This window comes from Peromyscus eremicus, chromosome 2 (assembly GCF_949786415.1).
Source record: "Peromyscus eremicus chromosome 2, PerEre_H2_v1, whole genome shotgun sequence".
Classification (NCBI taxonomy): Eukaryota; Metazoa; Chordata; class Mammalia; order Rodentia; family Cricetidae; genus Peromyscus; species Peromyscus eremicus.
Window position 1 is genome coordinate 152,528,078 of NC_081417.1, and position 70,245 is coordinate 152,598,322.

Here is a 70,245-nt window from a genome sequence, read left to right on the forward strand (position 1 = left end):
CCTGTGGTCTCCCTGTGCTTGGTGGCTGGAGTCAGCCTTATGCTGAATTGTGTCCTGGGGTAGGGTAGAGGCAGCTGCAGCAGACTGGACAGGGGCTGAGGAAAGGCACAGCCTCTGGGATGGGGAGTGCGTACTCAGCTCTAAGTCTGGAAGAAGCTTTTCCCGGGGGCTCGTGAGCCGTAGCCTGGGCTGCCCCAGCAGCTCGCCCAAGTTCTTGGCAGAACAGTTGCCGGCATGGACAGTGGTTTACCAGCATATCAAGCTGTTTACCAAAGCGCCTCCTTTAGCAGCGGCCCCAGGATTCCGTTCTATTTGCATCCATCGTCCAAATCTGACCAAGCAGGAAACCAAATCTCAGAAAGGAGCTGTGACTAGCTTTAGCTCACACAGCAAGCGACTCCTACCTGACCAAAGGTCTCCCTGTGAAACTTTGGTGTGAGGGTATAATACGATGTGTGTATGGGGTTTAGGGCCTGTGTGTGAGTGTATGATATGATGTGTGTTTAGGGCGTGTGTGTGTGTGTGTGTGTGTGTGTGTGTGTGTGTGTGTATGTGTGTTGGTTGTACAGAGTTGAGTGTGTGTGGGCCACAGATGTCCTGAGCTATCATTCTCCACCTTATTCCCTTGATACAGGGTCTCACTGAACCTGGAGCCCCATTTCAGCTAGACTGCCTTGCCAGAAACCCCTGAGATTCTCCTGTCTCTGCCCCTCATGGGTCCAGGGTTGCAGCTATACGCTCAGCCACACCCGCCTCTTTTCCTGAGTCCCTGGCACCCAAGCTCAGGTCTTCGTGCTTGTACAGCAAGCATTCTTACCCAGTGAGCCATCTCCCAGGCCAAAGCCCTCTCCTAGAATGAGCTCACCCCCACCTCCTCATGTCCCAGCTCTCAAAGTATATGCATGCGGTTCTCACAACAGCTTTGTAAGACTGGCAGCTGGGGGGGGGGGAGACCTGCCAGTGCTGAGCTGAGGCCCCCTCAGATGGGCTCTCAAGAGTAGCTCCCCTCAACATCCCTTGCCGGGCAGCTACATGATGCTGTGGACTGGCCACGGTGGGAATACGATACCAGGGAAATCAGCTTCCCCATGCTGTCCCAGCCCCGCCCCAGAAGTTTCCACATTTACCACCACTGCCCCATGAACAGCCGCCCTCTGAGGCTGAGAGCCACAAGTGAGCAGTACAGGGAAGACCAGCCCCCCCCTCCTGGCTTCAGTCCCTCTGCTGGCCCTCATGAATGCCTTTGCCTCCCTCTGCCCATGTCCCAAATGGGTGTGAGGACCAATGTAATCTGCAGCAGGCCGTAGCTCCTGATCCCATTATCCCCTCCAGAGTGTAACAAATGACTGTGACTAGCCCTGACAGGTGCCTGAGTACTGGGATGCTCCTGCTCTCCATCCCTCTTCTTGGGCCCCGCTGGGCAGTAGGATGCCTCGGGGCCCAATCCTGTGGAGGCCTTTGAGCCCCTAGAGTTGGCCCCACTGCAGAGTAGATCTGAGGTCTGTAAGGAGTCGGCACGGAAGACTGTCATAGATTCCTTCCACACTGCCCCTCAGGGTGGGGCCAGATGAGTCTCTGCCGAAGGCAAGTGGGGGCATGCCCCAGACTGGGCTGTGCTCTGTGGCTAAGGTGGGCATTCAGTCACCACCCGCCCTCGTAGGTCCGCGGTGGTTCTGGACCTAGGTATGCAGAGGAGGCACCAAGGCACTCGGAGTGTGTGGGAAAGTAAGGGGAATTGAACTCAGGGCTATGTGTATGCCAGGCAAGCACTCTATCAACTTAGCAGGACAGAAGAGGTGTCCACTCCTCCTCCCATAACAGGTGCCTCCCTCCCCAGTTCTGCCTCCCCTTCCCCCTGGCTGCTGTTTTCCAGGAAAAAGCCAATGCAATCACTGAGTCAGCGCATACAGTTGGTATTGCCCAGGTGGCCCCACAGGACAAGCCTGCTGCTTCCACGGCCTGCCCAGGGGCCCTGGCCTGGCCAGATTCCCGTTACCCGCCCTATACTGTGGCTCCCGAAGGCGCCCGGCCCTGCCTCCCTCACTCTTCTTGTCTCCAGTCCCTCCCTGTGGCCCCAACATCACCTCATGCCCAGCCCAGCTTCTCCCCAATTCCAGATGCCAATCTTGCTGTCTCTGGGTAGGCTCGGGTGTCAAACTTGGATTTGAATGCAGGATCATGCTTCCTTGCTGTACGATCTTGGGTTAGTCCCTTGACTTCTCTGAGCCACAGTTTCCATGGGAATGAGAAGATAACCACCACACGATGCCATGGAAAGTATATTAAGTGTCCCGTATGGTGCTGGGCATGAGGAGGGGACTCAGGAAATGGCTCTTACCAGAATCCATTTCTGTAAGTGGCGGGTTCTTCCCCAACCCAACCTGTTCTCCAAGGGCCTGTGAGCAAGGAGGAAGCAGAGCGTGGGACTTTCTGCTCAGTGCTACCAGCTGCCAGTCAGCTCCCCTCGAAGCTCAACTCTGCACTGGGCTCTCCGTCAGCAGCTGCTGGGCCTCTGGCTGCAGCAGAGCAGGCTTGAGCACCAGGTCTGGGGCTTCGGCGTTCCAGAGCCTGAGGTGCAGTAAACAGGGTTGGAACTTCAGAGAGTCCTGAAGAGGAGAGAAGGGTGGGGATACTGTAGCTCAGTTGGCAGAGTGCTTAGCTGGCACACACAGTCTTGAGTTCAATTCCCGGCACCTTGTGAAATGGTGCTGACTGTGGCCCCGGGCATAAGCCAGTGTCTGGGGAATTTCTACTCAAGAGATCATGGATGGGGGCCAGGAGGGGGCCTCTCCCGCCAAATCCCAGAGCATCTTGGCTGGAGTGAGGGAAGGGAAAGGTCCAGAGCAGAGAGTGTCAAGAGAGCTAGGAAGAGGCCCAACAACAAGAGGGTGCCCAGCATGCGGGAGGTGAAGTCAGGAGGATCAGTTTGGTGTCAGGTGGGCAGTGGTGGCCCACGCCTTAATCTCAGCACTCCGGAGACAGAGCCAGGAGGATCTCTGTGAGTTCCAGGCCAGCCTGGTCTACAGAGAGAGCTCCAGGATAGGCACCAAAAACTACAAGGAGAAACCCTGTCTCAAAAAACCAACAACAAAAATAGTTCAGTGTCATCTCGGCTACATACAGAGTTCAACGCCAGCCTGGGCTACATGAGACCCCGCTGAAGAATAATGAAGATGGTGGTGGTGGTAGGGGCGGTGGTGGTGGTAGAACTGGACCTGATGGCACAGTTTTAGCTACTGGGAATCTGAGGCAGGATGATCAAAAATTCAGGGCTAGCCTGGGCAATTTAGGAGGCCCTGTCCCAAACGAAAAGTTAAAAGGGAGATGAGATGTGTAGCTCAGCAGTAGAGTGCCTATCCAGCATGTGGGAGGCCCTGGGTTCAGCCATCTCTCACGGCTCCTGTGCTGGCCCTGGCCAAGGAGCCGTCTAAGGGGCTTAGAGCCCACACCCTGGTTCTGGCCTCAGCATGTCGCCCTGATGCAGGCAGCTCCTTTATCGTTTGAGGTTTGGAGGAATTAAAGACCTGGAAGAGTCATTAGCAGCTTGGTGGCACAGTTGGGAATGGGAGAGTGGCCTGCCAGGCGGGAACGGGCTGGGTACTTGGGGATTACCCAAAGTATGACTGGTAAGGACGGAGGACTGTGGGAGCGGCGGGCTGAATGAGGAAGTGAATCAGTGAATGAGTGAGTGAATGAATGAATGTGTGAGCTAGCACTTAAATGATGACGTCAGCGGAGGCGTTTATGGTTCTTAGTAAGCACCTGGGATTGTCCCAAGCTCTTGTGTGAATTTACTGAGCTGGAGAAAGAACTATTACTGTTTTCATTCCAGGGATGGGAGCACAGAGAGGTTAAGTAATTTGCCCAGAGCCACACAGTTTGCATGTGTCTGAGTGAGGACTGGACCCAGGCAGGCTGGCTCTAAAGTCTCCAAGTGGGACCATGAGGAGCAGACATACACACACACACAGGGGACAGGATGATGGGTGTAGACTTCAGCCTTCAATCACTCACTCCTTCATCCACTCTACATGTCTCCAGGCACCTGCTAAGTCATTCACTCGCTCTTACGGCTGTGGGATTATGGAGGGTGATGTTAATAGCCATCCTGCTTGGCTAGAGTTAGCCCTTCAGGGCTCATCTCAGATGCTGCCTCTTCTGGGAAGCTTTGTCCAGATTCTGAAGAGAGCCCCATGCCTGGCTCCCTGACACTCTCTTCCCTCAGGCTTTCTTCCCTCCTCTCCCTAGCCACTAGTTCTTGGGACACAGTAGTCAATCAATAAATGCTTAATGGGCATCCCCTCGGTACTGGGCCTTTGGCTCTCTTGGTCCTCTCTGCTCCCCTGACCCTTTGTCTTCCCTCACTCCAGCCAGCATGTTCTGGGATTTGATGGAAGAGAGGGTGACATCCCCTACTGTCCCCTCCACGCCCCGTGCCATGATCTGTGGAGTGGAAACTCCCCAGACACAATCTCCTGCCCTGGGCCACAGTCAGCAGGGCTGACATTCACTGCTGTCCCGGAGAAGGGCTGGCCAGCTCTGGCTCAGCAGCCGGGGGCAGCCTCTTCCTTCCCTGGCCCAGTGTTTGTTTTCAAATTCCTGAAGCCTGTGTCAGCTCTACCAGGAGTGGAGTCCGCTGGCCCGGGGCCTGCCTTCACTTCCTTCCTTCACTTGCTTGACCAGGCTGGTCTGTAGGGTGGGGCACCGGGCCAAGCCTCTCCCTCTCTGTCCACCAGTTAGAGCCAGAGATCCTTGAGCTGGCGAGTTGGGGAGATGGGAGGCTGGGGGGACAGGGAGCAGGGTTTACCTTTACAGCATGATAATGCCAACTCATTTGCTCTGTGGGAAGGATGCAGGCTGGCAGGGAGTCATGGGCTGGTGGCCAGAATTAGTTATCTTTAAGTCTGTGTGTACTGGGCTGGGGAAGTCCTTGGGTGGGGGCCACTGTCCCCAGCCTCTAAACATGACCTGGTCAGGACCAGGAGCCCCAATGTAAGAAAAAAGGACCATGCACAATTTGTCCCCAACAGGCAATCTGGGAGCAGCTGCGTGGTGGGTCTCAGACCATACCTCTCATGTCAGAGTCACTGGGGGAGCTAGACAAAAAAAGAATCTGGAACCCTGTGTCCCAGATGCTGAATCTATGGGTCTAAGCCAGGCCTGGGAATCTGCATTGACCAGGAGACTTGGATGTAGGATGTCCAAGAAGATGAAGGGTAATAACTGGAAGCTTGAAAAGGCAAATGCACAGGCCTTTTGATCTCGGGAGGCAGAGGCAGGCGGATCTCTGTGAATTCAAGGCCAGCCTGGTCTACAGAGGGAGTTCTAGGACACCCAGAGCTACACAGAGAAACCCTGTCTCAAAAAACAAAAAACAAAAAACACAAAAAAGAAAGAAAGGAAGGAAGGAAGGAAGGAAGGAAGGAAGGAAGAAAGAAAGAAAGAAAGAAAGAAAGGGCAAATGCTATGTAGTTGAGGATGACCTTGAACTCCTGATACCCCTGCCTCAAGCTCCTGAATGCTGGGATGGCGGATGTGTGCCATCACACCCGTTTATGCATCGCTGGGGCTGGAATCCATGGATCGCCTCTCCTCGGCAGTTATTCTACCGAGGTACAGCTCGGTGCCTCGACATTTATTTATTAATTTCTTTAATGACAAGGTCTTGCTGTGTAGTTCCGGCCAGCCCCTTGTGCTTCTGCCTCCTGAGTGCTGGGACTCCAGGCGTGTACCGACACATCCCTCTTCTGCTTAAGTCCATCAGAGTGGACAAAACTGAAAGTGGTTTTTCTGTTTTCGGTAGCTGCCTTCGGAGCGTTAACGGCTGTTGGAAGTGAGTGGACAGTGGGTTGTGCAAAGCAGTTACAGAACACACCCACCCACGTGGCCTTCCACCCAGAGAGCTCTCAGCACAGCACTGTTCCAGAATGTCAACAAAGCCAGGAATGTCTGCCTGGTTTGATCATTGCTGTGTTGCGGCATCCCGGTGAAGCACTCAGAATAAAATTAGAAATCAGCTAACACCTTTTTTTCTTTCTTTCTCTCTCTCTCTCTCTCTCTCTCTCTCTCTCTCTCTCTCTCTCTCTTTTGGGGGTGGGGTGGGGTGGGCAGGGCACAGGGTTTTACTATAACCCTGGCTGGCCTGGAACTAGTCCTATAAACCAGAATTTGTTATGTAAACCAGGCTGATCTTGAACTCACAGAGATCTTCCTGCCTCGGCCTCCCACCTGTACATTCTTCATTTCATTTTTTTTTCCTTTTTTCCTCTTTGGTGTTTTGAGACAGGATTTCTCTGTATAACAGCTCTTGCTTTGTAGACCAGGCTGGCCTTGAACTCATAGAGATCTGCCTGCCTCTACCTCCTGAGTGCTGGGATCAAAGGCGTGTGCTACCACTACCTGGCTACCTTTCTTAATTAAAAAAAAATTCTTTTATTACATGTATGTGTATATATCTGTGTCTGTGTGTCTGTGTGTGTGCAAGCCACGGCATGTGTGGAGGTCAGAGGACAACTTGAAGGATTCAGTTCTCTCCTTCTACGGTGTGGGGACTGGAGATCACACGTGTCGGGCTTGGCAGCAAGCTCCATTACTCACTGAGCCATCTGCCAGTCCAGTTTGGGTCTTTACTGGTAAAATAAACACAGTATGAAACTGACCGTTTTCATCCTTTGTTTTAGTTTTTCTTTTTTGGAGACAGGGTCTTGCTACGTAGCCCAGGATGGTCTTGAACTTGCCATCCTCCTGCCTCAGCCTCCTGAGGGCTAAGGTTACAGCATGAACCACCATGCCCCGTCATTTTAGCCATGTTTAAATGTGCAGTTCAGTGGTTTTCCACGTGACAGAAGAGGACCACTGCTGGTGGGAATCACATGCTTGGTTCCAGGGGTGTGAGCTGCTGACCTACTGAGTTCTGGCTGGACTGACTTGTCCGGTGTCCTCTGCTGTGGCCTTGTTACACCCAGTAGATGGGGAGAGAGACTGGAAAGCTCCCTTGCATGATGCCATTATACAGGCAGAAAGTCTGAGGCCTAGGGGACACAGGAAGGCAGGGCCAGGACTGAACCAGGACTCAAAGCATCAATCCAGATGACCTATCTTCCTAGACACTTAGGAGCTACCCAGGGAATGAATCAGTGGGTGAGTGAATGGGTGAGCGCCAAACAGTCAAAGGAGCCCCATCTAGCCGATGAAGAAACAGACCCTAGAGGTTAAGTGAGGTACTTGGCCAATATTTACTTAATTGATGACACAGTGTCACAGGGCAGGGCCTGCTGTCCTATCCAGGGGCTCTGAACCTGTAAGCCCTTTAATCTCTGCCCCAAAGGGACAGTCAGAACCATTCCTTGTCCTGCACAGGAAATTGTCATGATGGAGTCAAAAGAGAAGTTAATTCTGAGTGACAAGGACGAGGAAGGCATCCCCTTGGTTTTTCAGGCCACAGGCTCAGATCTGTCACCTGGCCTGAGACCAGGGATCAGTGTGTCTGAGCTTAGACTTTCTAAGGCAGGGATCCCTCTGGGACACTGTGAATGTGGTGGCCTCCAGCCAGGGGTTGGTAAATGTTTAACACCAGGCTCTCCGGAAGAGAGAGGCAGGGAGAGTGTGGGGAGGAAGGGAAAAAGGGGTCAGGAGAGGGAGGGAAGGAAGGAGGGAGGGAGGGAGGGAGGGAGGGAGGGAGGAAGGAACGGAGGGAGGGAGGGAGGAAATGAGGGAGGGGAGAGGGAGGGAGGGAAGCTCCATCAGAGGTGTCCATGTGGCCCCTCACCTTCTCTCTCTGCTGTTTAAGGAGTCAAGTAGTGAGCAGGCACAGGCTGTGTTGCTGGCTGGAAAGATGAACTTCCCTGAATCAATCTCCCTTTACCTTGGCTCAGGAGGGGAGAAGTCCCCTCTACCACCAGGCACCCCTCCCACCCCACCCTGAGCCCTGGCATGACTCCAGGGCTCCCAGGGAGTTCAGCCTTGATAGTAGAATGTCCACTTATGGGGTTCCCCCACACACTGTGCCCCTCTCCTCTTGATGATGGCATCCAAGGTCCTTGCAAACCCAGGGGGCCCAAGCACCTCAAGTCTAGGGGGTTGAGGTCAGGCTGAGGGGGATGCCTCTTCACTGTGGAAGGCAGGCTGCATTCCTGACTAGAGGCTTCAGAATTTCCTTCCACAGAAGGAGATGGGAACATGAAGTGTTATGACAAGAAGATGGTGTTCCTTGCAGAGGCAAGCCTTCTTACACAGCTGAAGCCAGGAAGGGCAAAGGTCACGTCCGAAGTCACAGGAGGACCTGTGACTCAGTACCTGAATTGTCCAGCTCTCTTCCCACTGCCTGGCACAAGAAACAAGGAGGGGGAGGGGGAGGCTGCCATGTGCTTGTCCTGGGGGGGGGGGGAGGACCAGCCAAGGCCTGGTGTTAACTTGGGGCCCCTTGTGCTAGGTGACCAACTCAGAAGAGGGTGTCAACTTCTTAGAAAGCCCAACTCCCTGTTGGAAGACCCAGGGACCCAAGAAGCACACAGACAAACGTGACCCTGAGTCCAGGTTGGAAAGGCCCCCTTGTGATGAGAGGGCTATCTCTGCCTCATTTTACCTCTCACTCCCATGCAGCCATGGGCATCTGTGGGCTCCTGGTATCCCTCTTTGATTGCAGAATGAGAAATGATATCACTCGAGATACTGTATTTGTTTGGTGCCGGGGATGATCCGCAGGGTCCTCCTTCCTCCCTGATAAGCAAGCACTCCATTTTGCTTTAAAACTTATTTCCAGCTTCAGAACTACATTCTAGATGCTCAGTGCAGACAAGAGACATGGAGGAACAGATTTGACTAGAAGCAGGGGGTACAGGCAGAAGCCAGGGCCCTCAGCTTCTCAGACACCCCTCCAGTGAGGGGCAGGACACCCTCATGGGACTGAGGTCTGGGCCACACCAGAGCTGCCTGAGCCGGGGAGGTTGTCGCATTTACCTCCTGGAGGCGAGGAAGAAAGATAGGGAGAGAGACAGAAAAATCAAGAGACAGAATGAGATAGGGGGAGAGAAGAGATAGACAAAGAAAGGGAGGCCCAGAAGGCCAGAAGAGGAGACTGTGATAGAGAGAGGGGGAGGGGGGAGGAGAAAGCACATGCTTCCACTCAGGGCTCTTTTGTTAAATACCGTTGACCCTCGAGTCTCTGCTATTGATAGCTGGCGGTAGCCCAGGAGTGTGTCCTTGGGGCTCCTGTCCCCATGCCTGGAAATTAAGTCATGTCTGTCTGCCTTAGCCTCCTCTACTTGGGGACCTTGCCCCCTGACGTTGGCTCCGGCCTGAGGGCTCCTGGAGAGAGACACCCCCCCCCCTCGCAACAGAGAAAACCCTGATGTTCTCAGATGCCCCCCAGGGGCAACAGCTGAACCTGTTGATCATTCTTGGCTGGGAGAAGCCAGCCCCCAGAAGCCTGGGGCTGAAGCCAGGCAAAGGCTGCAGCCGGAAGCCTTTGAGAGGCACAGGCTGGGGCTCTCCCCTTTAACTTGGGGTCTGATCAGCAGAGCTTGGACAGAGCCAGCAGGCAAGGTCTCCACTTCTCCTTAGCAACACAGCCCCTAGCACTGTGACTAGGGGCCCTCAGCTGGAAGTGAGGTGCATGCTCCCAGGTCGGGGAGGTGTTAGGGGAGGCAGGAAGGTAGTAGCAGGTTGGCTCTAAGCACCGGATCTGCTTGATCTGAGCCATCATCAACTTGCACACGAGGGCACACATGTATGTTCTGCGTTCAGACCCAACCTTTGCTATGGTCTGAGTTCCACACACTGAACCTCAGAGAATCCTCAACCTGCCCTTGGTGGCATCCATTACCATGTCTCCTTTCATTGCAGTGTGTGTGTGTGTGTGTGTGTGTGTGTGTGTGTGTGTGTGTGTGTGTAGTCCTCATGCGTGCACACAGGCACTCACACACTACTTTGTGAATGGAGTCAGTTCTCTCCTCCCATCGAGCCTGTGAGGCCCAGAGATCAAACTCAAGTCATCCGAGTTTAGCAGCGGAAGCTTCACCCCGTGAGCCATCTCACCCAGCCCGCCATGTCCCATTTCAGTAGCAAGTGAGACAGGGACTCAGTGGCATTGGCAGAAAGGACAATATTCCGAAGAGACGCTTGTGTCTTTCAAGGTGACTATCAGACTATTGAAACGGCAGATCCCAAATAAATAGGAATTTCCCCAGGAATCTCATAATGGGAGAAGGAAAAGTCCCACCCAGGCTGGGAGGGGATTTGTCTCCTGGAGAGATTCCACACAGTTCTAACAACTCGTTGGACCACCGTACAGGATGAGGCTCAAACCCAGATAACGATAGGGGTGGTGGTGGTGGGCGGGACCACACCACGACCCAGACTGTTTAGATGTACATACCCTTGGCCTTCTGTTTAACTTTGTCTCACTTCAGGACCCCAGGACGGATGTGGGGAGTCTGTGAGCTCTCTTTGTCCCTAATGTGACCACACTGAATAAATCTCCTTTTTCCGCTTTCCACTTTTTTGTTTGTTTTTCCAGACAGGGTCTCTCTGTGTAGCCCTGACTGTCCTACTCACTCTGTAGACCAGGCTGTCCTCGAACTCAGAGATCCACCTGCCTCTGCCTCCCGGGTGCGCCACCACCTGGCCTGCTTTCCACTTTTAATTGGCTTTTTGAGCACGGGTGGCAGGACCTGACTTGGGGTATAGGTTGTAATTCTCAAGTTTGATAGCAGGGTCAAGGCCATGCCCCAGTCTCCTGATGACGAAAGTGGAGTCAGAATTCTAGTTCCTCGACCACCACAGTCTCACACCCAGGGAAGGGGGCAGTGCCCAGGGTACGGTTCCCTATTGCAGGGCCCAGAGGGGCACAGCACACCCCTCAGGCTTCCGGGAGGGGGCTTCTCAGATAACAGTTGATCCTAGGGTTAAAGGCCCATAGATCCTGGCTTAGCAGTGAATGGTGCATGGAGGCCGTGGTCCCCTCCCTTGGCTGGGCTGGCAGCTCATCCAAGGCCTGGAGAGCCTTGCTTGCTTTACAGAATCTGCCTCAGAACCTGAAGGGGAAGCAAAGGTGGGCAGACCTGGGGCGTTAATGGAGGCAGTGAGGGGCTGGGGTGCACACCTGGATGGACTCTGATTTTCTAAGGACAATGAGCTGGGTACATCCTGTCTTCTGTTGCAATATTGGTAACACATCTCAAGTACCTTTAATTCAGACATCAGAATCTCAGTACCTGTGGCTGCCACAAGGATGCCCGATCAAGTTCAAATTTGAGATTTTCAGAAGAAGGATGCTCAGCCTTGAAAAGGTCTAGACAAATATTCTAAAATCTGAAACAGTTCTGGGTCCAGAGAGGGTGGGAGATCTACCTAATATCACACAGCAAGACAGAGACTGAATCAACACGCAGGTCTGGGAGGCCCGGCTCAGAGTCAAGGCTTCTATTCCTGAAAGAGCTGTCCCCTCTCTCCTGCGGAGAGACAGGGAAAGGGACAGAAAAGGACAAAGGCAGCCAGAGGAAGAGGAGACAGGAGAGGGTCTGACCCAGAGGGAAGAAAAAGGGAAGGAGAAGGTCCCCACTGGGACAGAGTTCCTGGAAGGAAGACCAGGGTTTCTCTACTTAAATTCCGCAACAGTCCCTGTGAGGAGGGGTGGGGGGTTTGCTTCAGGCCTAAGACAGAAAGCAACTGGGTGGTGTGCTGGGGCTCTGGTGGGTGTGGAGGATGCAGGAAGGCTGTCACAGGCAGCCTAGTCCTGGAATTTGGCTGTGCTGTGCTGCCTCAGTAGGGAATAAATCCCTCTCTGGGTCAAAGTCCCTCCCTCTAGGCTCTCAAAACCTCAAGTCTCCCTTCATCCTCTCGTGGGGGTGTAGAATCTGAAACCGAGGTCCCCCCATGAGCAGATTCTCGGGAGAAGCAGGCTTTCATGCTAGTAGGTCTGCTTTTCAGCTAAAATCTCAGGTTCAGGTGGGCATTGCCCAAGGTCACATGGACTGTAAAGATTTCAGAGTCTCTAGACTTCCACTTCGGGCCCCCTCCCCTGGGGCCTCCTACTGGCCTATTGCTGCCAACTGGACCCAGAGCCAAGGCTGCCGCAGAGCTCTGGGCTCTAGTGTGAGGCTCCCCACTGCTCAGTGCCAGGGTGGCAGAGGAAGGAAGGTGAAGCAGTTTACCTGCCCCCCAGGTCCCAACCCTGCTGCTGTGGCAGCCCCCAGGAATGCTACTGCATTCCTGTGGTGGGGTGTGGCTGTCCACAGCTCTGTTTGCCCAGGGCCTGGCTGGGTTGCTAAGTAAGCCACAGCTCCAGGTGCTGAGTCAGCAAGCTGGGTGCCCATCATTCTCTGGAAACCCAGTCACCAGTTAGGTAGTGGCAGGAGGCGGCTCGGACTCTCGGCTTCCTCTGGAGGAGGGAGGGGGGGTGCCTCGAGGCTCAAATGTGGGGACCTCAGCAGCAGGGAGGGGTGGGCCCAGCGATCCGGATGGGGGTGGTAAGAACTTAGGGGTCACCGTGTGTGTTTCAGGGACCAAGCTGAGGATTCGGGACCCAGAGAAAGAGGACTGCTTTGCTGTGCACCTGTGGATGACCATGACCGGCGCCACACTGGCTGCTGGGTCCCACTCTCTTATCTCACGTAATAAAACTGACTCAGCCATTCCTTACCCTTGATTTAGCACATGGGGTAACTGAGATGTACCCCGGGACTGGCAATGAGAGCCTGGACTAACCGCTCTCCCTCTGGTCCTCAGTTTCTCAAGCTGGCTGGGGTTCACAGAAGGTCTCTAAGTCCCGGAAGCAAGGAAAGAGACCGCCGGAGGGATCTGGAGTACAGCTGATATCCCTCACTGGCCTCTCCCCGGGCCGCCTTTGATCATCCAGCAGCACCGGCAGCCTGATTCTCCTTATCTTTATGGGCAGCACCTTGGCCTGCTGCCTCCCCACCCCAGCCTGGCATCCTGAGGGTAAGACCGGACTCCCTCCTGGAGAAACAAGAGTGGAACACAGTGGAGCCGAGGGCCAGAGCCACAGGGACAAGGGGCATCGGAAGTCTGGGGTGCTCGCTTTCAGGGCCAGATCTTGGCCCTCGATCTTGTCCCTCTGGGCCTTCTAACAGCAGTATGCACAGGGTGTGGGCACTGGGTGCCAGGGTGGGGCCCACAGAATGAGGTGCGGGGTCACGAGGCCAGGAGTTTCGATGGCTGGTTTTGGTGACTTTTGATAAGAATGGAATGGCAGAGCCGTTGGGAGATAGGGTGGGTAGGGTGGGGATAATTCCAAGGTGGCCACCCTTTCCTCCATTGTCCAGTCCAGTTCTGAAGCCCCACTGCCACCCTGCCTGACTGCCCCCTCCGAACAGATGACATCGACTGGAGTCAAGGCTCCAGGTGGCAGTGTCTGCCATGCTGATGCCCCCTTCTCTGAGAGGCTGACAGTGGGGCAGTGTCTGACAGGGTGGGCCTCAGCCCTGGGAGCATCCCCGGCCCCCGGGTGGACCAGATGCTCCATCACTGGAAAGGCTTGTGTTCTGCAGAAGGGAGCATTGGCCTCCCCTTGGGGAGTTCGCAGGCAGAGGGTGGAGGCAGGAAGGACTGTGGAAGGCCAGTCTGGAGGTGAGGAAGGCAGGGTGGGGCCTCAGGACCCTGGGGTCAGGCCTGGATGAGGATGTGTTCACAGGAGTCTCCCCCAGGTGGGCCTGAGGCGTATGTTCAGGTCATAACACACAAGGCAGATACTCTGTGCAAAACAGTTATTAGCATTGCTCCCTGGGGAGCCGGGGCCAAGACAGAAGGTCTATTACAGGGCAGCAGCAGCAGCAGGCAGCCTGCCTCCCTCCCCAGCTCCCCACCACACACCTCCTACACAGACACACTGCCCTGCATGTGCACCCACAGGAAGACACTTGCATTGTTCTGTCTGTGCGTGGAGGGGGCAGGGTATGTGTGTATGTTCATGTATGCGCAGATGCCTATGTGTGGAGGCCAGAGGACAACCCGGGATGTCCTTACTCGGGTTCGCACCCTTTTGTTTGAGTAGGCTCTCTCACTGGCCTGGAACATGGCAAGTAGCCTAGGCTAGCCCTTGTCCCCTCCTCTGCAGTGCTGGATTATAACTGTACTCCACTACAACAGCTCTTGATGTGGGTTCTGGGAACTGAACTCAGGTCCTCATGCTTACACGGTGGTGTTTTGTCAACTGAGCTATTTCTTCACCTCCCCCCCTTTTCATTATCATTATTATTGTTTTAGAGACAGGATCTCAGGGTTGAAGAGGTGGCTCGGGGGTTAAGAGCACTGGCTGTCCTTCCAGAGGTCCCAGGTTCTGTCCCCAGCACCCACATAGGCTCACTACCATCTGTAACTCCAGTTCTCCAATGCCCTCTTTTGGCTTCTGAGGGCACCAGGCACACACATGGTACACATACATACGTGAAGGCTAAACGCCTGTACACATAAAAATAAAATACTAGCTAAGGATCCTCCTTTCTCTACCTCTCAAGTAAGTAGGATTACAGGAGTATGTCTGTCACACCTGGCTTTTTTTCTTTTGGTTTATTGAGACAGGGTCTCACGGGGCTGGAGATATGGCTCAGAGGTTAAGAGCACTGGCTGCTGTCCCAGAGGTCCTGAGATAGGGTCTCACACTACAGCCCAGGCTGGCCTGGACTTCACTATGTAGTTCAAGCTAACCCGAAACTCACAGCTAAACGTTTGCCCTCACCTTCTGAATGCTGGGATCACAGACTCCCATCACCACACACGCCCAGTTTGGGCCAAGCGAACCCAGGACTTTTGCACGTTAGGCAAGCACTGGACTGCCTGAGCTACATCCCAGCCTTAGTTGTATGACTGAGCAAGCCTCTCACCTCTCCCTCCTGTTCTGTGCAGGGTGCTGACAGCAGCCTGTCTGATACAGTTTCTCTGTGTCCCAGTGCCTCGGCTCACACACTCAGATGTAGATGCACGTGGGGCCCCACACTTTCACCTGACCCCGCAGCCCGGCTCAACCCTGCCCTCAGGGCTCACATGTCATGTGCCTTCACTCAAGGGTCCACCCATATGTCTACAACACGGAAGGCCTGACCAGCACTACAAGAGAAGCCTTCATGTCCCCTCCACCAGCAGCTTGCTGTCTCCAGTCACCATGTCGGTCAGACCTTAGAGGGTTCAAAGTTCCTGTGAGCTCCACAGAGCTGGCTTCCAAAGCTGAGTCAGCCCTTCATTCAGCCTCCCCACCTGTAAAACGGGGAGGTGAACAGTCCTTGGGATGGACTCTGTGGGAGGGTCCATCACAGTGCGATGTGTGTGAAGTTCTGGGGTCAAAGCCAGATGCTCAACACACGCTGGCTATGTGGCCTCTGGAAGACAGGATCTCTGTGGAGCTGCCAGAAGACATAATTGCCGGGTGCCTTCAACAAACCTGTTATGTTCTAGGCCCTAAGCTGGGTTTTGAAGCCTCAGACTGACAATGAAGTAAATCAGTCTCCATTCCCTCCCTTTCCTGAAGGTGCTCACCATGAACCAGGAATGCCTCAGTAGTCAGCTTTGAGTCAGCGCAATGGAGAGGCAGGGTGCCTGGGAAGGAACAGAGTTGTCACTTGCCAGGGGGTAATGTTTGTCAAGTGACTTTCCCTCCTTGACTCAGTTTTCCCATCCATAAAATGGGCATAAAATGGCCACCTGGCTGGGCTGTTGTCCACATTCAAGAGGTATGGGCACACAGCCAAAGGGGATGACGGCTGTGGGTGTTTGTCACCCTGGACTGGTGTTGTCTCTGGGCCCCTTCCTCTCCTTCTAAGCCTGTGTTGAGAAGAGTCTCAGAGTATGGCCAAGGCTATCTGCTCCCATGGCAGAGTCTAGCTCTGGAGTCAGTCACTAAGTCTCAAGGCCAGGAAAGAGGCTGAGAAAGACACCTGAATGTGCCTGTTCCGTGGCAAGACAAGGCAACTCTCATCAGCCTGGCTTTGGGCATTTCTAATTACTGGTCCTTAGCATTGTGTCTGCAGGAAAAGGCTGTGAGTGGGGGCACTCAGCTGGGCTGGGGAGGCAGGGCCACAAATCATGCCTAATGACCTAACACTCTTCAGGATGTGGGAGTTGGAGGTCCCTTAGAGATGTCTAGACTCACCAACAGCTTGGAGAGGCCCACTCAAGGCCACAAGGGTGGCACTCACTGGCACTGTGTGGTGGGGCCAGCACTGGGGCAAAGGCCAGCTGGAGCCTGTATCCCTTATCTGTAGGTGTTCAAAGCCAGGGTTTGGTGTGGAATGTAGCTCAGTGAAGGGTTTCATCCAAGGTGTCCTATTCAGTCTTCATTTGGTCTCCTTCCCACGTTGGTATTGAGTTGCAAGACTCTAGTACTGGACACTTCCCTTTAAAATAGTTCTCTCTCTCTCTCTCTCTCTCTCTCTCTCTCTCTCTCTCTCTCTCTCTCTCTCTCTCTCTGTCTCTCTCTCCCTGTCTCTCTTTCTTTTTGGAGACAGGGTTTCTCTGTGTAGCTTTGCGCCTTTCCTGGAACTCACTCTGTAGACCAGGCTGGCCTCGAGTTCACAGAGATCCGCCTGGCTCTGCCTCCTGAGTGCTGGGATTAAAGACTTGTGCCACCGCCACCCGGCTGAAAAATAATTCTTAAAAATTACTTTTATTTTATTTTGGAAACAGAGTCTCACTCTGTAGCTTTGACTAGCCTGGAACTCGCTCTATAGACCAGGCTGGCCTAGAACTCACAGAGATCCCTTTGCATCTGCCTCCCTTACGTATTTTGTGTTTGCACACACCTGCAGCACACGTGCCTTAGAGAAAGGCGTGTGGAGGTCGGAGAGTAACCGGCGAGATCTGTTCTCTGCTTTCACCATGTGGGCTCCAGGCACTGGACTTTGGAAATCACAGATGGGGAAACTGAGGCCAGATGACTTTTTTTTTCTTAGCTGGTCCTTGGTTCATTGGAGGAGTTGGTATGAGGACAAAAGATGACCTTAGCAAAGGACATCCTGATGTTAGGCTTGAGGTCAAGGTTCACAGCGAGAGATATGACCACTGACCTTTGGTGGGCATTGCTAGAAAGCTCCGGCCCCCCCACCCCGGCCCCCTGCAGGTGACTGTGTCTGAAGGCTTCCTGGAGGAGGTGACTCTCAAAGGCGCTTGGGGAGAGGGGCGGAGAAAGGCAGCAGGAGAGCAGGGACCACCCGGTGGAGCTGGTGGAGATATGCGGAACGCACAGCGGGAGCGTCGGTGACCCCAGGCCGGTCCCACCCGCCTCTCCCTCCGCGGGGGATGCGCCCCGTTTCCAAGGCGACGGAGGCAGAGGCTCCGCAGGCCGCGACCCCCTTTACGAGGCGCGGAGCCGGTTCCTCTCCGCGGGGTGCAGACGCGGCGGTGCCATAAACCTCACTTAGCGACCCTCAAAGGCAGCACCTGCGGGGTCGGAAGTGGGGGGCGGGGCTCGGCCGGTGCGAGAAGGGGCGGGGCGGCTGCCCAAGGTCTGTGGCCTCCCCTCCCCCAGCGCTTGGGATCCGTCCGGCCCAGCGCTTGTTGCTGCCTGGCTCATTTCTCAGCAGCAGGAAGAGCAGAGAGGCCGGGGGATGGCAGTGAGTGGCCTGGGCAGGGCTGGGGGCTAGCCTTGGTCTTCCAGGGCAGGGCTACCTGAGCCCCGCTCCCGCAAGTACATTGCTGGGGCCCCGCTGAATATCTCAAATTATGGTTGCGGTTTTGTTTTATTTTGGTTAGACAGGTCCAGGCTCGACGCCAGCTCTGCTAAATAGCCAAGGCTGCCCTTGAAATCATGATCCTCTAGCCTCCATCTCGCTAGTGCTGGGCGTTATAGGCCTACATCACCACACCAAAGTGTGTGTGTTGAAACCAATCTCACTATCCAGCCCAAATTGGCCTCAAACTCACAGCAATCCTCCTGTTTCAACATCTGGGATTCCAGGTGTGAGCCACCACACTGGGTTTATGTGTCATTTTGAAGAGGTCTTTATTGGATCTGGTGAGAACCCCGAACAACACACAGGAAGTACACACAGTAAACTAGTCATTTGCACATACCCCAGGAGGTTCCTAGTTTCCAAACACACCCGGACCTCAAGTGGTGCCCAGATTCCTACCCAAGCCTTGAGAGAAGAGGAGGGCCCCCAGGTCCTATACTCATCACCAGGCCTGCATGCTCACAAGTTCACACCCATGCTGGGAAGTGCCCAGTACCCAGCCACAGCTGTGCACCTTCATCAGGACACACACACACACACACACACACACACTCACACTCACACGCCCATGCACTCACTTGTGCGGGCCCAAGAGAGATTATCCTGAAATGTATACTTTCCTAATGGCTGGATCCCTCGGGCTTCCTACATACCAAATTAGGTCAGGGTCCTGGACTCCTCCCCTGTCCCTGTTCCCTCCATCTGTCTGTCTTTCTCCATCAGCCAGTCTCAGGGGAACCAACCCCCTTGGCCCATTCATCCGGTGTGAGATGTTAATCCATCCATCTGCAACCTGTCCCAGCAGGGAACAGGAAAGAGTCATTCCTCCCTGGGTCCTGTCCTTCTTTCAGCCACACCCACCCCAGCAAGACCCCTCTCCCTTCCTCAGCAGGGCCTCTCATCACTCATCCAGACCCCCACTCACCCATCCCTCATCCTCTTATCTGTTTCCCTTGTCTGTCAATCTGTCTGTCTGTACATCTATCCATCCACCCTTCCTTCCTTCCCTGCTGGGCCCCATCTCTCTCAACTCTCCCTATGTCCCATCCATCAACTTACTGACAGTCCTACGCTGCCAGGTAGGCTTTTCATCTGTTTGTCTGTCCACCAGCCCATCCATCCGTCTGTCTCCGAGCCCATCCATCCATCTATCCACTAGCCCATCCATCATGCAAGTCACTTGTGGATTCTTGTCACCATTCACATGCTCCCTGGTGGAGGCTCCCCTCAGTAAGCACTGGGTAGGGGTGTGTGTGTGCCCTTAGGTGCCTTTGTGACCCCCAATACTTCCTGTGCTGAGCCTGGAGCAGGTTACCTATGACTGGGGAGGCAAGGAGTTAGGGGGCAGGTTTAGGGGTTCTCAGAGGCATCAAACCCACAGCGTGGCTTTTCTTACCCTTCCACTCTTCCTCCCTCTGAGCTTCCGCCCAGACCATTGGCCCAGCTATAGGAAATGAAGGGGGTGACACTTGACAGGTCTCATGACAGCCTGGGGCCCCTAAATAGGGTGTTAGTGATAAAAATAAGCAAAGCTGATGTTCTGAGGACCTGCCATGTGCCAGGCTTCATGCCAACTTCTCACACTTTTGTGTCTACCCCCACAAGGTAGGTATTGCATTATTTTTATCCCCATTTGACGTAGGAGAAAACAAGCCTGGAGCCCAGAAGTACCTCTTTGACCTCTTCACAGTGCATGAGGGCCAGCCATGGTTCCTTCCATCTTCCCACCTGTCCGGGGAACACTGGGTTGTTTGTTTGTTTGTTTTTTTCTTTTGCGGGGGGGGGGGGAGGGGGAACCAGAGGGCACAGGAGGCCACTTGGGTAGCAGAGTTGAACCAGGACCATAGGATCAGATGGACTTGAACTTTGCCACTGCAGTGTGGTGCAGCTTTGAGCAGGTTCCATCATCTGCATGCACCTCAGTTTCCTTGCCTGTGAAATAGAGCCATAATGATGATGAAATAAGACCGTCCGGGGAAAGTACCTAGAATGGAAGGCCCCAGGGTCAGAGCGGAGGACTCTGGCACTCAGGTAGGGGCATTCCTGGAGACCCCTTTACCCCCTCTGTAGCAGTGGGAATCCCCCGCTGTTCACTATCTCTGAGGCCTTAGGACTCTAGACAGGAAGCCAGGCTTTGTGCTAGGCATACCTGTGCCAGACTCACAAGTCTCCAGTGGGTGAGCTACGGTTAGCCCGCATGTCCCCATTGGTAAAGTGTGGGGGGAGAGCAAAGAGCCACACACACTGCGTGTGTGTGTGTGTGTGTGTGTGTGTGTGTGTGTGTGTCTGCAGGGTTGGGATGGTTCACTAAAAACAGCGAAGCCTGGTAAAGGTGTCACAGCCCGGAAAATGAAGTGGGGGGTGATCCAGGTAGAGAGGCCAGGAAGTGCCAGAGCCAGTGAGAAACGGGGTACCCTGATTTCTGCCGGTATTGCAAATGTCCTGGCATAGGGGTTATGAGGAAGCCCTTTGCCCGGAGCTGACAGCCTTCGGGTGCTGCACTGGGGAGACCTGACAGGAAGAGGACACAGGCCAGAGTTGTGGTCTTCACTGGGGTTCTGGAATTTTCCGCAAGCCCCTCCCCCTCCCCAACCTGGGGCTGGAGAGATGGCTCAGCAGGTGTAGGCAGCTGCTCCCATCCCTGTGACCCACATGGCGGCTTGAGAGAACCAACTGTCACAAGTCTTCCTCGGAACCTCCACTCAGGTACAGTGGCAAGCAGGCACCACAAAATAGGGATGTGTCAAAAATAAGTAAGAGAAGAGGGTTGTGGTGGGTGCTGGCCCATGCCTTTAATCCCAGCACTCAGGGGACAGAGGCAGAGGCAGGCAGATCTGTATGAATTTGAGACCAGCTGGTCTACATAGCAAGTTCTAGGCCAGCCGAAGCTACATTCTGAGACCTTGTCTCAAAAAAAAAAAAAAAAAAAAAAGAAAGAAAGAAAGAAAGACAGACAGACAGAGAGACAGAAAGACAGAGAAGCAAGGGCTTGATTTCCCCGTATTCCATACATGTGGAGTGGAGTTGGGTGGGCTTGGGGGTGGGAAGTCAGTTTTAAGGCGAGACTCATGTTTTAATGTGTAAAATGGGGATAGAATTCCCACTTCTCAGAGCCTTTGGCTGCCACACACTGGTATTGCGCTCCTCTGGCACGCAGCAGGACTCATAAACTCACGGGAGTGCCTCTTTTGCTTTGATTTCTCATTATGAAGCCCAGGCTGGCCTTGAACTCGGGGCAAGTCCTCTCCTGCCTCCGAGTCCCAATCGCTGGACTTGCAGCCCTGAGCCACCATGCCTGGCTTGCTTTGCTTTTAAAAATACTTTGCTGTGGGCCCGACACTCTGTAAGGTACGAATCAGACATCTAAGCCCAGCTGGAAGGCCAGGAGAATGTGGACAGATGGGGGAGGGGACGGCCCAGCGGAATGAGGGGCGGGGGCTGGAGGAGGGGGCTGAGAATCCAGACTGGAGGTGGGCGGAAGGCATCCCGGTGACCCTGGGGGGGACGAGCGGAGGCCCCGCCCCGGGCCCCGCGGGCAGGATTTGCGGAGAACCCACTTCAAAGGGTCCCAGGAAGCGCTTGCGAGCCCCAGAGGAAGCGGTGCAGCCTCTAATCCAGCTCTGGGGGTGGGTGGGGGAAGCCCCGCAATTACACAAGGGTTTCCTCTTGTGCCACCCCCTTAAAATGTAGGAGCCCACACGTGAGAGTCCACGACCCTCACCTCAAACCGCCTCATTCCCGGTGTGTGTGTGTGTGAGTGAGTGCGTGTGTGTGTGTGTGCGCGCGCGCGCGCGCGTGTGTGTGTGTGCGTGTATGTGTGTATGTGTGCGTGTGCGCGTGTGTGCGCGCGTGTGTTGGGAGTGGGGCAGGAAGCGGTGCTCAGCAAAGCTTTTACCTAGATCACCCCAAAGCCTTACCCGAAAAGCTGATTAGCCAATTTCATTTTTCCCCTGAGCTTGGAAAGTGCGTTCTTTTGAAAAGGGGGCTCTAGTAAAAGCCTGTGTGCGGTCCACAAATATTTGCTGAACACCTACCGTATGCCAGGCAGCACTGAGGCCAGAAAGAGGGAGTGAACTGGGCCTCTGCCCTTCAAGGACCTCCCTGCTTAGGGGGAGGTAGTATAGTACACCTGACCTTGGGTTTGTTCTCGGAGGATATTTAGTTGGCTCAGTCGGCCTTCCGAAATGTCTTGATTGTAGCTGGAGGATAGCTGAAATTTAAGGTATGTTGACTGTAGACCCATTCGAGCTGCCAAGGACACTGACTATGTGATCCCATGGAATCCCAGCCACTGCCCTGGAGGGTACAAACCCATTATTGTGCCTTTTTTTTTTTTTTTTTTTTTTTTTTTTATAAACCACACAGCCAAGTCACATATATGCTTCACAGCAGGAGACAGATATGCTGGGCCACTGTACCTCCATCTTAGCAACCATTTATCCACCCACCCACCCACCCACCCCTTCCTGAACCCATCCATTCATCTTACATCCCTTCTTCCCTCTTTATCCATCCATTCAACATACTAAACCTGTCTTGGGTTCCCTCTACACTTCAGGTTCTCAAACTTCCTAATGCTGTGACCCCTTAATACAGTTCCTCATATTGTGGTGACTCCAACCATAAAATTATTTTGTTGCTACTTCATAACTGTAATATTGCTACTGTCATGAATCCTAACATAAATATCTGATATGGGATCCTAAGGGGTTGCAACCCACACATTGAGAACCACTGTTGTACTGTTTCTTCAAGCTAGGTCTTGAAGAATGGGTAGGAACTGTCCAGATGGAAAGGACACCCACGGACACGGCACAGCTTGGGTCACCTGAAGGCAGGAGAGTGTATCATGTCCTTGGGTGTGTTGACTCACACCTGTAGCTGTGCCAGAGAGATTGAAGAATCCAGAGCTAAAGGCCTGCTTGGGGGATTTAGCAAGTCCCCCTGTCTCACTGTCTCAAAAATAAAAAAAGCCAGGTGGTGACGCAGGCCTTTAATCCCAGCACTTGGAAGGCCTAGGCAGGCAGATCTTTTAGTTTGAGGTCAGCCTGGTCTACAGAGTGGGTCCCAGGACAGCCAGGGCTACACAGAAACCCTGTCTCAAACAAACAAACAAACCAACCACTCACTTCACACACACACACACACACACACACACACACACACACACACACATATATATATGTAAAAATAAAAATAAAATGAAGGGAATTGATTCAGAATGTCACCATCAGTCATGACCCTCTCTGGAATGACTCCTGCATGATGCAGGCCACCTTTCTCTTGACTCCAGGAATGCAGATGCATCATATTCAACCGCTCCCTCAGGGAGACATCCAGGCTGGTTGGAGAGAGTTCTAGAGACTCAGGAATCTGAGAAAGAATTCCTTTGGCTCAGGTGATGATCCTTATTGGTCCAGGAGGACTTAGGAGAGAACCCACCCCCAGAACCAATAAGGGGACAGTCATCACACTGGCCTGGAAATCCTGCTTGCAGACAGCTGGCACATCATTCCAGGTCGGAGACTGTGAAATCCAGAGACAGAAGAAGCGTGTGTCCTGGGTCCAGACTGGCTGAGATGCCTTCTCCAACTTCCCTGAGGTCATTCCTGCCCCCTGCACGATGGGAGCAGGATTTCCCACCTTATGGGGGTCAACTTGACAAAGTGCTTAGAACTGAGCCTGGCATGCAGTAAGCCCTTTATACACAGTTGGCTCCAATGGTCTTTTTTTGATTATATCTGGCTCTTGGCCAAAGGCAGATGGAGATCAAAGCTGGGTGGGGAAACCGAGGTGTCAACATTCTTGTGGGTGGTCTGCTTGTGCCTAGCAAAGGTGGGCACCTGAGGCAGCAGCAGGTGAGCAGGCATGTTCTCTCTCTCTGGTTCCACCTGCCTGTCCTGGAAGCCTTGTCCGCTGCAGTGGCACTCAGGCCCCCAGGGCTCCTTGGGGCCTTTACAGGGTAATTCCATCTTCATTACAGCTGATTACGCCGCAATAAATACCACGTTCCAGGGCCAATTTATGAGACTCACTAGGGAACTTTCCCCCTTAGCATCCACTCACACAGAGCCAGCCAGGAGAAGGGAAGGGTGTGCCAGCAAATGGGTCACTCAAGTCCCTGCCTCCTGCCCCTGTGTCTCTTCCCACCATGGCTCATGTTACATGCTGTAGATGAGGGGTGGGTGGGAACACAGCCTTGTGCTCAGCCCCCCCCCCCACTCCAGCACACACCTCTCAGCACAGGGCCCCAACATTGAGGCCTGCCAGCACCTTGGCACGTGAGGGGATCAACTTTTGGGGGCTATGCATGAAGCACATACATGGCACAAAGAGGAACAGCCCTCCACAGAATCTAGCACTGGAGAAAGGGCCAACACCCTATTCCCTTACAGCTTCCTTCATTCAACCAAAGTTTGCTGATAAACACCTGGATGCCAGGCACTGTCAATTTTCCACCAACAACCTCATCTTCCACCTCTATTTCCCTTCCTTCCTTCCTTCCTTTCTTCCTTCCTTCCTTCCTTCCTCTGTCCCTCCCTCTCTCTTTCTTTTGGGACAGGTCTCAGTATGTAGCCCTGGCTGGCCTGGAGTTCTCCATGTAGACCAGGCTGTCCTTGAACTCCCAGGGATCTGCCTGCCTCTGCCTCCCTGTTACTGGGATCAAAGGTGTGCGCCATGATGCCTGGCCCACAATATGCTTTCTAGTGTCGTACTGACAATACAGAGCCTTTAAATGCCGTGTCGCACACATACAGGGTCTTTTTTTTTTTTTTTTTTTTTTTTTTAAAGATTTATTTATTTATAATGTATACAGTGTTCTGTCTGCACATACCCCTGCAGGCCAGAAGAGGGCGCCAGATCTCATTACAGATGGCTGTGAGCCACCATGTGGTTGCTGGGAATTGAACTCAGGACCTTTGGAAGAACAAACAGTGCTCTTAACCTCTGAGCCATCTCTCCAGCCCACATACAGGGTCTTACAAACAACTCATAGAGCTGAATATGTTGGTGCACTTCTGCAATCCTAGTTAGTACCTGGGAGGTAGAGGAAGGAAGCTCAGGAGTTCAAGGCCAGCCTCAGCTACATAGTAAGTTCCAGACCAGCCTGGCCTTACCTGACCTTGTCTCAACAGTCACATCAGGGGACTGCAGAGATGGCTCAGTGGTTAAGAACATTTCCCTCTTCAGAGTCAGTTCCAAGCACACACACACACACATCTTGTGGCTCACAACTGCCTGTAACTCCAGGGGATCCAGTTCTGGCCTCTGAGGCACCTGAAATACACACGCATCAAAAAAAAAAAAAAAAAAAAAAAAAAAAAAAAAAAAAAAAAAAAAAAAAAAAAAAAATCAAAACAAAGCAAAAGCAACTGACAGGAAGTCAACACAAACCACAGTGTCTCCAGCCTAGCGTGTCCAATAGAACACTTACCCGTACCATGTGTGTGCTACACACGTGCTCCACTCATCTAGGTACACATGCACACGCCTATCCACAGGCCCTTGGCACACCACATTCCCTGCCTCCCCAGATTTGATTTCCTCTTGCTGAACCGCATGTAACTGTAATAACAGCTGCGATCTGACTAGCGGGTTCCACATCCCAGTCTGTGCGGTTTCCATGCGTGACCTTATTTGATCCTCACAGTGAATCTCCCAAGTAGGTTCTTAGTGTCCCCAAGGAGCACAGGGAGGCTCAGAGAATCGAAATGATTTGTCTAGACGTTCACTGCTGCCTCCGCTGCCTTGAAGAGTGGCACACCCAAGCACACACAGACCCTCTCACACTCCAGCACACACGTACATGCACATTAACACTTGCATTGACAGACATCCACACTCAGTGCTGTACACAGTAAACTCATGAATTCCCCTACACCAGCCCTTATACCCCATTCATGTTTATCAGTACTTTCACATTCAAACACCGTACATGTTCAGCCATTCTCAAGGACACTTGCATGCTCACATTCTCAGAAGTCATATGCTCTTCTTCCCATCGTCCTGATAAAAGGCTTTAATTAACCCCAACACCTGTAATTAACCCTTTCTATCCCCCTCCAGGGGAGATGTCTGGACCAGCTTCTCAAAAACAGGCGCCAAGGCCAAGTTGGTGGGTAGGACCCCAGGAGGAGGAGTATAGTGTGGGCCAGGATGAACAGGGCCAGGGGAGTCGGGGAGAGGATGGCCAGGGACTAGAAAGCAAGTGTGTGTGTGTGTGTGTGTGTGTGTATGCATGTGCATGGAGAACCACGCCTGCTATAGCTGTTCCCATTGCACTGGCCAAATGGTAACCGGGCAACAGGCAGTTGTGGGTGGCCGGGCCGGTTACTGAGTTCACTTCCCGTTTGTTTCACTAACGCTAATCAAGAGAGGAGATGAACTCAGATCTGAGGAACCTTGGCAGAGAAAGGGTAGGTGGGAGGCAAGCGTCTCCAAAGAGTCAAAGCATACCATCTCATTCTGTCATCCAGAGAGCAAGGGACAAGGGCGTCCTGTTGGAATTCAGAGACAGAGGTCAGGAGTTACCCATGGGTGGGAGTGGTGGGTCCCCAGTGGAGCAGTGGTTAACAGAGGGGACCCAGATTTAAACCCTGACACTATGGCTGGTGAGTTGTGCAACCTTCGGGCAAATCCTAGGAAACCCTGGATGGAGTCTTAGTTTAAACTCTCCACTCCGAAGTGTTGGGGAACACACCTGCTGTCTGACGTGTTCCCAGAGGCACCACTCTTGGCACACACACAGCTTAGAGGACCGTCCTTCCTTGGTGTGGCGTATCTTCTGGAGGTCTCAGGAATTAGTGTGTGTGTGTGTGTGTGTGTGTGTGTGTGTGTGTGTGTGTGTATGTGTTCCCGGGAGTCTTTCTCCAGGCGTGTTGCTAAGGCGGCTTCTACTTCTTTGATTTACAACTGCTTTCGGCCCAGGTCTTAAAGGGCAAAAGGCGAGAGTAGGGATGGCTCAGCGCAGACTCATTCCGCACATTTGGGCTTGGGGATCAGATCCCCGGGGACTAACCACTGGAGGCGCTTTGAAGCGCTCAAACTCCTCAAGGTTTGAGGCTGAGGAGATGCTAGCCCGTACACAGGGCCCCCTACCATCCTCCCCAAATCCCTGCCTTCCCCCACCCCAACTTCCCTCTGACTTCCCCGCCCGCCAGTCCCGGTGTCAGCCCGGCCCCTTTAAAGACATTCCTGAGGGCGTGGTTTCGGTGACGTCAGCGCAGGGCATGAATGAACAGGAGCGGGTTCTCACCCAACTTCCATTAAGGACTTGGGGCAGGAGGGGAAGAAGTTGTCCCGTGGCGGGCGGGCGAGCGGGCAGGAGCGGGACACCGAGGCCAGCGTGCGGACAGCAGAGATTGCGGGGAGCGAGAGGCGCGGCATGGAGCTCCGAGCAGCCGGCTTCTGCCTCGCGCTCCTGTGGGGTTGCTCGCTGGCGGCCGCGGCAGCACAGGGAAAGGAAGGTGAGTGTCTGCGCGGTGGCCGCAGCCAGCAGGGACCCCGGGCCACGGGACCCCGTGCGCTGGAGCCCCACGCTCCTCTCCGGGGCACACCTTTGGAAACTGACTTGTGGCTGCTGGGTCTCGGCGCGCTGGGTTTAGTGGGACGCGCGGGTTGCAGTCGGGACGATCTTGGGGGACCCCCTCCTGGGATCCTAGGGTCTCTGGAACTAAGAGATTTAGGCTGGGGCGCGCAGGGCTCGGAGGCCGCGGAAAATAGGACGCGGCGCCCGCCACGCGGTTGCAGCCTGGCGGCGGCTTCTGGAACGCGACCCCCGCAGGGCGCGCTGCGTCCCTCGGAGGAAAGAAGGCGTCTAAGTGGACTCTTCCCAGCGAGCAGCTTCTTAGTGACCCTAGTTTACTCATCTGTCCCGATTTCGTGCGGAAGGCATTTGGGTACAGGCCCCGCTTTTTGGGGAAGGGGCTTCTCAGCGGCCTGAACCAAGATGGTTTCTCTGCCCCCCGTTTTCACTTGGGTCCCAGAGGTCAGAATAGGGAGCCTAGGGTCAGCCCTGACTACGCACACCTTCCCTCCTCCCCAAGCCTCACTCCCAGGTTCGGTAGACAGGTTGAGTGCCAGGAGGGAGGACAGGAAGTCCCAAAGTCAAGTGTTCTGAGCAAGGGGTGACTCAGAAGGAGGAAATGCGGCAGGTGGGGTTGCGGCCTCCCTCGGTGTGGAGCCGTCATCTCGGGGCCACCGGGAGCCCAGGCACCTGGAGGTGGGGAGTGAATCACCTGCCCCCGCCCCAGCGTCCCGGAGCCACGCAAGGTGAGGGGGCCGCAGATTTTGCCTTTGCCCAAGGCGCGGCCAGGGGTGCGCTTGGGGGCGTTGTCCCTCAGCTAGGGTCTCCGAGAGGATGGGGATTCCTGGCCTGCCCTTGGCCGAGGATCTTCCTGTCCACCCAGCCGGAGCTGGGCTTCCGTTTCCCACAGCGAAAACTTTTCCCTGCTTTTGGTCCTAGCGCGGCTCCTGCCGGCTCCAGCGGGGGAAGCGTGGAGGAAACCCTGGTGGGTGAGAAGTTTCTTTACTCTTTTCGCCTTCCACATTGGGAAGGTAAAAGGCCAGTTTGGAACTCTTGGAGGGTGGGGAGTTTGAGGTGGAGGGGTGCCACATCCTGGCCCCATCCCAAAGACATTCAAAGCCCCTGGGCCCCCCGGGAAGTTCTTTTTGTGAAGGTGTGCCCCAGGACAGGGCAGGGCAGGGCATCTGCGACCCTCATCCCCCTCTCCCTGATTCAGCTCTGGCTCTCTCTTCCTGGGAACTGTGGTTGAGGAGAAGGGAGAGACAGCTGGAATTGCTACAGGCCTTTCCTGGGCTGCCACAGAGTTGAGGATTAGACGTCTGCTTTGCTATGCGGGCTCCTGACCCCCAGCCCCCAGCAGGGAAGCCTTAAACAATCTTGTACTTGTGCCTCTGGGTGCATCTGTCCTCCTCATCCCAGCCTTTGTGATTAATCCCGTTCTGCATGGGATGGAGGAGAAAAAGGGTGCATATTGATTGCCCTGTGGTTGTGGAAAATTCTTTGTATAGGCTCCGGATTCCCAAGGAGCAACTACCAGGCACTATGTCTGTGTGATGGGCGGGGGCTCGGGGGTGGGAGTGGGGGGACGACGTTTTGACCCAACTGGTTTCACTTGGGGGTGGGGGAGCTGTGGCCAGGTATGATCTTTCTAGCCTTGACACAGCTGTGCAGCCCTCCCTACCGTTCTTTGCTGAACTTGGAAACCCAGAGGGAGCCAGTTAGGTTCTCGACAGCTGCTGAATTTGCCTCCCTACAGCAACTTTTACTTTTTATTACATTGTGTGTGTGTGTGTGTGTGTGTGTATGTGTGTGTGTGTGTGTGCGTGCGTGCATGCTAGTGCCAACACACAAGTGTGGAGCTCAAACTTGCAGGAGGAATTGGTTCTCTCCACCATGTGGGTTCTGGGGTTGGCACTCAGGTGAGAAACAAGTTCCTTTGCCTGCTGAGGCATCCCACTGCCCCTATGCTTCCTTCTTTACAAACAGAGCGTGAGGGAGGCCCACCTCTCGTCAGCCAGGGCCTTCTCTGCACAGAGGGTCTGACCCACGCATCCAGCTGTCTCATCCAGCCAGCACTGCTTGCGGCTGACTCGGGTGGATGGGGGTTAGAGGTTCAGGAGGCCTGGAGAGGGCTGGGTTTCTTAGCTCAGCAAGGGCCTTGTCTGTCTCCCAGTCCCGTGCTTGTTTGCATCCCGAGTCTCTGGTGTCCCCCCACCCCCTTAGGTGTAAGCTGATCTTGGGTAAAGAGGGATGAGGTTAGCAGGAAGGTGGCAAGGGGGACGTTGCATTGTGGGAAAGCTCGTAAAGTAATGTAGCCCACAAAGGTAGCGTAATGATGGCAGATCTCCCCCATCCTACTCCCTCAGTGTCTCTCAGGGGACAGAGGACTTATGGGGTACTTTATCTAGGGCAGCCTTTGGTGAAACCCTGAGAGGGTCATGCCAAGGGGCTCCCAAGTTTCCTACTTGCAATAAGCCGGAACCTTTGATTACCAGAGCCTAGGGCCTCTGTCAGGGCAGAGGGACAGCTGGGCTCTCCCCGTTCCTGGTGGTTGGGTTTAGGGAATTTCCATGGGAGGGGGCTGTGGCTGGCAGCCCTTGGGGTGCGCGAAGCGAAGCCTTCTTTTCTCCTCAGATTGAACCTGGTGATATTTCTATCTAGATTCAGGCTTGGGCTGGCCTTCCTGTCAGGTTAACCCTTCAAAGCCCATTCCCCAAGGGGCTTAGCTTGAAGTTTCCACACTGCTTCTGTGTGTGGTGTGTGTGTGTGTGGTGTGTGGTGTGTGTGTGTGTGTGGTGTGTGTGTGTGGGGTGTATGGTGTGTGTGTGTGTGTGTGGTGTGGTGTGTGGTGTGTGTGTGTATGGTGTGTGTGTGTGTGTATGGTGTGTGTGTGTGTGTGGTGTGTGTGTGTGTGGTGTGTGTGTGGGGGGTGTGTGGGGTGTGTGTGTGGTGTGTGTGTGTGGTGTGTGTGTGTGGGGTGTGTGTGTGGGGTGTGTGTGGGGGGTGTGTGTGTGGGGTGTGTGGGGTGTGTGTGTGGTATGTATGTGGGGTGTGTGTGTGTGTATGGTGTGTGTGTGTGTGTGTGGTGTGTGGTGTGTGTGTATGTGGTGAAGTGTGTGCTATGCATTAGATTTACCGAGAGCAGCCCTCCCCTTTGCCCTCCTCCCCAAGTCCAGCACCATCCTGTGGGGTTGGTGAGTTTCCTAAGGTTAGGCCCTGGGCATGTCTGAACAAATCCCTGCCGTTACCCACCTCATCTTCCACTGTCTCCCACTTACAGCCTCTTCCACCGGCTGTGGGATGTGGGACCTGAGCCACTTCAGACTTCCTCTTCCTTGTCTGGGCTGCCAGACCCTTCCTATGGTGGCTGAGGCCAGGGTCAGGTGGTAGTGCCTCTCACCAGTCCTCGGGGCTTCCCTAGGAAGGGAACTGTGCAACCTCAGAAAGCATTCTGTTTGTTTGAGACACAGTCTCACTATGTAGCCCAGGCTGGCCTCAACTCACAGAGCTCCTCTTGGATCTGTATTCAGCTCTCCTTTTTAGTTTTATTTCAAGACATTTATTTATTTTTGAGGCAGGGTCTCACTGTATAGCCTTGACTGGCCTGGAACTTGCTTTTTTGACCAGGCTTTCCTCAAACTCACAGAGATCCACCTGCCTCTGCCTCCTGAGTGCTGGGATTAAAGGCATGTGCCACCAAATCTGGTTTATGTGGTGTTTGAGATCAAACCAGAGCTTTGTCTATGTTGGACAAGCACTCCGCTAACTGTTGTTGATGGTGGGGGGACTTGCCCCCTAATTATGTGCTCCTCGGCTGAACTACACTGTCCTTGGGGCCATGACTCCCACTCACCTCCTATATCTGGAACCCTAGACGGTCTCAGTATTTCCCAGGGAGCCATTCTCCTAGGTCTTGGTGTGGAGGAGTGTAGCTTCTGAGGCCAGATCGCCAAGGTACCTTGCCCATGAAAATAATTACTTTACCGTTCCTGCTTCCTCCACCGTGGGTCAGTCCCTGGCTTCTGAATCTGGGGACCTCGCATGGGTCCAAAGCCTCAGTTTCCCCAATATCTTACTCTCCAGGGAGGGTGGCATGCCTTAGCCTTTACTTGGAAATGGAGGAGAAACAGATGCACCTGGCAGAGAGGTAGGAGTGGCAGAAGGAGCCCAAGGGCCAGGCCAGGTGCAGGGAAGCCCCTGGCAGAGCCTCCCTGTGCCCAGATGCCTCCCTTTTTAGATTAAAAAGAATTTTATTTTATGTGCATTGGTGTTTTGCCTGTGTGTTGTCTGTGTGAGGGTGTCAGATCCCCTGGAACTGGAATTACAGACAGTTGTGAGCTGCCATATGGGTGCTGGGAGTTGAACCCAGGTCCTCTTAACTGCTGAGCCATCTCTCCAGCCCTCTCCAGATGCCTCTTGAGGGAGGATAGTGTGGTCTTGGCGCCAATGGTCCCTCTGGGCCTGGAAAGTCCCCTATGAGGATTTGCATCCATCATTCACACACACACACACAGGTACTTCTGCCAGGAGTAAGAATGGCTTTCCTAGGGAGGAGACCTGGCCAGAGATGTGTAACTTTGGGCTCCTCCTTGAGACCTTCATGTGGGTGACTGTGGTGGGAAGATCCGTTCTCAGGCTACCCACTTCCCCCAGATCTGTCCCTCTTGTTAACATCCCTTTCTTTCTTTTCTTTTTTCTTTCTGACCATGTAGCCTTGCTGGCCTGGAACTCATTATGTAGACCAGGGTGGCTGAGAACTCCTAGACATCCACTTGCCTCTACCTCTGGAATGCTGGGCTTAAAGCTGTGTGCTACCATGAAAGGCTGGCCAACAAACATTCCTCATGGAGTACTTCAGTGCCGATTACCCACTGCTACTGTGTGTGCTGGGTGGCCTGGTTTGGGTCAGGGTGTTCTATGCCAGGGGGACGTGACAGAAGCAGACAGTCCTGTCCTGTGGCCCGTGCGGAGTGTTCTCTTGTTCAAGGAAGCAGATGGGGCAATGGGGTATCATTTTGTTCTGTTCACCCCAGCACACTGCCCAGCTGCTGTCCTGCAGTGCCGAGGCCTGCCCTACCCTGCCCCAGCCGGGGGCTTAGGGGAGAGCATAGCTAAAACCCTGGTGACAGGCATGAGTCCTGCCTCTTCGCAGATCAAGTCATGTATAGCTCCTGGGGTTGGGGTGTCAGACACACACACACACACACACACACACACACACACACACACACCACGCTCATCCTGCTGCGTTGCTCCCGGGAAAGCCCCAGCTCACTGGTCCTTCCCCGTCTTTCCTACAGTTGTTCTATTGGACTTCGCAGCGATGAAAGGGGAACTCGGCTGGCTCACACACCCCTATGGCAAAGGAGTAAGTAAAATTCCAGGGCTGAGGGTCGGTGGGGAGGAGGGCTGCGGGTCTCAGGAGAGATGGAGGATGGGAGCCTGGATCAGACACAACAGCTCGACCAAACTTCAAACTGTTTTACCACACAGGACAGAATTAGTGACCTTGGCTGGGGCAGACTGGAGCTAGGCAGGCAGGAAGGGACCTTAGGTGGCCCAGCTGGGGAGACAGCTAAAGACCCCAGCAGAATGGGATGCTGCAGAGGGGCTCACGGTTCTAACTGCATCTTGGGAAGGAAGGGTTAAAGACTGCCATGTCTTGGAGGTCTTAGCGCAGGCAGGAGGTGAATGGTGAAGGACATTAACTCCCTTCCTGCCTGGGCCTCTTTCCCTGTCTCTCCTACCCCTGAGGACATCTTCCTTTCTGCTATGCTTTATAGTGATCTTGCCCTGACCTCTGATTTGGAGGCAGAGGCTGAGGGGGGGGGGGGACTTTGGGAAAGATGCTGCTGTGCTTCAGGCCTCAGTTTCCCTTGCGTGCAATGCATCCTTGTTAAGTTGGTCCTGGGACTCTGAGCCAGGGAGAAGGGTGTGTCTCTAGGGAACTCTAGGGACAGTTCCTATAGCTGGCCAGATCTGAGTGACTTGCATCTATCCCAAGTCACGGCGCCAGTGAGGCCTGAAGTAGAGTTTGGAACAGGCTTCTAGGACCCTGGAATGTCCAGCTGGAGGCAGATAGCCTTATTCAACCCAGTCATTACATATGGTGGAGAACTGAGCCCTGGGGGCATGTAGGTCTTGCCTAACGTCACACAGGGCAGGTTAAGCCTCTTTTTTTTGTTCCCTTTACTTGCATTCATATATTTACTCATTGACTTTTTTCCTCATTCATTTATTCATACATTTCATTCATCTAGGACCTCCCTAAGTACCTACTCTATGCCAGAGAGGCCCTGGGGATTCAGAGCTGAGTCAGTTGCTATTCCCACGCTGAAGAGTTCAGAATACAGCCCTGGGAGCCAGGCTTGTGTTACCATATGCCAAGTCTTCTGATGAAAAAAGGGGACATGGAGAAGGTGGGGGCACACAGCCCCACCAGACATTCTGGAGGCGTCTGAGCTATATTGTAAACAGAAGCTGACCAGCTCCAGGGCTTGGAGGACCATCCATTGCTTTAACTTAACCGTGTATGTCAGCACGCATGGCACACAGTGATGACCCTAGTCCCGATGGCACCGTGCCAGCTGTCTGATGTGGTTGTAGCTCTGAGTGCCATGTGCTGTGTTCAGTGTTTTGTAGACATTTTGACATTGATCCTCACAGCAGTCCTGTGAGGTAGAGAATACTGCTCCCATTGCACAGATGGGGTTTGGGGAACACAAATGATGAGAGAGCCCCAGACTACCCCGGCCCACTGATGGGGACTCAGTACCCAGACACTGGGACCAGAAAAACCCGCAGTCAGGTCTTTTTTTTTTTTTTTAATAGTTTTTTTTTTTTTTTTTTTTTTTTTTTCCCCAAGACAGGGTTTCTCTGTGTTGTTTTGGTGCCTGTCCTGGCTCTGTAGACCAGGCTGGCCTCGAACTCACAGAGATCCGCCTGGCTCTGGCTCCCGAGTGCTGGGATTAAAGGCGTGTGCCTCCACCGCCCGGCCCATAGTCAGGTCTTGGCTCAGCTATTTTGTGGCTGCATATCTCTAGGTCCCTATTTTCCTTCCTTGTAGAATGAGGGCCTAAGAACCGAGAGTCAGGTGTGGTGGTACATACTCATCATCTTAACACTTCAGAAGTGGAGGCAGGGGATCAGACGTTCAGAGTCATCCCTCATGACAGAGAGAGTTCAAGGCCAGCTTGGGCTACATGAGATATGTCTCAATAGAACGATAAAAATAAAATATGGGGAAGGGGAAAAAATTGTGATTCCCTGGGATTCAGTCTGTGCCCTCCCCTACTAACCCACCTGTTACCCACACACAGTGGGACTTAATGCAGAACATCATGAATGACATGCCCATCTACATGTACTCCGTCTGCAACGTGGTGTCTGGTGACCAGGACAATTGGCTCCGTACCAACTGGGTGTACAGGGAGGAGGCCGAACGCATCTTCATTGAGCTCAAGTTCACGGTGCGTGACTGCAACAGCTTCCCGGGAGGCGCCAGCTCCTGTAAAGAGACTTTCAACCTTTACTATGCGGAGTCGGATGTGGACTATGGCACCAACTTCCAGAAGCGCCAGTTCACCAAGATCGACACCATAGCCCCTGATGAGATCACAGTCAGCAGCGACTTTGAGGCTCGCAATGTCAAGCTGAATGTGGAGGAGCGCATCGTGGGGCCGCTCACCCGGAAGGGCTTCTACCTGGCCTTCCAGGACATTGGTGCCTGTGTGGCATTACTCTCCGTTCGTGTCTACTACAAGAAATGTCCTGAGATGCTGCAGAGCCTGGCCCGCTTCCCCGAGACCATTGCTGTCGCAGTCTCTGAGGCACACCCCCTGGCCACTGTGGCTGGTACCTGCGTGGACCATGCCGTGGTGCCGTCCGGGGGCGAGGAGCCCCTCATGCACTGCACAGTGAATGGCGAGTGGCTGGTGCCTATCGGACAGTGCCTGTGCCAGGCAGGCTACGAGAAGGTTGAGGACACCTGCCGAGGTGAGTGGAGGTTCCTGGGGTGGTGGGGAAGCCGTCCTGTGGCGGGACACTGTGCTGGTGGGGAGGCCACAGCTCTGGGATTGGACCGTCTTAGTAAGTAGGTTGGAGATGTCACTGCCCTGATGGTGGCCCTGTGACTGGAAGCTGCCTGGATCCTCCCAGGACAGCGTGAGGGCTGTGGATCTAGGACAGCAATGGCATGGGTCCCAGTTCCCAAACCCTCTAGTTTCATCCTTCATTCCCCTGCCTGAGTTTCATCATCTGTAAAGTGGAGAGGGTCATAGTATCTATCTTGGGGGGGTAGTTGTGATAATCACATGATCTCATGCTCGTAAAGTGCTGAGGTCAGTCAGTGCCTGACACATAAAGACCTGTAAGTGTGTGGCTGTTATTTTTTGATTCATCCTATGAATAGTTCCTGCTCTGCTGGGTCTCTGCAGTCTGTTCCCAGGAACCATTTCTGATTCTCATGCTCTGTGGCCTCAGGCAAATTGCCTAACCACTCTGGGCTTCAGCTTTTCCTTGAATGGACTTGAGTAGTTTGTTGATTCAGACCCAGGGCATGCTAGAATCACCTGAATGCATTTGAGAAGCTGTGAAGTGGGATGCATTCTGAAGTGGGGTGCATTTGGTTCTCACTGGAGCCACAGACCCAGATCCTGTTGGGGTTTATTGATGACATATTGAGATTGCAAAAGGCCCTGTTTGGGTGACTCTGGGCATTAGTGAGCTCACACAGCGGAAGCTGTGGGGACAGCCAGGGCCTGTGACAGCGGAAATGTACAGCCGCCGTAGGTTTGCAATGGATGGCTCTGGGGCAGAGCATGTGTGGAATGCAGCTGACCTTTGGAAGGCCACCGTCGCCTGTCCCTGGGAGCCGCTTTTGCAGAGATAAGCTGGCTGTTGAGAAACTGGGGGCTAGGGCCTTATGTGACTTGCAGGTGCGCATACCTGCTGGATGACCCTAGCTGGGTAGATCCCTCCTCATTTCTGGCGTCATTTCCTTTGAGCAAAATGGGGGTGGGGTGGGAATCGCCTTCACCTGCACACGTAGCTAGCCAAGAAGGAGGCTGAAAGACCCCGAAGCTTTTTCTAATAGGTGGTCTATGAGCCTTCCAAGGCAGTTCTTAGAACCTCGCTTAATACAGTGCATAAACCCCCACGTGAGCCGTTTCTTAGGAGACTTTCTCCATCACCCTTGCTGCCCTCTGCTGGGTGAGCCCCCTTTCCTAGGTGGCCCCTGCTTAGGTGACCTCAGATGCACACTCTCAGCTTCAGACAATGACCATGGGTGTGTGTGTGTGGAGGGGGGGTGCTGGACAGGACGAGTGGGCCCAGGAGCTCCTCCCCCATGACATCCTAACACAAGAATGCAGGGGTGGAGGAGGGGTGGTTGAAAACTTTCCACCCTGGTGATTCAGACCCTGCGGAGATAAGTGGGGCTGGGGGGGCGGGGGTCTTCATGCCGTGGGGCAGCTCCCTTCTCTTGGGGATCAAGGTTCTTGGCAAGCTTGGTTTATAAAGAGCCCAGCCAGCCCCCCTCGGGAGGAGTCAGCCCAGCAGGAGGACCAGTTCCCAAGAGGGACACTTGACTTAGCTGGCAGAGCCCTCTGGGTTCCAGCCACCCCCTGCCCTGGCTCTGTGCGCTTTGCACCTCGTCCCAGCAGGGAAAGGGTCCTGCCGTGCCAGCCTGGCAGCCTGTGTTGCGTTCAGTTCTCAGGTAGAATGATAACACCAGCTCCAACCGCCAAGTTGACTTCCACACAAATGCCATGGTGTGCGTGCACTCAATCATGACCTACACAATTCATTTCCAAATTCATTCTTCTTCACTCTGCTTGGCAGCCTGTGGCCATGGCACTGAGGGGTTCAATGACAGCGTACTCTGAAAAGTTTGTCTCCTTGAGTCCGTACGTCCTTTCTGTGAGGCCGGGGCTCTTTGGTAGTCCTACTGAATAGATGAGGACACTAAGGCTCAGAGGCTTACCTGGAATCACACAGCTATGTCAGGGTTTAAAGCATGGTGCACAACAGTACCCAGGCCGCCATGGGTCAGGAAGTGGGACAGGAAATGACCAGATCCTGTGGAATCCCTGACTCAGCTCTTGGCACCGAGATGGGCTCGCTGGGCAGTTCTGGGATGGCAGGTCTTGGCACCGGGGCTGGGGATCCATCAGAGGGAGGGGTGGGATGACTAGAGGGCCATTGCTTGGGTGTGTTGGGGACATAGCTTTTACTGATGAGAGGGGGCGTGGTACCCCAGGCCGACCTGCACCTTGTCAAGGTCATTTCCAGAGTCATTGGGCTGCATATCTGTTCTTCCTGGGGGTTTCCTCCCCAGGAGGCTGGAACTAGTCAGGAAAGAGTTAAGTGGTCAGTGGAAAGGAGGGTCCTTCCAGGTGCCGAGCGTGGACAGGTGGGCATGCTGCCCAGCCATAACTATCCAGAGCTATGTCAGGAATGAGCCAGCCTCCTCCAGCCTACCCCCAGCCCTGTCCAGGGGACAGTGGAGTCACTCAGGCTGACAGCCATCTCCCTGGGGGCTGCTTTGTCTGTGCTTCCTGTGTTGGCTTTTGTAGGGCCCCTGACTGGCGCCTCGCCTGGGCCCAGGGAGACCGAGGCCAGGTGAGCAGGTGGCCAGCGGCCTAGGCCAGCGGCTCAGCCCAGCAGCTGGAAGGCCGGCCTCTGGAGGATGTCACTGCCTGGCTCCAGTTTCATGGCCCCCTATCCCACAGAGATACTTTATTCCAGGTACCAGAGCAAACATTTCACAGGCAAGGTCTCTAATCTGCACAGCACCGAGAGAGGGTGAGGTCTCTCCCATTTTACAGATGAGGAGATCAAGGCCCAGAGAGGAAATGGCATACACTGTCCCCACTTGCCTGGGGAGTGGAGTGACTGACTACGGCAGAGCCCCTTTGGGCTTTTTCCTCACTCTCTGCAAGTGGCTCCAGGGACCCTGAGACCTTGTGATTGGATCCTAGAAGCTGTCATTTTCTTGGTCAGCTCAATATGAGCTATTACATGCGATTTACTGTGGATGGTGAGAAGGGACTCTCAGCCCAGGGCCCACAGCAGTGATCTTGGACCATGGTGGGGCCGGGGGCTCTCAGACTTATGCCTCACCTGGTATGTGATACCAGGTCTTATTTCTGTGGGTTTCAGGGGTAAGGGTTGTGGTGGCAATCCCCCAGCCTCACCCCTGTGTTCCCAGGAGCAAGGCTAGGCCCCAGGGGCCCTGCCAAGCAGGCTCTGCACCTCCCTAGTTACCGGAGGTAAGGAGGTAAGTGGGTCCCCTGAACGGAAGGAAGGAGGCAGGCAGAGAAAGCCAAACAAGATAAAGGCTGGAGGTGGGAGAGCTGGGTAGGCGGAGGGCAGCACTTAGCTTATCTGCTGGGTGGCGGATATGCCCACAGATAGCTCCCGGGGCATCTGTGAAAGGAGCAGAACCCTGAGAACCGGGAATGGGGCTCACCTTTTCTGTAGGTACCACAGGGCCTGTTGGGGACACCCTCCATGACTGGAGTAATCAACTCACAGGTTGAGGTTCACTGTCAGAGTACAAAGTCCAGGCTCCATGCAGAGGACCGAGGTAGTGAGGTGATATTCTGGTCGTTGGCTGTTCCTGGCTTGGGAAGGCTGATTGCCACCAGGACTGACCCCTTGACCTCACGACCTCACCTCACCGAGGCTTGGGAGGTGGCTGGGCCTGGGGAGGGGCTCCACAAGGAGCTGGATTAGCGCCACACAGAGGGCGTCTGTCCCTGAGTCACCCTGCGCTGCCACCTGAGGGGCGGGCATCAAGAACTGGAAAAACCAGGGTACAGCCCTATAGCTGTGTAGTGCCTGTGCCCCAGTTCTGCGTGGAGTGGCCCAGGCCTGCCAGGCAATTGGGGCCAGAGATACACTCTACAGGTACCCCAGGTGTGCCCAAGCCAGGCTCTCGTGCCAGCCAGGTGGGTGTCCAGTAGATGATGTCCCTGAGGGGCTGAAACGCCGCCACTCACTACTGCAGCCCTTGACATGTTTCACGGTGCGTGGTGAGTTTACCATTCACTCGCTCCTTCATTCCTTCACTCACTCATCCACCCCTTCATTTAGTCAAGACCCATCCGTTGAGCACCTCCTCCTTCACATCAGGCCCTGCGCTGAGCCACACGTGGGGCAGATAGACCAGACTCCGATGCTGTTCTTGAAACTGCCGGTCTCAGAGAGGAGGGAGGGAGGGAGGAGGAGGTGGGGGGGGGGAGAGAGAGAGAGAGAGGATCCTCATATGTGCACAAATAATTTCAAATGAGGCATAAAAGCTAGGCTGTGAATTCCCCTGGAGCTGAAAAGATGCTAATCTTTCCGTCACACCACCATATCCCAGTTCCCAGCATCGTGCCAGACACGTAGGTTGGGCTTGTTTCTGTTGGGTGAACTTGAACCTGAGTAATAGATGCCCTATTGGAGCACCAAGGATCCCGAAACTGAACAGTTGGTGTAGGTTATAGAGGAGTCAAGCTGGCTGGCTGTTGGCGGTGGGTGGGTGCCCGGTGTGGTGGGTGTATTTGTGTGTGTGAGGCCCTGTGGTTTGCCCTGGATGTTGGGGATGCAAGCAATGCTGGGGGTCCTGGTGGTCTTTCCGATGTGTTCTGGGACTCCCCAGACACTTGCAGACTCTGACAGGCACGGCCTGGGGGTGACCCGGGCTCTGTGGTTGGAGGAGGAGGGGGGCAGTGCGTTTTCGGCAGGCAAGCGCATGCCCTGTGGACGCCGCCTCTCGTGCATTATCTGGCACATCCGCAGCGGAAATCTCTCCAAATTCCCTTTTTCCTGCCGGCAGGCAGGCCACCCCCAGGCTCTGGGGCCAAAGAATAGAACCCATCTCTTCCCCCACTTCCTCTCCTGGCATGAGACGGTGGGGGAGCCGGGACATAAGGGTTGGCAGGTGGCTCAGGCCTTTGTGACCACGCTGAGCACAGGGGCTGGGAGGAGGCAATTGTGATTGGGGGTCTAGAGTCTCCGTCTCCCAGTCCCCTGACCTTGGTCCCCAGTGAACCAACACTTACTCACACGCAGGCGTCTCTGGGTTTAAGTGAGAGCATTAGGGGATTGGAAGCTGGGATCGGCAGGGCCTGGCATTCTTGCCTCTCATTTTTGTGTGAAAGTTAAGGGAAGGAGAGAGCTATTTTTGTATGGTAACAGCTATGTAATGGGAGCGAGGCCAGAGACACACAGCTCTCCCAAACCCACTAGGAGGCTTTGCAGCTTGGAGAAGATGACTATAGCTAACCCCACACATAGCCCATTGGGGTGATGTTTGGAAAGATGTGGGCACTCCCCTCAGGCCGCTCTGATTATAGTCAGGACTTCTTGGTTGGTAAAGCAGGACTCATGGCTTGCACAGCATTGAACTTTGAGGTGTTCCTAGGAACAGAAAGGGATGACAGGGGAGATGCTTAGCTTCAGGCATCCTCGGTTTATCTTTTGGCTTGGAGACCTTGAACAAATTGGCCTGTCAGAGCCTCAGTTTTCTTAACTGCAGAATGGGGTGAATGCTAGCCACACCCACATGTAAAGGTTCACTTTGAGGACTAAATAGACTGTCAAGTCCAGCACCGAGTAGTCGTGCTTCATCCGTGGGAACTCATGCTTTGTGCAGGTTAAGAGCTGGTCCTAGGTACCTTTGTCTTGCTATTTGGTTCTGAATTAACTCCCTTCTCAAGTTCGTGTGTGTGTGTGTGTGTGTGTGTGTGTGTGTGTGTGTGTGTGTGTCTGTCTGTCTGTCTGTCTCCAGTGGCTGGGCCAGCCTGGGATACCTCAAGGGACCACAAAGAGTTAGGATGTTGTCTGCCAGACTTCTAGCAAATGCAGGGCACAGGCTAGCCCTTGACAGAGCCCTGCCCTCAATCCCATCTCCCTTCCACCTCTGCTCTATTGCCCAAGGAGAGCTAGGCTATGCTCTCCAGCCTGCTTGGTCAAAGGTTTCTAGAGGGCGGGAGACTTGAATTGGCTTCCCGGGGTAGGGTCAGGGTTTCTCAGGCCATGTGGGCCAGGGCTGCCCCGTATCAGGCAGCCTTTGCCCAGGGATTTTCTTCCCCCTACAGTGCGATGTGACTGTCATTTTCTATATTAGACCTTCGGTGGCACCCTATTGCTCTCAGGATAACATCTGAACTTCTTTCCGTGACATTCAAGGCCTTTATCCACTTCATTATTGCTTCTATTCCTTCTCTTTATATCAAGAAGGCTGCTCATATCTTCTGTATGACAAGCTCTTGCTCATCCTAGTTCCCTGCCCTAGGACCTCGGAACTACTGAACTTCTACACAGCTGTTAAACCCCAGCTGAAGTATCCCCCCTGCCCCCCGCGATGCCTCAGATGCCTGGCTACCCTCCTTGACCTCTGCCCAGCCATTTCACTGTACATGTCACATACTCCTGTCTTCTGTACTTGAGAGTCTCCGTTTTCACTTTGGGGTCCATGAACCACATGGGGCTAGGCAGAGGAGGTGGTCAGACTGATGCAGGACCCTCCCTGAAGAAAAAGTGAAAAGGGGCATGCAGGGTTGAAAAAGGAGGTCCCCAGGAACAGCACTCTGGCCTCTTCCAAAGCCACCCAAGCCCTGGTGAGCCCCGTGAGATTAGCCTCGTGTCTGAGCAGCTTCCTGCCTGTAGGCCAGGAAAGGGCTTGGGGCAGGGAGCAGGGTAAGGTGGTGGGAGGAAGCCCCCAGAATCAGGTGCTAGGTCTCTAGCCAGCTGGGCCAGGATGGACCACTGAAGAAGGAAGGACTACTTCCTGGCGGCCCCCTCAGAGCAGAAATGACATGGCTTTGGAAACGGATCCAGGGAAAGAGCTGGGCCTGGCCTTTCCTGCCTCTGGGAGGCCAGCCCCGGAACAGGAAAGAGACGAAGTCGTAGGTTAAAGGAGCCTTGGCAGGGGGGTATCCTGACTAGGGAAGGCCAGCCGGTTAGTCAGGGGTGGGGGTACACAGCTACAATCTCCACCCTGGTCAGTTCACATCTGCTGTACACAGTAGAGATCCCGCTGGGCCAGTCTGCACAAATCAGGTTATAGGACCTATTTATGCTGGAGGGCAAGCTGTGGTCCTAGAATGCTAGGCTTTGAGGTGTGATACTTCTTGTAAGAGGCAGCTGGCATCAGATGTACCAGGGTTTGGGGCACTTGGGACAGGTTATTTTGGTGCCCAGCAGGCACTGGCCATGGATGTGATGTCAGTAAGAATACAGCTGGGAAAGGGCATATGGAACTGACCTCCCGTCTGTCCTTGTGCCTCTCAGCCTGCTCACCAGGATTCTTCAAGTCTGAGGCATCCGAGAGCCCTTGCCTGGAGTGTCCGGAGCATACCATGCCATCAGCCGAGGGTGCCGCCTCCTGCCAGTGTGAAGAAGGCTATTTCAGGGCACCCGAGGACCCGTTGTCTGTGCCCTGCACACGTGAGTCTTGCAGAGATCTAGGGAGGGGTAGCTGAGTGAGGGGACAGCCCCTTTGACCTCCACTCTTTGGACAGGTCCACCCTCTGCCCCCCACTACCTCACGGCAATCGGCATGGGTGCCAAAGTAGAACTACGTTGGACACCCCCCCAGGACAGTGGGGGCCGCAAGGACATTGTCTACAGCGTCACCTGTGAACAGTGCTGGCCGGAGTCTGGCGAGTGTGGGCCCTGTGAGGCCAGTGTGCGCTATTCAGAGCCTCCTCATGCCCTGACCCACACAAGTGTGACAGTCAGTGACCTAGAACCTCACATGAACTACACCTTCACTGTTGAGGCCCGCAATGGCGTCTCCGGCCTGGTGACTAGCCGAAGCTTCCGCACTGCCAGTGTGAGCATTAACCAGACAGGTGAGCGGAGGGATGGTCATGACTGTGCAGGGGGACCTGCTTGGGTGGGACATGAAGACAGGCACCCGGCACTCAGCCCTGTTCAGAGTGGCGAAGAGTGGCTAACATCCTTCCTGGGTGCGGTGGCACGCACCTTTCATACCAGCACTCGGGAGACAGCCAGGCGATCTCTGTGAGTTTGAGGCTAGCCTGGTCTATTGAGGCTAGCCAGAGATATATAGTAAGATTCCTGCCAGGCATGATGTTCTGAAGGTGGAGGCAGGAAGCTTAGGAGTTCAAGGTCATCCTCAGCTACATAGTGAGTTCAAGGCCCACGTGAGGCAAAGGGAGAACAGAGGAGGTGGTTCAGTAAGTACTCGCTGCATAGACTTGAGGACTGTACCTCACAGGGGCGTGGACCCCTTGCACCCATACAGGCGGAGACAGGGAATCCCCAGCTGATAAAGCCAGGTCGGGGTTCAGTAACAGACACTGCCTCAAAATATAAGATGGAGAACAATGGAAGAAAACACCCTTTGACCTCCACATGCACATGTTCACACACACATGTGCGCACACACACATACCTGCCCCGCCCTCACGTGACATCTCTGGACTACTTAGCCCCGGGACTTAAAGTATTTCTCTGGAAATTTCTTTTTTTCAGGGAGAGTAGAGGGTTGTTGAAAATATGTTGTATTGGGACTGGGAAGGTGGGACCGGGTTCGAGTCCTCAGCACTCATGTAAACATGTGACACCACAGGGTAATCTGAACACTGGGCTGGGGACAGGACAGATCCCCGAAGCTCATTGATTAGTGAGCTGAACTGAATTAGTGAACTCCAGACTCAGTAATATCCTCTGTCTTAAAAAATATAAGTCGAGGGTTTAAAAAAAAAAAAAATAACCGAGGAAGATGCCCGACGTCAATTTCTGTCTTTAACATGTATACACACACACACACACACACACACACACACACACACACACACATGTGCATACATGCCGACATGCACATGCACACATCCACATGAACACATTCCTACATAGAACACACACAAAAAAAGAGTATATTGTATAAGGCTGTTCAAGCCTTGCTTGCCTGGTCTCCAGAAAGATTCAGTGGCAATTGGCGAGTGTCTAGCTATTATGTATATGTTTGTAAATGTCACCAGGGCACCTCTGATGGACTAGCCTCTGGTCTGGTCAGAGCAGGATCTCTAACCGGAAATCCGAGAACCCAAGCCAGGGCCTGAAGAGTATGGGCGTGGGGCAGCTGGTGCTCCATCTCTCCACCCTTCACCCCTTGATGACTTCTCATGCCCCTCCCCACCCTCTTCTGCCCAGAGCCCCCCAAGGTGAGGCTGGAGGACCGCAGCACCACCTCACTGAGTGTCACCTGGAGCATCCCAGTGCCACAGCAGAGCCGCGTGTGGAAGTACGAAGTCACCTACCGCAAGAAGGTAACAGGGTCGGCTCAGGCCATGGAGATGTTCAGTGCGCAGTGATCTGGAGAGGTTCCCTTCTGCATCCGGGGAAACTGAGGTCTCCCAGAGCATCAGAGCAGAGGACTGTAGGGGAGAATGTTTTGGGTTCTCAGAGCCAGTCAGAGTGGGCTGTGTGGGATTCAGGCAGTCCTGGGGTCGGAGGGTCCCTTCTGCACCCCGGTTTCCTGGTCCTAAGAGTGTCTGATTGGCTAACACACAAACCACCTTTGTGGCTGGGGTCTTGGCTCTTGGCCGAGGCCCTGCCCTACCTCACTTCCTGCCCCTCTACCCAACACTGCCCACAGGGGGATGCCAACAGCTATAATGTGCGCCGCACTGAAGGCTTCTCAGTGACCCTGGACGACCTGGCTCCCGACACCACCTACCTGGTGCAGGTGCAGGCCCTGACGCAGGAGGGCCAGGGTGCTGGCAGCAAAGTGCATGAGTTCCAGACACTGTGTAAGTCAGGGGACCAGGGTGTGGGCCAGTCCAGGGACTCTGAACTAAATAGGTGGAAGAGTCTAGAAATGCCCCTTCCTTTTAGCCAGGGCATGGAACAGCCAAGTGTGGGGAGAGTCAGGACTAAGACTGGCAGGCAGGACCAGGGATGTGGGTTCAGGGCAGTGTTAAGAGGTGAAGGGAGGCTGTGGCTGTGGCTGTGATATTTCTGAGTTCAGACCCTGCATATACTGGGGTAGAGCTCAGTTGCTCAAGTCTTTACCTAGCATCCCCCCCAAGGCCTTGGGTTCAATCCCTTACACATATATAAACCCCTGGTGTGTGCCTGTGAAGGATCAGAGGTTTAAGGTCCTCCTCGGTGACGTGATAAGGCCAGCCTGGGCTACATGAGATTCTGCCTCAAAAATTAAATAAGTATTTAAATAAGTGCACACATAAAACAATTTAAAAACAAAGAAACAAAAACAGCTAAAGATTATGGTCCTTAAACTTTCCTCCATGGACCATCAGGAAGGCCTCCCTCTGCCTGACTGAAACGGTCATTAATATCCACAGGAGACGCTGGAGAGGCGGCTCAGTTAAGATGGAGTACTCCTCTTGTAGAAGACCCAAGTTCCCAGCATTTCTGTCAGAGAGCTCTCAGCCACCTGCACACACATGTGCACGCATACCACCCCATATATGTATTTTCATAATTAAAATAAATCCATTTGTCTTTCGCTTGTATATTTTGGTTCCCCATTTTTTCTTGTTTTTATAGAGAGTGTGTGTGTGTGTGTGTGTGTGTGTGTGTGTGTGTGTGTGTGTGTTTGTGTATGTTTCTTGGTTTTGTTTCTTTGTGGATTTGTTTGTTAAAAAGAAGAAAGAGAGGGTGTGGAGTTGGGGTAGGGCAGGAGGATCTAGGAAGGGAAAAGTGTGACGTGGGGGGGGGGGGATTAATCCTTAGGAACCTGAAGGTAAAAGCATCCAGTGTGCAGTTGGTGCCCAGGCTTCTCAGGTCCTTACAGGGAGCTTCAGGTGCAGTGGGGTGTGTCTGTAGGATTTAGGGTGGGAGCTCTCTCATCAGCTGGTTTATCCCAACAGCCACGGAAGGCTCTGCCAACATGGCGGTGATCGGCGGTGTAGCTGTTGGCGTGGTCTTGCTTCTAGTGCTGGCGGGAGTCGGCTTCTTCATCCACCGAAGGTTAGCCACAGCTCCTCCCGGGCTCCCCAAGGGCTGGTGGACACAGAAAGGCAGAGCCCCAAGCAAGCCAAGGTTATTTAACCTAATCCAGTCCGAGCCTGTGGGATCCCTGCCTATGGGAGGATGAGCTGAATTTTAGGGGCCACGGGGGCCATTGTCGTTACGCTCCTTCTTAACTTCCTCTGGACACGGGGCAGGATGCACTAGCTAATTCAAATGAGGACAGCCCTCGTTATGGACGCTTATGTGGCCATTGCAGAGAGTGATCTCCAAGTGTGAGCCCAGACTTGGTGGCTTTCTCTGCCTTCCCCTGACCCTCTGCCCGACATGGAGTTTGAGTGGATTGCTAGGCAGTGAGTTCAGGGCGTGGTTGGTAGGTCCTTTTGGCCAGCACAGGCTGTACTGACTTATGTGTCTGGTCCCCGGGGGGTTTCTTCCAGGAGGAGGAACCTGCGAGCCCGCCAATCCTCTGAGGATGTCTATTTTTCGAAGTCAGGTAAGATGCAGGAGCTTTTTCAGCTGTATGGTGGACCTAGAGGCTTCACTCAGCATCTCTGGCTGAACCCCTTTGACCCAAATATTCCTGAGGTCCCGAGTCATGTGGCTTCCCCTCTCTAGACCCTCACCTCCCAGGAACCCCTCCTCAAGCTGTCTGTGACCCGGCTTCTCTTTCCCCCTTGCAGAACAATTGAAACCACTGAAGACCTATGTGGACCCCCACACTTATGAAGACCCTAACCAGGCTGTACTCAAGTTTACCACCGAGATCCACCCATCCTGTGTCTCAAGGCAGAAGGTGATTGGAGCAGGTGAGGCTTACCCACATACTGTGCATGCACCTGGAGGAGACAGGTGATGGGTGGTCCAGAGCAGGACCTGCCCAACGCCCAGACTTACTGAGGACACTTCCCACACCTTGCCTGCCTGCAGGAGAGTTTGGAGAAGTGTATAAGGGGACTCTGAAGACATCATCAGGGAAGAAGGAGATACCTGTGGCCATCAAGACACTGAAAGCTGGCTACACGGAGAAGCAGCGTGTGGACTTCCTGAGTGAGGCCAGCATCATGGGCCAGTTCAGCCATCACAACATCATCCGCCTGGAGGGCGTTGTCTCTAAATGTAAGGCCCCGGGAGGTGCTCGGGGTGGCCCCAGGTAGTCAGGGAAAGGGGCTGGATCCGGGACCACCTGACCCTGGCTGTGTCCCCACCCTGCTTACTGTCCTCACTCACACCTGTGTCCGTGTTCTACAGACAAGCCCATGATGATTATCACAGAGTACATGGAGAACGGAGCCCTGGACAAGTTCCTTAGGGTAAGGTCATGGTCTGGGGAGACGGGGGATGGAAGCTGAGGTTTCTGGGGCCGGTCGCCACTGAGGGACTATAATCTGCAGGAGAAGGATGGTGAGTTCAGCGTGCTGCAGCTGGTGGGCATGCTTCGGGGCATTGCATCCGGCATGAAGTACCTGGCCAACATGAACTACGTGCATCGGGACCTGGCTGCCCGAAACATTCTTGTCAACAGCAACCTGGTATGCAAGGTGTCCGATTTCGGCCTGTCCCGTGTGCTGGAGGATGACCCTGAGGCCACCTACACCACTAGTGTAAGTCAGAGAAGGGGACGTCACACCTGGGGTGGAGGGCTGGAGGGTTTTACCCTGGATCTGGGACCTGAGGAGTGAAGGGTGACTCTAGGCCCATAGAGAAGGGGCCCCGAGTTCTGGCTGGGACAAGAGTAACGGTCTGGTCACCTGCAGGGCGGCAAGATTCCTATTCGATGGACAGCGCCCGAGGCCATTTCCTACCGCAAGTTCACCTCAGCCAGTGATGTGTGGAGCTACGGAATCGTCATGTGGGAGGTGATGACTTACGGCGAGCGGCCCTACTGGGAGCTGTCAAACCACGAGGTAGGCCCCTCTTTCTCTCAAACTGATCCCAAACCTTGGGGCCCTGACAGAAGAACATCCAGTAGGGACCTCACAGATACCGCCTGTGGTCTGTCAGGGGGAGGACCAGCCTCTGTAGTGAATGCAAAGTCAACAAGAGGGAGAGGAATTGTGTGCACATGCAAATATGTGTTGGGTGTGTTTGTGTTTGCATGTATGTCCATGGCTGTGTGTGTGTGTGTGTGTGTAGGCACATGCATGTGTGCATATGTCTGTATGTAGGTATATGAATGTGTCTGTACATATATGTGTGTATTGTGTGCATTTGTATATGTATGTGTACATGTATGTATGCATGTTACATGTACCCGGTGCCTCACCTAGTCTGGAGGCCTGGGATTCTGCTTGTGGGGATCACATCCCTGCAGAGACCTAGGAGAGTAAGTAATGCAGACAGGCTAAGACAGGGCAGGGAGGAAGAACCCCAGTCTGCGGTGGGTAGAGATGGGAGGAGGCTGGATTGCGGGACACATGGGGCTGACCTCTGCGGCACTGGAGATGGCCCCTCAGCACTTGCCTCATGGATGACTTTGAAACTGTGTACATACTTAGGAAAGGGTGCTTGTCTGTTTCTGGGCTCTTCTCCCTATTCTGTGTTGGGGCCTCCAAGGCAGCGGGGCAGGAGGTAGGGGGTGTCTGTGTAACACTTCTGTGCCTTCCTACTAAGGCCACCCTGATGCTTGCATCCTCTAGGTCATGAAAGCCATCAATGATGGCTTCCGGCTCCCCACACCCATGGACTGCCCCTCGGCCATCTACCAGCTCATGATGCAATGTTGGCAGCAGGACCGTTCCCGCCGGCCCAAGTTTGCTGACATCGTCAGCATCCTGGACAAGCTCATCCGAGCCCCGGACTCCCTCAAGACCCTGGCTGACTTTGATCCCCGGTGGGTCTCATGTCCCGGGCCTGTGGACTGCTGGGCTTCTCGGGTTGACTGGATGGCTAGGTGGGAGTCGGGTGTGAGGGGCTCAGAAGTGACATGTCAGCGCTGGTGATGAAGCCCACAGGTAAATTGTTTGCCTGCCTGGTATGCACAAAACCCCGGGTTCACTCCCCAGTAACTGAAAAAGCAAAAGGACTAGTTGGGCATGGTCCAGTAACTCTAGCACAGGAAACCAGCTTAAATGGTACATGGGCAGGCACTGGGCTCAGCAAGGTGGGCTCTATGCAGATGGGGAAACTGAGGCACAGGGTGCCAAGGGCATCTTATGCATTCTTCCTTGTATGGGCTTCTTCATTTGCTCAGGGGAAACAGAGGCACAGTCAGACGTATGCCCTCCCCAAGTTAGGACGGTAGGTTTTGGTAGGTCATGTTTGGCAGCCCCTCACCCATAGCTTGTGGATTTCCACCCCAGAGTGTCCATCCGGCTGCCCAGCACCAGTGGCTCAGAGGGAGTCCCCTTCCGTACGGTGTCCGAGTGGCTGGAGAGCATCAAAATGCAGCAATACACAGAACACTTCATGGTGGCTGGCTACACAGCCATTGAGAAAGTGGTACAGATGTCCAATGAGTGAGTAGATGCCCTTGACCCGCTGTTCACCTCTGGGGACAGCCTCTGGTGCACTGACTGTCACTCCTTTTTCTCTACTCCGCCCCTCCCCTTGCACCCTACCCCCACCCCCCACCCCCCACCCCTGTGTATATCTTTCTTTGCTGGGTGCCCCGCCCCCTCCAGAATAGGAAGACACTGGGAGTTACAGTCATCACTAAGCTGTGGTGTGTGGAGGGCTTTTTGCCCACCCTGGGCTGCGGTGCAGGGAATCATTGCTTACATAGGCAGCATCCTACAGACACTGGGAACCCAGATTCTGGCTTCGATCAAGCAGGGCCCAGAGCCTTGTGCGTTCTTTTCCTGGTGCCTGGGAACCAGAGCCTTGCCAACCTCCCCAGGCTGCTCTCCCTGTGTGGTTAACTCAGCCCTGCCACTCACCCCCAGCTGGCCTTGGATATGCCCTTAGTCAGTCTGTGTAAGTGACTTCGGTCACTCCTCAGCACTCTTCTCCGCACCCCACCCCACCCCATCTCCATCACTGACCCTTCCCAGAACAGCCTTGGCAGGGACATCTCTTCCCGTCCCTGGAGGGATACAACATTGTCCTCTTAGCCCTTGTGCTTCTAAAAATAGTTGTGGGTCCCAACAGCCCAGGATCCAAGTGTCCAAGGCCATAGTAGAAACAAGCCCTGGGGTAGGAAGGTTTTGGGAACTGCTTGGACGAGGTGACCCGGGCCTCCCATGTTCCCGGGTTCTAGCCGCTCTGGGACCTGGGTTTAAACTCAAACATTCTCCGGGGTCCCTGACAACCTCCCAGCTGACCGTGGCCATGAAAACGGTGGGTCATGGGAAGTGGATGGGAAGAATTGACCAGAGGGAGGTGTCGGAATATGGAGGGTACACATTAGATCCTAGGATACCTCTTGCTGCCAAGCAGCAGCTGGGCTCACACTTCGGCTCTGCAGACACACCTGAGTTCATGTCCCAGGTCTGCAGTGCAAGTGATTCTGGTCCAGCTTTGACCTTGGTGCCCATCTCTCGATGTGGGGATTGGGTGGGTGTGATTCAGGTGCCTAGGGTGTCTTGATCCTTATCTCCTCTGTTCTGCTATTCCCATGGTCCCATAAATCATGGTTCTGTGCCCTGGTTCCCCAGTCTCCCTCCATGTCCCTGGCAACCCGGGGCAGGCCCCTGGGTTCCTTCAAGTCCTCTCCCCCAGGAAAGCATAGCTTTCTTCTAGTGACCAGCACTGAGTGTAAGGAGCAGGTTTACAGGAAACACATGGCCTTAGAAGCATCTCAAAATAGCCTGGGGCGCCCCTCGCCAAATCCTTTCCCACGAGCTGGGACAGGCTCCTGGACAGACGGGCAGTGCACACAAGCAGGCAGTGTGCCTGCTCCAGGGTTATTTGGAAAGTGTCTGGATAAAGCCCGGAAGTCGTTGAACGCTCCTTCCTCCTGGGCTCAGACCCACTGGCTCATAGGGCTGCCTCTGCCTCTCTGAGAGGATGTGGGGATGGATCTGAGCACATTTTAAACCCACAGACTGTGGCGGCCACACCATGGAGCCCAACAGGAACTGGCGGCAAATGAAATCAGTTCCCTTCCGGGTAGGGTCACGATTTAGGCTTCAGTCCCCAGTCCCCTCAGACTCCCTTTCCAAGGACCTGGCTTCCTCTCCCCATACGCTCCATCCATCTCTTCTCAGCGTGTGTCCCCCCCATGCTATTTTGGGCTTGGTTGGGTTTGAGTTGGATAAAATCAAAATGACTTTTTGAGGACCTGATATAGAAAGTAGTTTTGTTTGGTTGGTTGGTTTTGGTTTTGGTTTGGTTTGGTTTGTTTTTGAGATAGGGTTTCTCTATGTAACAGTCCCTGGCTGTCCTGGATCTTGCTCTGTAGCCCAGGCTGGCCAGGAACTCACAGAGATCCACTTGCCTCTGCCTCCCGAGTGCTGAGATTAAAGGTGTGAGCCGCCAGCACCTGGCACAGAAAGTCTTTTATTGCACTGTACCTTGAACAAAACGGCCGGCCCAAAGGCCAGGCCCGCCCAGCATTAAAGCCGCACATTGCAGCATCCTGGAGCAAGCTGGGCAGAGGCTCCAGATGGGTCTGAAGGATCTGAATCCATTTGCTGGGTGTGAATGATAAAACTCTTGGGTCTCTGGGGACTCTTGTGCTTCCACCTCCACCCTCTTGCACAGTAGGTCTTCATGGGTCCTTACATTCACAGGATTTCTAGCTCAGGGGAAAGAGAGAGGGTACAGAAGTGACCTGGCTTATGTCTCGCATTCCTGCATGAGGGTGAATGGGATGGCTGTTCTGCATCCCTGAGGGGAGTGAGGTGGGAACTGGACCCAGCCTGGACCCTGGGGGCTTGTCTGACTCTCCCCAGTGCGTTGTTCTATCTGGAGTCAGGAAAAGGCGGCCTTTAACGGCAGCACTGGGAGGTAGGTAGAGGCACGTGGGTCTCTGGGTTTGAGACCAGCCTGGTGGTCCACATATGGGTTCAAGCCAGCTAGGACTCTAACTCAGGAAGGAAGGCTGCTTGGTTGGTTAGCTGGTTGATTGTGGGGTTTGGGGAAGAAGCACAGCGCTCAGGAATACATCATCCTAGCCTTTCATCTCCGTAAAAAGAAATGGGCTTGGGAGGTGCAACCAGACCCACCACACAGCCTTGCCGTGAACCTGGCCAGAGCATCTTTAGACTCCCAGACTGTGAAAGGAACCGCTGTGCTGGGGAGAGGGCCTGGAGGTGGGGCAGGGGTCAGCCCTACAGCGATGTTTACATCAGCAGGGTGGGATCAGCCCCAGTGAGTCTGGGGTTGCCTAGGGCCCCGCCTTTTCCATAAGAGCCCCTCCCCTGGTGCTTACTCTGCTTATCCAGTCCCGACACTGTGATCCCTTAAGGGGTGTGAAAAACATCCCAGCCCCTCTGTGGTAGGCTTGGAGGTTCCCCCGCCAACCCCCCCATCTATCTTCTGGCCTTCTTGCTGCAGCAGAAGCAGCCCTTCCCTCCCCACCTGGGTCTGCCCGTCCCTGCGCAGTGCTTGGCTCTTTCTGAGCCTGTGGGAAAGTCATGTCTCCGGCATTGCGAACTCCCGGAGCTTGTACCGTATAATTAGCTCCAATTACAGCCAAGAGCTGCCCTGTAAAAACCTGGGTGTTTTCATGAGCTAGGGCTGGTGGGTGAGTACAGCAGAAGAGAAAACTCCTGGAGTTAGCAACAGACATCTGCTGACAGCTCCTGAAAGCTTACGTGGTTCTACCTAGAATGGGGGAGGGGGTGCGCCAGGAGAGCCCACTCCTTCCTCGTGGGTCTCCTGTGACCTAACATCAGCCTGGCACTGAACCCTAACCCCTCAGTTGGACACCACTATCCCTCAGATTTCCACAAGGAAAGGCAACCTGCCTCTGGTGACCTGCAGGCCTCACCCACTAGAGTCTAGCAGAACCTTAGCCACTGGGGATGGGGCGGGATGAGAGTGTAGGGGAATGGAGGTGGTGGACGGGGCAGTCCTGGGGTGGAGGGCCTCGATAGGACACTCCTAGAGGGTCCTTGAAAAGCCACTACCTGAAGATGCCCCTGCCACTTAGGGAGACAGACCGGGAAAACATTTCTTCACTGCTGGTATAATTCTCAGTTCTGGTACCTCCCAGCTGCGTGACGTCAGAAAAGTCTCTATACCTCTCTGAACTTCAGTCCCCTGATCTGCAGGGGTAAGAAGGGCATCTAAGGCTGGGCAAATTGTTCAGCCAGTAGTGTTTGCTGGGCAAGCAGGAGGACCTGAGTTCAACCCCCAGAACCCATATCAAAAAAGCTGGCCTCAGTGGTTCCCATGAAATCCCGGGGCGGAGGAGGAGACAGGCATATCCTCGGAGCTTGCTGGTGAGAGACTGTCTCAAAGTGGACAGCTCCTAAAGTGAGGCGGCCCTTTGACCTCCCCGTGCATTACACGTGTGAATGCTTACACACATAAAGAGCGCCCTCCCCCACCCCTGTGAAGAGCTGCTTGGAGGAGAGGCTCGGCAGGGTGGCAGGCCTGTTAGGATGTGACCCCCACCCCATTACTGGACCACCTTCACCACAGGACAGGTCCTCACACCCCCTCCCTGTCCTGCTCCCCTCTCTGCCTCTGCTTCCCTGCCCTGCCTCTTAGCTCTCCCTCTCTCCCCCTGCCCACTCCCCCGGCTGGGCCACACTGCACAGCCCTGTTCCTAACTCTCCCTCTCTCCCTCCCCACCCACAGTGACATCAAGAGGATTGGGGTGCGTCTCCCTGGCCACCAGAAGCGCATTGCCTACAGCCTGCTGGGACTCAAGGACCAGGTGAACACAGTGGGGATCCCTATCTGAGTCCGGCAGGGCCTTGTGCCCACCTTGACCAACAATACTTGAAAAAACACAGTGGTCTCCCTGCCGACCCATGCCAGGCCACTAGGACTTAATTTATTTCTACTTCTGCATCTACGCCACCCTGAGGACTCTGCAGGGGGCTCTTGAAGACACCCTGGCCGGGCTAGGGAAACTCCTGGGTTCTGGGCAGGGGCCTCTTCCCCTTCCAAGGACCCAGCTAAGCACTTAGCAGTTGCCATTGCATTCCCAGCATTCCCTGGGGCTAGAGTGCCACCAAGACCATTGACACCCACGTGAGACATTTCCAAACGGACCTCCCCGTCACCTTTTCTCCCCAAGAAGCCACCTCAGGAACTGAGGCTGGGCCCTCAGCCCAAGACCAGATGACTAGGGTGCTGTAAGCCCCACCCCTCGTTAGAGGGTAGATTATGGACTGAGTGGAGCCACAGCCATCTTCCAGTGTGCCTTCTTCAGACCCAGGGCCCCGCCCTCCGCCCTGGAGGGCCAGTTTCTTGCTTTCCTGGGGCCCCCTCAGGATGCTTGTTTGTGTTGAGGGTTTTTTTTTTTTAAGTACATATTTTATACTTGTGGAAAGAATGAGTGTGTGGCAGGGACCTTGCCAGGGCTGGGGCCGAGGATGCCCTGCAGTAGGCACTCCTGGGCTGGGGGCTGGCCAGACTTGAGGGGCCTCACTGCCCAGCCACCTCCTCTCTCGCCCCTTTGGACGACTGTCGTATGCTGTCAGTGTTACTGATTTTATTGGGTTGTTTTTGTTTTTTTGAACCTTAACTTATTTTTTTTTATATTTATTGTTAGAAAACAACTTATTTCTGCTCTGGAATAAAGCTGCAGATGGTTCAAACTGACTTTGGCTTTCAATCCTGGATGCCCAGTGGGGTCTGTGTTCAAATAGAGCTTACACAACAAGGGAGGAAGAGTGGGTAGGAGTGGGCAGGGGGCCAGGGAGCATGCCCTGGCCTCTCCACACCAGCAGGCCCGATCACCTTTGATCTCTAGGCTTCTGCAGGGCTGGGAGGCAGTGAGAATAGCTGGTAGTCTCCCTCCCACTCATTCCCCTGGTGGGAGCTGCTAAAACGGACAGGAGGGCTAGCTACAACGCCTTCCCCACGTTTTGTCATGCCGGAGTCTCGGCATTCATGAGTTTTGTGGGCATCTCCATTTTATGGAGGAGGAAGGCTGAGCTGTGTCCGGTGACCAGGCTTGCCTGAGACCACAGCGTTTTAGAGACAGGCTAGAATTCAAAGAAAGGCCAGGACCTCCCCACCACCACCCCCCCTCATTTTCTCATGAAGAAACTGAAGCTTAGAGATGGTCAGTGACTTGCCCAAAGTCACACAGCAAAAGCCTCCAAGGACATCAGTCTGAGTTTCAAATCCCAAGCATTTGCCGCTACCGGATTTACATGTCAGGGTGTCCATAGCGGGGACTTTGGAGATGTTGCATGCAGGAAGCCAGAGAATGTGTAAATGAGTGGAGTTTCTAACGGAAGGCTTCCCAGGAAGAGGAGACACTCCTGGACTGCCTCTGGTACTAGGAGGAATCAGCCAGTGAGGCAGTTGGAGGGAGCAGGGCAGGCAGAGTCGGGTGCGGGGGTGTGAAACTGCACAGTTGTGCAAGCGAGCCACAAGCAATTTGGTGTTATTAAAGCATGACGATGTGGGATGCCTGAGAGATCTCCGGGGCCTTGTAAGGCAGGTCCAGCAGCGAGGGCTTTAAGTTGGCGGCAGTAGGGAGCCACTGAGGTTTTAAGCAGGGTGTGGCTGGCATGATTAGAGGCAGCCAAGCCTGGAACTCGGGCCTCCTGCCTCTCAGCATAGAGTTGTGGGGAGACAGGAGAGACCAGCAAGGGTGAGAGAACTCCCCACTTGCTCTGAGGTGTTGAAGCTGGTCAGCTGTCCTGACTCCTTGCTCCAGCTGGTGCCCCTCTGGGTCGCAACCCACTGAGTTCTGGTGAGACCTTCCCGGGTCAGGTGTAGCTGGGCCTGGCTGACACATGGGCACGCAGAGCAGCTAGGTCCTGCCCGTTAGGGCCAGGCTGGGCTCCCTGGGTGTCCTAGGCACAGTGGCTGAGTCAGGTTCTCTATGCCTGACTCTTATCTGACCTAGCCAGGGTGACCACTGTCACTTTGGCTAGGGGCCAGGGCCACCACTGACAGAGTTTGAAGAATCAGCATGGGTCCTGTCCCCAAGTAACTACCTGATGTCCTCGCGTGAGCAGGCATGGAAAAGGAGAGGTTCAGTGTAAGGGTGTTAACCTCGTGTGCTTTTCCCCTGGAGCCCCTTCTTCGGGTATAAGGCTTTCCTAAGGACCTGTAAGATGGCGGCATCCAGCGGGGGCCGAAGGCGGTCCAGCCGCTCAGGGGCTAAGTGGGTGTTAGCACTCAGCTACCTAATGTAGCAGTGAACCCTTTAATCAGCAAAAGTAGAAATGCCGTTTAATTTTATTTTATTGTTATTATTTATGTGTATACAGTATGAATCGGAACACAGGTGTGTGCATACCACAAGGCATGTGTAAAATTCAAAGATCAGCTTTGGGGAGTCCATTCTCTCCTTCAGTCTTGGGATCTGGGAATTGAATTCCCGTCATCAGGCTTTCCAGGCATACGCTTTTACGCACTGAGCCATTTCGACCTCCCAAAACTTCACTTAAATGAGAGCAAACCCAGGTGTGTTCCTAGGCAGCCTGGATGGAGTGAGCTCCTCTGGGCACTAGTAACCCAAACTTAGGTCTCCATTCTCTAGTAAAAATAACCATGGTTTCTCAGAGAAAACCCTAGGGCTGGGCAGGGAAGCTCCAAGATGAGCTAGGAGCCTCTACAAGGAGTGAGGAAGAACTCCAAAAAAAAAAAAAAAGTAGACAGAGCCAGGCAGATCTCTGTGAGTTCGAGGCCAGCCTGGTCTACAGAGCGAGATCCAGGACAGGCATCAAAACTACACAGAGAAACCCTGTCTCAACAAAACAATACAAAACAAAAAGTAGATAGACACAGGAACAAGGTGACAAAGTCTCCAGCGGGCAGATCTAGGGCAAGGTGAGCAACAAAACAAATATGGTGACGTCACCCTAGGACCCAAAGTACGAAAGAAACACCTATGACTTCATGCCAGCACAAATAAACAGCTGAGTTCACAAATAAATGGGGAAGAGTCAAGCATGCGGGCACACCCTGGAATCCCAGCACTGGGGACGGTGAAACAGGAGGGTCATGAGTTTGAGGCCAGCCTGGGCTACACAGAGAGACCTTGTTTCAAAAATAGATAGATGGTAGGTAGGTAGACAGACAGATTGATTTATAGATTTCAAAATAATTCAGATAGATTTTCTCCCTCTACCTTGAGTAGAGTTCATGTCCCCTCTCTCTTGCACTTGATCTTAGCCAAAAGGCCGAGAAGCGATTCCCCTCTCTCTTGCAAGTGGACTATTATCTCTTCCAAAGAAAGGAAGTGTTGGATCTGTAGAGATGGCTCAGTGTTACTGTTTTTGCAGAGAACCAGCAACTCACAACCACCTGTAACCCCAGCTCTAGAGGGATCCAGTGCCCTCTTCTGGCCTCCACAAACAACTGCACTTATGTGCATGCACACACACACAACATGTAATTAAAAACTTTTTTTTTTTTTTTTCTGAGATAGCGTTTCTCTGTATATCCCTGGCTGTCCTGGAACTCACTTTAGACCTGATGGTCCTGGAACTCAGAGATTCACCTGCCACTGCCTCCCTAGTGCTAGGATGAAAGGCGTGTGCCACCACTGACCAGCTTAAAAACAAAATCTTAAAAAAGGAAGTGTATAGTAAGGCTTACAATAAAAAGGGAAGCAGAGAAAAAATAAGCTCCTGGTGCGGAAAAGCCTCCAAGTGCCGCTGTAACCAGGGATCAAAGTCAACAACATCACCAGTTAAAACCGGTTAAAGCAAACAAGCAGACAGGTACCTGCACTGCGGAGAACCCCCTGGCTGCCAGCCACCACCCACTGCTCTAAGTGCCTGGTGATGGCCCATTTTAGAAGTTTGAGCACTGAGGTCAGGACAGTGTGGAACCTGCCAGAGCACTCAGCTCTCTCGGGAGGGAAGTCAGGCTCAGCTTCCCCTTTACCACCTTCAACCACCATGACAGAAGCTCCCCCTCTACCACCATGGGCTCCCTAAAGGTCTAAAGGGCTGAACTTGGTGGCACCCACTTATTAACTCAGCAAGATGATCAGGTGTTCAAAGATGCTCTGCTATTATTGGGAGCTGGAGGCTAGCCTGAGCTACGTGAGACCTTGTCTTAAAACAAAGGGAAAAAGAAGAGAGGGACGGGGGTGGGGGGGACCAAAGTTCCAGAACATTCCTAAGCACTGTCTACACCCCAGGCACCCAAATGGCTTGCTGTTTTGTTCCTCCCCAAAGTGGTTACTTCCTGCTGTGTGAGGCCAGCGCAGAAGAAGCCAGACATGAACCAGGCCCGCTGGGGCCCCTTTCTGGCCCTACTGGGCCTTCAGCAGTAGAGGTGACAGTAACAATGGGGTGGGGACAAGGCTCAGGGAAAGGAACTGGAGAGGATCACTTGGCCTAGTCTGGAATATCCAGAGGGGGACCCACTAGATGAGACTAAGTAAGGTAGGGGAGAGCCCTTGTGGTGAGGGGACGAGAGTGTGCCTGGTCCTGCCTTGACCCCCATCATCCGTGGGTGGGGCTGAGCCCCTTTCCACACCAAGGCCTCATTTGGTTAGGACAAGCCTCTTTCACTTCCACCACCACGCTGGCTCCTTGGTGACCCTGCTGCCAGCAAGCCCTGTGTCAGCAGCCTGCTCATCCCCACCCAGAGAGGAACCATATCTCCAACTCAGTCTTCTCAGCGGGACAACGAGCCGTGGTGAAGCCAGCTTCCTGGGCCCCCCTCACACCCCCCTCACACCCCCTCCCCGAGCTGCAGGGGCTGCGGCCACCCTTTGATGGGCCCCACCAAGTCCTCTCCTCTGACTTGGAATGACTTTGAACTTGGAGCGATCCCCCTTCCACCACCAACTGAGCTGGCTTGACAGATGTGCATCCTCCCAACCCCACTCCCCACTCCAGTCCCCACCCCAGTCCTGCTCTGTGCAGTAATGGGGATTGAACCAAGGCTTTGTGTGTGCTAGACAAGCACTCTACCCACTGCCTTACACCCTCAGCTCCCCACACCCACTGCCTTACACCCTCAGCCCCCGCCCCCCACTGCCTTACACCCTCAGCTCCCCACACCCACTGCCTTACACCCTCAGCCCCCTCCACCCACTGCCTTACACCCTCAGCCTCACCCCCTCTACCCACTGATCACAACCCTGCAAGATGCTCATTTATTACATTTTACCAATGGAAACACCAAGGTTGGTGAAGTTGCAGAGCAAAATGCCACAGCTACAAGGTGACTGATACTTTGGGATACAGCAAGGACCAGCTCAACCCCATTGCTTGTTCTGAGTGGCATTGAAGGCTGGTGGTTTCTCTTGGATTCAGTGGAAATAGCCACGGGCTGGAAGAGGACAGAGTAGAAGGGCCCTGTAGCGCTCGCTCGCACTCGGGTCTTTGGTGTCTGGGTTGTGGCATGAGGAAGTGCAGGGTGACTCCCCTCCGAGGGCAGGGTGAAGACCCCCCAGTCTTGTCACCCCTAGCCTCAGCACCCAGAAAGCGGGCCCCACTGCAGCCTCTTTCTGAAACTGTTGGCCATGTTTCTGGGAAGCTGCAGGCACCCTGCTGAGGACGGGGCCCCTGCTTTCCCCCTGGGCCCAGGCCCCATTTCAGCCGGCTCATCACATTCCCCACTCCGCAGCCTAGGCCAAGCCATGCAGTTTCCACATTGGTCTGGCACAGCCTGGCAGCTCAGGACCAGGTCTCCGGCTAGATGGCCAGGCCCTTCTCCATCAGGGACCAGGTCCAGGGGCTGCTGGCCAATCCCAATGTCTGCACATAGTTACTCTCCCAGACTCACCACCCCCACCCCCACCCCCACCACCCGCTGTCCCCTGACTCACTCTAACTCGCCTGGCCCTCCTTCTCCCAGCAAGGCTCCCTCCGCCCTGGAAACTGTCCCCATACCCTAATACCTCTACCCCACTTCTCCAAGAGGCCTTTGCAAAGCCCTTTCTTGATGTTTAACTGACAGCAGCTTGGATGGCCTGCAGACCAGTGTCTGTCTGTCTTTCTGTGTCCGTCTTTATCTCACCCTCTCTTCTGAAGTGTTGACTCTGACCAAAACTGGGTCGAGGGCCCTCTTTGTGGGGCCCCGGGCCTGCCCTCAGTTTCCATCCGGTGCCTAGCTCCGTGGTGCAGGTGTCCCTCCCAACCCCCACGGCCCAGTCCCCAGCCATCTGTCCCACCCCCAGTCTGGGTAGAGCCATTGTAACAGCCCCTGACATCACGGCAGGGGGCAGTGCCATGTCCCAGGGCCCCATTGTGGCTCTGCAGGGGGAGTCCTGCCCCACCAGAGGCCCGCTCTCCACCCCGCCCAATCCTATTAAGCAGGGGTCTGGGACAAAGGAAGGGACTTTTTGTTTTAACCGTGTCTGAGGAAGGGGTGGGCACAAGGGTTATGCATTCCAAAGCCTGCTCTCCCCACCCCCAGCTGGGCCTCCAGGTCAGGGCAAGGCCTGGCTGCCGCCACGCTATGGGCTGTCTGAAGTTTGCCAGCTCACTTCACCCACAAAGCTAGGGTCCATAGCTGAGGAGGAGGCTGTGGGCAATCCAGAACCCAGTACCAATTCCAAATACTCTACCTGTGAAATGAAGAGGGGAGCCTCAGGGAAACCCAGCCCTTGGGTCAAGAATAGGGACAATAAAGAGCCAGAGAGAGCAGAGGTCTTGACAGGCCTGGGGGAGGCAGGCTTAGGACGCAGTGGAGAATGGGCGAGCAGAGGAATGTAGCAAGGCCCTGCTACCCAGAACATCAATAAACTCTTTGTTGTTTGTTTGTTTGTGGTTTGAGACAGGGTTTCTCCATGTAACACCTCCGGCTGTACTGGAACTCACTCTGTAGACCAGGCTGGCCTTGAACTCACAGAGATCCTCCTGCCTCTGCCTCCTGAGTGCTGGGATTAAAGGTGTGTGTCACCACCACTGCCTGGCCTAATAAATTCTTTTAAACACCGACTGAGAGTTCACTACATAAGCCTAGAGGGTACTGGCCATCACCAGCTCCAGACATGACCACTCTGACAGGTCTCAGAGAAGGACCAAGCTCATCCTGTGTTCCCCAGAAGTCCTTAAGTTCCCCACAGCTGGGCAAAGTGGGACTTCAGAGGCTCAGCTTGGCCTTGCGGCTTTTTTCTCAGTGCTCGGTCCTTCCCTTCTTTAAGCCTCAGTTTACTGTTTGTGAACCAAGGACAAGGCAGACCAGCACTCCTCAATCCACCCCTTCACCGATGGCAGGTATTTCCAAGTTCACTATCACCCCACCTCCTATCTCTCTGGGGCTCAGCTAGGACCTGGACCATCTGTTGTATCTGTCCAGGCCTCTGATGTGAGGAGGGCATAGCTAATGGGAGACACTCAGGCCAGGGTGAGCTGTGGCTCCAGCAGAGGCCTTGGCATCCCCAACAACACCATGTGGGTTTCTCTATCATTGGCAGAGTGCCTGGGTATGCAAAGAGGCTGGGGGCGGCTCAATTTCAAGCAACAAAGCCCCCTTTCTCCTCATCTTGTGGAATGCCTAGCACTCCTTCCAGCCTCCATTTCAGGACCCAGACCCCAGGGTTTACCCCATGGGGTTTAGGCTGAGCCGCCCACTAGGCAGCTATATAGAATCTCAGCCCTCCACATCAGCAGGCCCAGCCCACCGTGACACACATGGACACTTATCCTCCCCAAATAACTCAGCCCTCGGGTCAGACCCCAAGCCCCATTGTGGATTCTAAGCATTTGAGACCAAAAGTGTCACCAGCCAACTGGGAACTGAGCAAGTACCACGTGCTCTTTGCCCTCCCTCACCTTGGCTGTTCTGTGTCTTTGTGTTTGATAATGGATTTTGGAATTAGTATCAGATTATGAAATTAGAGACCCTGATTCTATCCATGCCTCTCTTTGCAGAACTGGATGTTATTGAATAATCTTTTTGTACACTATGAAGATGTGTCTGTGTCAAGGTGCCTTCTGATTGGATTAATAAAAAGTTGACTAGTCGATGGTTAGACAAAAAGAGGTTAGGCAGGAGAGCCAAACAGAGAGGACACTGGGAAGAAGAGGGGTAGAGTCAGTGGGGGTCACCAGCAAGATGCAGAAGAAACAGGAGTTGAACATACCATGCTGGAAAAAGGTACCACCATGTGGTAGAGTGTACATAAAAAAAATATGGGTTAATTTAAGATGTAAGAACTAGTTAGTAACAAGCCTAAGCTATCGACTGAACATTTATAATTATTAATAAGTTTCTATGTGGTTATCTGGGAGCCAGCAGTCCTGACAAAAAAACTCCTTCTACATTTGGCACCCAACATGGGGCCATGAATATCCACATAAAACCTGAGAAAGCACAAGAAAAGGTTCCAACCACACAAAAAATGGAGCCAAACACAGCTGCCTAGTTCTGCAGTCTCTCACATGGGCTGTGGTACAGAGAGGCATCTCCAGGCCACTTCTTGAGGGTTTGAGCTGCCAGAATGAACCCCACCAGCACTCCATGAGCTAAACCATTTGGTGGACTTAAGATTTTGCTCATGCAGACAGAAAAGATTACAGATATGCAGTAAAGACAGATCCAGACAAAAGAAACCTCTAAATAGATTACAGTGTGTTTAAAAATATACTTAGACTTGGGAGAGAAAAGCGAAAGTGTATAGACAGTCATAGAAAAAAATTAGTTCAAAAATAATAAAGTCCTTTAAAAAGGAATAAAGTAATATTTTTAAAAAGCCACATAAAGATGAAAAATACACAGAGAGTCTGGATCCTGTATGTTATTGTCTTGTCTTTAAATATTTTTATTGCTGATGAATGAGCAATAGCTGCTAAGACAGATTGGATTATAAAGGGTGCTGAATTAAACCAACCTATATATTTTAAAAATGTCTTGACTTGAAAATGGAAGTCAAAAGATATGTTGCTTTGGGGAAGAGGTTATACTTATGCTCCCACAGAAAACAAAAGGCTGTGGAGTCATTCAACATTGAAGATGATCAGGTTTGATAGAGAAAGACCCCCTGAAAATCCTGGCTACAGACATAAAGAGATAAACCTAGAAAAACTACAAAACACATCATGTATATTTTACCTACTCAAACATAAAACAAAAGAATCATCTTTGGCTAACTTGTGTACAACACACAGTCTATACTTGTATTAATGCAGATATATATATATATATATATATATATATATATATATATATATACATATATTACCTTTAAAAGTTTATAATTAATAAGTCTCTGTGTGGTTTTTTGGGAATCGGTGGTCTGGGCAAAAACTCTGACTATGACTAGGGATTGAACCTAGAACCTCATGTATACTAAACTGTCTTCAGAGCCTTCTTTAAAAAGAAATTAAACAAAACAAAACAAAAAACAAAAAAAGAAGCCAAGTAGCAGTGGCACATAACTTTAATCCTAGCACTTAGGAGATAGAGGCAGGTAGATCTCTGTAAGTTCGAGGCCAGCCTGGTCTACAGAGCAAGATCCAGGACAGGCACCAAAACTACACAGAGAAACCTTGTCTGGAAAAACCAAAAAAAAAAAAAAAAAAAAAAAAAGAAAGAAAGAAATCATAGGCCAGGCAGTGGCGGCACACGCCTTTAATCTTAGTACTTGGGAAGCAGAGGCAGGAAGATCTCTGAGTTCGAGGACAGTCTAGTCTACATAGGGAAACCCTGTCTCGAAAAAAAAAATTATATTTATTTATTTACATGTATGTGTTTACACATGCTTACCACAGTGCCTGTGTGGAGGTCAGAGGACAACCTGGGGAAGTCAGTTATCTCCTTCCATCATGAGGGTTCTGAGAATCGAACTCAGGTCATCAGACTTGGCAGCAAGCACCCTTACCTGCTGAGCCATCTTGCCAGCTACTCAGTCTTTTTTTTTTTTTTTTTTTTTTTTTTTTCAGACAGCATCTCTCTTATATTATAGTCCAGACAGGACTTGAATTTTCAATCTCCCAGCCTCGGCCTTCCAGGTAGCTGGAGTTATAGACATGAGCTACTGGTCAAAACCTCAGATGCCCAGAGGGAACAGGGGTTGCTAAAGGGCACACAGCCTGGGGGGCGGGGGGGGGCAATGATAAAAGAAGGAACTTGGAGTCGGGAGGTAAAAGCCGCGTGTGTGTTCTGGTGGGAGAGAACACCCGGATGACAATTGCTCTCTTCCTATGGACCATACAGGGAGGAAGCAAAGGAAGAGACTGTGGGGTCTCTTGGATGGGAGATGCTGTGTCCCCAGGTCTCCTGGCAACACTGGCCCAGCAGAGCCCAGTACTGCCCCAGACTTTGGCTGGCAGGCCTCAGCAGCCCTAGGCCACTGCCTTGGTCTTGACCCTGGGTGGGATATGCCCCTTCTACCAATCCCTGGTCAGACTCTGCGCAGACTCCTCAGGAGTGCTGACAGGGGGTGGGGTGCCAGGGGAGAAGAGACCTGAAGTTCAAGAGTCTGAACACTGCCTGCACCCCTGGAACAGATCACAGGTGTCTGAGGGAGACACACAGGCTTCCGTTGCTATGTGACCTTTGGCGTGCAGTTATCTGGGATGGAGTCAATGCCTTAGAGCCGAGGCAGAGGAGCCTGCTAAAGTGCCAAGGTTGGGATCGGCTGGAGAGAGGGAGATGTGGGAACCCGCCTCCTAGCGGGTTCTTCTCTCTGCCTCGTCCGGCCTCAGGAATCGCCTTAATTACAGCGTCAGCCCTGCCATGCTTCCTGCCATAAACCCAGGAATCTAAATTAAAAGTCAGAAGGCCGGTTACCCCTTCCCTCCGACCCCCCAAGTCTGCTGGGAAGCTCTCCTGGACACAGGCCACGAGTGGAGGACTAACTACAGAGATGCCCAGGGCCCAGAATGGGGGGCTTGAAGGAGGGTAAGAGTCTGTACATCACTGCCGTGCCTGTGACATGCCAGCAACACCACCAGACTGGCGCCAGGACTCTGGTTTCCCGAGGAAGAAACTGAGGCATATGCCAAAGTCTCCCAGGGCAATAATGGCTGAGTTGGCTGGATCCAGGACTCTAATTCCCAGCCAGGATTTGGTTCCTTTCCAGAAAGCAGAGGGCTGAGTGGAGAACTTAGGAGAATGTCAGTCCCTTGGGGGAGTGGGAAGATCTTGACCCACATGCTCAGGCTCCTCAGCTCCCCAATGGAAGATAAGAGGGGTTCAGGGCTTCCGTGCACAGGCCGGCAGGGTGTAGACAGGCTACGCTATGTGCAGAGCTGGACCTCTGCAAGCCCAGTCTGTCTGGCCCCATGTGAGTTTACTCTCTGTTCCCCAGGGACCTGATGGGGTAGGCAAGCTCCTGGCTGGGAGCCATGAGGCACCAAGCCTGCCTCAGGTCTATCCAGAAACCCAGAGGAGATGCGTGCACACGTGCATATGTATGCTGTGTGTAGCAGTGTGTTCCTGTTCGTGTGCCTTGTGTGTGCTCTTGTGTGTTTGTATGAGTTCATGTCTGTGTGTGACAGCAGGCGTGTGCGTGTGGTGGGGGAAGTGAGGTCATGCGGGCAGCTGGAGCTGAGGGTGTCCAAACCACTGGAGCCACTGGGGGAGAGACAGACTCTGCAGGGGAGGAGGGCAGGGGTGAGGGAGGCTGGAGAGAAGGCTAGGAAGCTGGCTGAAAGACGCAGACTCAGGCATGTGGGATGTCATGTCAGTAGCAGAGGGAGACTCCCGGAGAGAGGATGGGCTGGGGACAGGATGACCAGAGACACTGATGGCACAGGAGGAGGGGTGTGAGCATCTGGGGGGAGGGCTGCTCAGAGGTAGGGGGTCAGGAGAAGACAAGCACACACTGTCTTCGGGTTGGTAGCTCTGAAATCACCAACTCCAGGAGCCCGTCCCAAATGCCACGGGCTCAGAGAGAAGACAGGAAAGCTGGGGGTGGGGGCGGAAGCCCAGAAAAGGACTTCAGAGGCAGCTGTGAAGGAAGCTGGAGGGCTGGTGAGGGGGCTCAGCAGGGAAGGTGATTGCTGCCAACCCCAGGACCTGAGTTCCATCCCTGGGAGCCACGCGGTGGAAGGAGAGAAACCACTCCTGCAAGCTGTCCTCTGACGTCCACGTGTGTCCTCTGACCTCCACGCGTGTCCTCTGACGTCCACGTGTGTCCTCTGACGTCCACGTGTGTCCTCTGATGTCCACGCGTGTCCTCTGACGTCCACGTGTGTCCTCTGACCTCCACGTGTGTCCTCTGATGTCCATGTGTGTCCTCTGATGTCCACGCGTGTCCTCTGACATCCATGCGTGTCCTCTGACGTCCACGCGTGTCCTCTGACGTCCACGTGTGTCCTCTGATGTCCACGTGTGTCCTCTGACCTCCACGTGTGTCCTCTGACGTCCACGTGTGTCCTCTGACCTCCACGTGTGTCCTCTGACCTCCACTTGTGCTCACACGTGTATACATCACACAGACGCGCAGACACAAACAAGTAAATAACTAAATAAATGTACTTTTGAAAAAATTTGAAAACAAAGCAGCATCTAAAAAAGAAAATAAATAATAATTAATGAAACTGGAGCAGGGTTTATAGTTGGTCTACCACAGGCAGGACTGAGCCAGGGACTGGCTGTCCACTTCTCATTAGCCACTACCATGCCACTTTTTTTTTCCCCCTTCGAGACAAGGGACATGTAGCCCAGGTTAGCCTTGAATTTGGTATATAGCCCAAGATGACCTGCAACTCTTGATCCTCCTGCCTCCACCTTCCAATTACTGAAATTACGAATGTGCACTGACATACCACCCACCCCCTTGCCCCACCCTGCTCTGAACCTGCAGTCATTCACTTAGCCTGCCCACTTACGGCCCCTTACTTTCTCCCCGAGTAGTGCATTTCAACTACAGGCAATTCTTTGCCTCCCCAGAGGGGACGTTTGCTCTGTCTAGGGGGTAAGCTGGCACTCTACCTTTCTACTGACTGAACAGAGACCTGCCTGATGCTGCTGCTAAACTCAATCCGCAAATAATTACTCAGTAAGCCAGGTGTAGTGTCACATGCCTTTAATCTCCGCCCTCGGGAGGCAGAGACAGGTGGATCCCTGAGTTTGAGGCCAGCCTGGTCTACAGAGCAAGTTCCAGAACAGCCAAGGCTACACAAAGAAATCCTGTATCAAAAAAACAAAACAAAAAAACCAAAAAACAAAAAAACTACACATTCATGGGCGTTTGCACACATCGGTGTACAAACATATGTAGGCTTACACACCACACATACACATGTGCAAAAAAAAGAAATTGGAGGGACAAACGCCAGGAGGTTTGTGACAAGGTGCAAGTAGCCTCAGGTGTCACAGGGATGACATTTGAAGCACACTCCCCTGAAATGAGAAGGGGGCAGCTGGGTAACTATTTGAGGAAAGAGTATTCCAGGCAGAGGTGACAGCAATTTCAAAGGACCCGAGGCAGAACACGTTACACACGAGGACAGAGGACATCTCTCAGGCTCCAACGTTTACCTTTTAAAGATGCTAGACCAGTGCTATGGCTGAGGGGAAGGGTGTGGAGCACTTGCCTAGCTCCAGAGACCTCTGTCTACTTGCTGTCTCTAAGATGTTCCTAGTCTACACTTTCACGGAAATGCAGTCTGCAGCACGCGACCTTCACTTGCCCTGAACCTGCTTTGTTCATCTGCGTTCATTTGTTTCGTTTTCTTTTTGCTTCTGGGGATGACCATAGGGCCAGGGCTAGGCATCAGCTATATTCCCAGCTTCCTTTTCTTTTTCTTTTTTTCTTTTCTTTTCTTTCTTTCTTTCTTTCTTTTCTTTTTCTTTTTTTTTTTTTTTTATGGCTTTTCAAGACAGGGTTTCTCTACATAGCCCTGGCTATCCTGGAACTCACTCTGTAGACCAGGCTGGCCTTGAACTCCGAGAGCCACCTGACTCTGCCTCCTGGAGTGCTGGGATTAAAGGCGTGAGCCACCATGCCTGGGGTCTCATTAAGTTGCCCAGGCTGGCTTTGAACACACTCTATAGCCCTGGCAAGATTTGAACTTCCAAGCCTCCTAAGTATCTATGCTTACAGACCTGGGTCACCAGGCCCACCTGTTTTTGCTCAATTGTTTAGTGTGCATGTGCCTGTGTGTGTGTGTGTGTGTGTGTGTGTGTGTGTGTGTGTGTGCATGAGTGTATGTGATGTCTCATCCATGCAGTGCGTGTGTGGAGGCCCAGTACAATCTTCAAGAGTCAGCTTTGTGCCTCTAATGTGCAGGTTCTGGGATGCGGCTCAGTTCTTTTTTTTGTTTTTTTTGTTTTTTGTTTTTTGTTTTTGTTTTGTTTTGTTTTCCAGACAGGATTTCTCTGTGTAGCTTTGCGCCTTTCCTGGATCTCGCTCTGTAGACCAGGCTGGCCTCAAACTCACAAAGATCACTGGTTCTGCCTCCCCAGTGCTGGGATTAAAGGCGTGCACCACCACCGCCTGGTGCAGCTCAGTTCTTTAGGCCTGTGCAGGGAGCACTCTTACTCCCTAGGCCTGGTTTTTGTCATTGAGATGGGGTTTTCACGTCATCCGGAGCAGCCTGGAACTTTCTGTCCTCCTGCTGCTTCAGCTTCCGGAGTGCTGGATCACAGGTGTGTGACCCACCGCAGGTGTCCTCTGAGTTTCACAGGAACACATGTTCCCCATTCTCTGAGGTATTCAGGGAGAGGAACTGATGGATTTCCAAAATGGCGGCCCATTTTGCATCCCATCCTGACACAGAGGGTTCCAGTTTCCCTGTATCCTTGGAGATACTTGTTATGGCCTGTGTCTTTGGTTGCAGCCATTTTAGTGGGTGTGAAAAGGAATTTCATTGTGGGTTCTACTTCCTAGTGACTAATGATACTGTCTTCACTCAGATTGTTGTAACAAAATACCACAGATTGGGTGACTCAAACGTCAGAAACAAATTTCTCACACTTGGGCCAGCAGCACGGCTCTCTGGGTAAAGATGCCTGATGACGAGCCTGATGGCCCTAGTTTGGTTCCCAGTAGTCACACGGTGGAAGGAGATTCCCCAGAGTTGTCCTCTGACCTCCACAGGTGTACCCACAGGTACGCAACAAATAAATAATAAATGTTTTATAAACATCCTCAGACTTGGGGAAGCTGCGGGTCCAAGCTGACGTGGGAGCGCAGTTGGCTCTGGGGAAGGACCTCTCCCTGGAGCACCATCAGCTGTCTCCTTGCTGGACGCTCCTGTGGTGATGGGGGAGGAGCTCATAGACCTTTTGACGATGCTGTAGTTGGGAGACAAATTCTCATGGAACTCAGGCTCAAGCTTGCTAGGTAGTTGAGAATGACCTTGACTTCCCGGCCCTCACCTTACCCTCAGATGCTTCATGATGGGGCTCTAATCACATCCCTGGGGGGCTCCATCCTCACCAGGAGTTAATGGTGAGTGGGTGGAGTGTACAGTAGAGGGACAGCTTTTTTGTTTTTGTTTTTCCTGAGACAGGGTTTCTCTGGGTAGCCCTGGCTGTCCTGGAGCTCGCTCTGTAGACCAGGCTGGCCTCGAACTCAGAAATCCACCTGCCTCTGCCTCCCAAGTACTGGGATTAAAGTTGTGCTGCGCCACCACTGCCCAGCTTAGCTTTGTCATTTTGTGTGTGAGGTATATCCAGTTGCCCCAGAAAATTGGTTGAAACCTACCCCTACCACACACACACTGAATTTTTTTTTTTTTAATATCTTGCTAAAATTTAGTTTCCCAGGGTTGGAGAGATGACTCATAGGTTAAAAGCACTTGTTGCTCTTGCAGAGGACTCGAGTTCAGTTCCCAGCACCCACGTGGCGCTCACAACCCTCTATAACTCCAGTTCTAGGGCCTCTGATACCTTCTTCTGACCTCCATGGGCACTGGGCATGCATGCGGTTTGCATATGCACATACAGACAAAAACCCATACATGTAAAATAAAATAAGTAAATATAAGCTTTTTTTTTTTTAAGATTTATTTATTTATTATGTATACAGTGTTCTGTCTGCACATATCCCTGCAGGCCAGAAGAGGGCACCAGATCTCATTACAGATGGTTGTGAGCCACCATGTGGTTGCTGGGAATTGAACTCAGGACCTCTGGAAGAACAGCCAGTGCTCTTAACCGCTGAGCCATCTCTCCAGCCCCAGCTTTTTTCTTTTTTAA

At 53.4% G+C, this 70,245-nt stretch overlaps 1 protein-coding gene across 1 annotated transcript; it reads left to right on the plus strand.

Annotated features, from left to right (window-relative positions):
* The first annotated feature begins 27,015 nt into the window (after window positions 1-27,015).
* Epha2 (EPH receptor A2) lies at window positions 27,016-54,705 on the plus strand. The gene is made up of 17 exons (XM_059256247.1): window positions 27,016-27,148; window positions 32,508-32,575; window positions 34,527-35,202; window positions 42,490-42,645; window positions 42,720-43,052; window positions 44,380-44,495; window positions 44,825-44,978; window positions 46,062-46,161; window positions 46,602-46,657; window positions 46,845-46,970; window positions 47,092-47,280; window positions 47,413-47,474; window positions 47,556-47,765; window positions 47,919-48,068; window positions 48,801-48,994; window positions 49,464-49,619; window positions 53,851-54,705. The coding sequence occupies exons 1-17, from the start codon at window positions 27,067-27,069 to the stop codon at window positions 53,954-53,956; spliced, it is 2,934 nt and encodes a 977-aa protein (XP_059112230.1). The 5' UTR covers window positions 27,016-27,066; the 3' UTR covers window positions 53,957-54,705.
* The last annotated feature ends 15,540 nt before the right edge of the window (window positions 54,706-70,245 follow it).

What these genes read in the sequence shown, in the direction of transcription:
- Epha2 (XM_059256247.1), top strand. Translation starts at nt 27,067, where the DNA reads ATGGAGCTCCGAGCAGCCGGCTTCTGCCTCGCGCTCCTGTGGGGTTGC. An exon ending in GTTGTCTGTGCCCTGCACAC is followed by an intron (nt 42,646 to 42,719) that starts GTGAGTCTTGCA and finishes CTCTTTGGACAG; the next exon opens with GTCCACCCTCTGCCCCCCAC. An exon ending in AGGCCACCTACACCACTAGT is followed by an intron (nt 47,766 to 47,918) that starts GTAAGTCAGAGA and finishes GGTCACCTGCAG; the next exon opens with GGCGGCAAGATTCCTATTCG.